Source organism: Schistocerca cancellata, chromosome 9 (assembly GCF_023864275.1).
Source record: "Schistocerca cancellata isolate TAMUIC-IGC-003103 chromosome 9, iqSchCanc2.1, whole genome shotgun sequence".
NCBI classification, from domain to species: Eukaryota; Metazoa; Arthropoda; class Insecta; order Orthoptera; family Acrididae; genus Schistocerca; species Schistocerca cancellata.
In genome coordinates this window covers 213,135,782-213,207,870 of record NC_064634.1, presented here as the reverse complement: position 1 = coordinate 213,207,870, position 72,089 = coordinate 213,135,782, and the positions used below count along the sequence as shown (strand labels likewise).

Genomic DNA, 72,089 nt, shown 5'->3' with positions numbered 1-72,089 from the left:
TTTTTTTTTTGCCGAAAAGATGCAAATCCCATGATGCAAAATCTGGATGTGTCCCAAATCTGCATTACTCATGTCTGTGCGAAACTGATGAAATTTTTGGTAGAGTTTAACAACAGGTGGAGGCGGCACTGCATTTGGTCCACATATCGCCAGAATGTCGCAACCAATCTACGTGCATTTTAGACTTTTGCCTACAATAAACGTACTGTCCCACGTAATTCACCTTTGGAGTACGTTCCCAGCTGCCCCTCCATTTCAATCCCACACTGCGATGCACCAGTTTTCCGTAGCGCATCAGAACTGGGTCTGCAGAAAACCCGGAACATGTAATCTCTTCTGACAATTCACCGCTCTTGTTGGACGATGGTATCAGCGTGCACATTGTGTAACTTACATTGTGACGTCCCTTCGCAGGTAGAATTTCTCTGAAATGCTAATCGTTAGTATATCCAAACTTGCAGATCTACATCTACATGTCTACATCTACATGGACACTTTGCAAATCACATTTCAGTGGCTGGCAGAGGGTTCATTGAATCACCTTCACAATTATAATAATAATAATTATTATTATTATTATTGTTCAGCTTCCAACATTGTCGGAACTTCACAATTCTCTATTATTCCAATCTCGTATAGCGCGCGGGAAGTACGAACACCTATCTATTTCCGTACGAGCTCTGATTTCCCTTATTTTATCATGGTGATCGTTTCTCCCTGTGTAGGTCGGCATCAACAAAAATTTTCACATTTGGAGGAGAAAGCTGGTGATTGGAATTTCGTGAGCAGATTGCTCCGCAAAAAAAAAAAAAAAAAAAAAAAAAAACATTGTTTGAATGATGTCCATACCAAATCCTGTTTCAGTTCAGTGACACTCTCTCACCTGTTTCGCGATACTACAAATGTTGTTGCCCTTCTTTGAACTTTGTCGATGTACTCCGTCAATCCTATCTGTTAAGAATCCCACACCGCCCAGCAGTAGTCTGAAAGAGGACGGACAAGCGTAGTGTAGACAGTCTCCTTAGTAGATCTGTTACATTTTCTAAATGTCCTACCAACGAAACGCAGTCTTTGGTTAGTCTTCCCCACAACATATTCTATGCGTTTCTTCCAATTTAAGTTGTTCGTAATTGTAATTCCTAGGTACTTAGTTGAATTTACGGCCTTTAGAATTGACTGATTTGTCGTGTAACTGAAGTTTAACGGATTCCTTTTAGCACTCATGTGAATGATCTCACACATTTCGTTATTTAGGGTCAATTGCCAATTTTCGCACCATACAAATATCTTTTCTAAATCGTTTTTCAATTTGTTTTGATCTTGTGATGACTTTAATAGTCGATAAACGACAACGTCATCTACAAACAACCTATCCCCCAAGTCGTTCATATCACGATAAACAGCAAAGGGCCTATAACACTAACTTGGAGAACCCCAGAAATCACTTCTGCCTTACTCGAAGACTGTTAATTACTGTGAACTGTGGCCTCTCTGACAGGAAATTACGAATCCCGTCACATAACTGAGACGATATTCCACAAGCACGCAATTTCATTACAAGCCGCTTGTGTGGTACAGTGTCAAAAGCCTTCCGGAAATCCAGAAATACAGAATCAATTTGAAATCCCTTGTCAACAGCACTCAGCACTTCACGTGAGTAAAGACCTAGTTGTGTTTTACAAGATGTTTTCTAAATCCGTATTGAATGTGTGTCAATACATCGTTTTTTTTTTTCGAGTGAATTCATTACTTTCGAACACAATATAAGTTCCAAAATCCTGCTGCATATCGACGTTAATGATATTTCTTGCATCCCATCTTCATTTTGTTCTGTTTGTAACGTCCAGCAGCGGAGATTACCTGCTGACTAACAAAGGAGCCATCACACCTACTGAACATGGATTTTGATGAGACATATACGAGTTGTAGAGACACCCGTCCTCCGTACCTGGATAGTGGCTTTTCATGCGAAAACCTCTTGTTTACTAAAAAAGTCCGGAGGAGGATATTAGTGTTTAACGTCCCACGACAACGTGGTCACTAGAGACAAAGCACAAGCTCGGGTTAAGGAAGGATGGACAAGGAAAGCGGCCGTTCCATTTCGAAGTAACCGTCCCGAAATTTGCCTTAAGTGATTTACTGAAATCACGGAGAACCTAAATGGCCGGAAGCGGGTTTCAAAGGTCGTCTTCCCGAATGCGAGCTCAGTTTGCTTCACGAAAGCGGAAGCAGTGCTGTAGCTAAAGTTCCCGGCTGTCACGCATGCGGTACAGGTTCAGATCCTGCCTGCGTACTGTTTCTTATTTTCATTCGAATGTTCGAATGTGTCTGAAATCTTACGGGACTTAACTGCTAAGGTCATCAGTCCCTAAGCTTACACCTGCTTAACCTAAATTATCCTAAGGACAAACACACACACCCATACCCGAGGGAGGACTCGAACCTCCGCTATGACAAGCCGCACAGTCCATGACTGCAGCGCCTGAGACCGCTCGGCTAATCCCGCGCGGCCTCATTTTCATTGCACAGAATATTATTAACAAGTACATGGCATGCAAAATTATATAAGGATATTAGTTTTCGCCTCAGTAATTTAATTAATAAATCAATCGTTACAGAAAACTTCCTTCAAATATGTATTCCGTTTGTTGTTCGTAGTTAAAATTTCAAATATTTGAACAACGTTCCTGGATTCGTTGGGAGGACAGAAAGATCAGACACGATACGATCAGGTCTTTTTAGGTAAAAGACAGGAATGCACCTCTCACTCATGTACTCCACGTTGAGTACACTGTAGAATGTTTATCTTTACAGACAGGTGAAAATTGTATAATTATTATCTTATATAATTATATTATAAATGTATGTAATTATTAACCAAGGCGTCATACAAGGATGTAGACTGTCGCCTACCCTTTTTATTGTCTACATTCACTTCATTATTCGCAAATGTGAAGTAATCAAAGGAAGTAAGAAAACGAATGAGGAATACCTGAATGTACTTTTGTTCGCTCATGACATCGTTATTATTCAAAAGAAAGAAGATGACCTCCAAATATCAATATACCAGGAAAACGAAATTTGCAAGAAGTAGAAATTTAAAATTCCTAGTAACAAAACAGAAGTTAGCTTTCTGAGGGAAATATCCAGTCAGATCAAAATATGTTTTGGGTAATTCAGTTTTGGAACAAGTGTCTCAAATCTCTTATTTAAGCTGCGTTACAAGTTTTGACTTGGACCCTGATATTGATAATAAAATACACAAATTCCACGCTGTCTACGGTACTGTTAGCAGATCATTGGTTCATAAAGTACAGAAAGAAACCATCACGAAATTCTTCCAAGCAATGGAGGTTCCGGTGTTATCCTACGAAAGCGGAAGCTGGATTTGAGTTCCAAATCTCACTTGCCACTGTAAGAGCCGTCTAGCGGGAGTTTGAGAACTGGGCGGTTCAAACTGTCTGGTACAATCTGCACCCTTTCGGGAAATATTGTGGCTCTGTGTGCGGAAGTGGGATTCCCAGGTCCTTTGTGCACGCAGGTATGATGGTCGGCTGTTGTAAGCGGCCAGCAGGTAGCCCGGAACAGGCGTCTGCAAGGAACAGACGTCGCATGGGGGCTTAATTAAAAAGAAAAGACTAATATTAATGAATAAATGCAATAATTTTACTAGCTGTGTGACCGGTTACGAAATCTTGTAACCGGTTGGCCCTAACCATTATTAGCATGCAATCTGACTGCTTAAAATAAAAATAAAGAAAGACAAGGAATTTCCATTAACACAAATGATTAATTAAGTCCCCTGCAACTATAAAAGGTACGAAACAACAAAGCCCAAGTGTAACTGTTCTGTGTGTGGTAGTGTGACTCAACGTACATGTATCTGGCTCGGTTCTTTCTCAATACGACAAAACATTTTAAACACCATTTCCAATTAACTAATTGAAAAACCAGAAATACTATAATTGCACATAGAAACCAGAATTACAAGTTTAATAAACGAACATGAACCAGATGCCTTGTTGACTGTACCTATGAGCAAGAGGCATTGTCATTAAAGAAAACTGTAATACCTTTTTACCTCATTATATATTGACTAAAATTTTCCATTACACCAGCATCATAAATCAAAATCCCATCTCCTTTCTCAAATACACTCTGACAATTGCAACTTCTTCCATCTATACATTATGCCAAGCGAACAGCATCTACTCTCTTGCCCAACAGAACAACAAGTGCCCTCGACATCCTCTGAACTACTACTGCACCAGTGGAGGCGGCGGAATAATAAACTTTGGCGCAATCTCTGGCGCTGTGACTCAGTGTAGCCACCTTTAATATGCCCCTCCTCCACGGGCTAGAATTTGGCGGTATTTGTGCCAGCATTGGTGGTGAAAATACCACCAAATTCGTCCAAAACACACTGACAAAAATAAAAGATGATTTTAATAAGTAAATATCACATAACTAAATAAATTTTGCTATTGCACTGACCCTTCAATAACTTAATATATAAAAAATACAGTAAGGAATACAAATGCTTGCATACATGTAATTTTACATAATAGTTTACGTAAGTATCATTTCTCGAGTAGTTAAACAGTTCAATCCATGGCACCAGCAATGACGAATAGGTGCAGGTAAGAGCCTCATAACATTTCATAAACAGTAAATACACAATAAATCAGTTTACACAAATATTCACATAAAATCCTTTCAATAGTTCAATAAACAAGTAGCACTCCTCAGAGTAGTTGACAGTTCCAACAGTGGCACCCAGCAATGGTCAACGGGTGGAAATAGCAGTCCCATAACATTTCATAAACAAAAAGTACACAATAAATCAGTTTACACAAATACTCACATAAAATCTTTTCAGTAGTTCAATAAACAAGTGGCACTCCTCAGAGTAGTTGACAGTTCCAACAGGAGCACCCAGAAATGATCAACAGGTGCAAATTGCTACAAGTGACATAATTTCAGTAGCAGCAGTTCCAACAGTGGCACCCATTAATGGCGAGCAGGTGCAGGCAGGAATGAGTGTCATCACACCAATAGCAGCAGTTCCAACAATGGCACCCAGCAGTGGCGAGCAGGTGCAGACACCAACAAGAGACATCTCATCAGTGGTTGAGCAGTTCCAACAGTGGCACTGGCACCCAGCAAAGGCGAGCAGGTACAGACAGGAATGAGTGACATCACATCAATGGTTGAGCAATTCCAACAGTGGCACCCAGCAATGTTGAACAAATGCAGGTAACAGTCCATAAAATTCACCAGCAATAATTAAAGAGTTCATCAGCAGAAATTAAACATTTCCAAGTGGCACTCATCAATGATAATAGGTGTAAGCACGAACAACAGTTTGAATGCACACACAATTACTTTTACAAAGTTATTATCAATGCTCTGACACTAAACATACAAATTATAATAAACACACAAATACCAGGTAATTGTCATATTAACTATTACTAATACACAAGTGTCAGTAAACCTATAATATTCATGGGTGTCAGTGCAAGCCACAACAAATAAGTAAAATAATATTTAGAAGGTAGGTCGGTACGAATTATTAGGGATTAGGAAAGGAAAACACACAAAACACACTCACTCATCTTTCATCCACATATTAAGTACTATTGTGTAATTGAATAGTGTTAACTGTGTAAATGCAATTCTGTCAAAATTTGATGTTCAACATGTGTATCAAATAGTAGTGGTGGCAGCAGTTTATAATAGTCAATAATACTTAGTCAACATCATAGTCATAATGTCAAGACCAATGTTTGCCAAACCACATCAAAATGTATGGTTGCTGAACAACTGTCAGTTTGCCAAGATACGCAAATACTTTCTCCACTCCCCCAAAAAGTATAAAGTATATACTGCTTATTGATTTAACAATGTGTGTGTGTCGACAATCTTCCTTCCACTGGAGTGTTCTAGTGTGCCATCTTCATCCTTCTTGTTGAATAGAAACCATCAAAAAAAATATGCTCCTCACTTACCTTATCTATTATTCACCAAAACTCCAATAATCATCAGCATCACATAATATCAATACTTCAATAATACCTCTTCAATACATCGATACATATAAACCTTATCACCAATATCATTTCACTTCCATAACAACTCTTCCTCTAGTCAGTCTCCTAGAACAAGTACAGATAAAATCCTAGTGCAAACTTCAATTCATCGTCCCATACAATCCGAAGACACAGTGTCCACACACAACCTCTGTGTAATCCACCTGAACCAAATCTTCTACTCATTATGAATTATAAAATACATTTAGGTTACCTTGTCCATCATAAAATAAAAGAAATGCACAAATGACCTCGAACAGCCTTCAGTTTGAATAACTTTCAGTAAGTAGGTGCGAGTACACAGTATTAATGATCACATAAGATTTTGAATGAATAAATCGTGATATTTCACAGCGTGTACACCACTTCAAGAATCATGGCAAAACAGAAGCAAACATGTGGAGTATTTCTTTGTGTCAAGTGTCACTTGCTATTTCAATTGCTCACGAAGAATGCAGTGTAATAACTGTCAGTGGTCTAAAGCTAGTGTTGGTATTTCATGTCGTCAGCTTCCTTTCTATTATAATGAATTTATACAGCTTCCGTAAAACCTCCAGTTCATGTGACTTCATTGAAGTTTCTTGTACCCATGTAGTTCGTAGAATTATAGCAGTGCATTTTCTTATCTTAAAATGTAAAGCATTGAGCGTAAGCAAAACATGCAATAGCGAGTAAATATACCAGTAGAGGACAGAATGTCAACAAGTGGATGCACCACAATCCCTACAACGAGGCTCTACCAAGTGAACAATCTATAATTAATACCATAGTGTATCCTAAACTCTATGTTCGTACACAGTATATAAGTATTTATCTATACTAAATTAAAGAGTAGTTATGACAACAAAACAGAAATGTGTAAATATGCAATCCGCACGCAAAGCAGCAAGAATATATCTTACATAATAAATAGGTCATTAGCATCATATCAGCATAAGCAAATAAATGTTCATATGTAATCTTAATAAGTAAACATGAAGGCGCAAGCAGATAAATCACGAAGTATAACTTAAATACATAACCATATCAACACAACTAATCAGGTGACAAATGTAATTTAAATAAATAGGCACAGCAGGCACATAATAAAAAATATGACATCAGTGATAAAGCATAGCAGCCAAGCGATGCATAATATACACAAGTGACAACCCTATTCATTAATAAAACATAGTCAAAATCAGCCAATGTACGCAAGCATGTCGGTTCGCAAGTAAATTCATAGAGCATAAAATTTAACACAAAGTATAAATCACGTAATCGCGAGCAGCAAATTACGTATAAAGTACGTACCTAAGTAGAAATATGTTACCTGAAAAATAAACTCAATTAATAGTTACCTTTTTAGTTTATTACTTTCTTCCTCGAAATAACATTCTTCCTGAAATTTTCTCGATAGCAAGCTTTCTTAGTGTCGGACACGCAGAGAATTTACCTTAAGTTCTGAAATATTTTATACAGCTGTATCCTGGAAAAACTGAACGTCAATAATATAAGTTATCGAGTCATTATAGCTTTATACTGAATTTAATCGGAGAAATTCGACTGTGTATTTGTCTACGGCTGTCAGTGCATTCGCACTGAGCGCTCGATTAGCTGTAGGTAAGCGTGACATAGGAAGTAATTGTTTGCGGTCAACGGCTACCTTGTGCGGCGCGCGGACTGACTGTCGCTTTGTGTATGTGCTGCCGCTAGAACACGACGCGGTATCCCTATATTCTCTACGTGTTTACGTGTAACTGTTAATTTCTTAAAAGTATGTCATTCCACAAAAATTTTAACGTTCGATATATGATGTATTCCCTTAAAGCGCCGTGATCTAAGAGTTTCTATTTCAACATTGTTATCATGAATAATTTTGCGAACTCTATATGGACCGTTATAAAGCATAAAAAATTTGCGACACAAGCCTTTTCCTTTGTGAGACAAACGATGAGACTCAATTAACTCCTTTTGACCTATTGACAAAGTTTTTAAACGACCATGACGTTTAGCTGATTTCTCTCCTCTAGCAGCCGCAGATGCAATATTTTGTAGAGCCAGGTTGACAACTTCAAAATGCCGCAGTTTCCGTGTAGGCGGAAAAGGAACGATTTCAGAAATACGATTTGTCGTTGCTCTATTTTTTAATATCAATATAGGCGGTAAAGAAGTTGAATCATTAGGGAGTTCATTCCGAATGTTTTGAAAAATATGAAGATACTGATCCCATGTTCTGTGATTCTGATGACAATAAAGACGACACAATTTATTGATATCCTTCATCCATCTCTCTGACGCGTTAGATTGAGGGTGAAAAAGCGAAATGAAAATTGGTTTAATCTTACGACGCCGTAGAGTACGAAGCCCAATTTTAGAGCGAAACTGTGATCCATTATGTGTTATAACTTTATCAACATGACCCACTTCTTTAAGGAAATGTTTGATGAAAGCATTAGATACTGAACGAGCTGTTGCTTTGCGTAAAGGTGTAAAACAAACATATTTTGATGTCAATTCCACTACTGCCAAAATGTACGCAAAACCATTAGTAGAACAAACCACTGCACCGAACAAATAGACTGCAGCCATCTCCTTTAATCTCGCTGGAATGATAGGAAACAATGGTGCTCTGTGAGAAATAGTTGGCGGCTTAGCCTTTTGACTGAATTTGCATTTCGCAAGAACAAATCGAATAAGTTTTTCCATATTACTGAAGTAGCAATTTTCCCGTAATTTATGAAAGCATTTTCTGGGACCAAACTGTGCGTAACTGAAATGTGTATTCCAAATCAATTTATTAACCCATTCATCAGGAATGCAAACTAACCAAACAGAGTTGTCAACCGATTTTCGTTTAAAAAGAATATCGTTACGAACTAAATAATACTGTCTAATTCCCACGCTTTCCTTTGTCGTAAGGCTGGTATCTACTGTCGTGTCGGTTTCGTCTGTCATTTTCAAAATTACCGCTATAACGTCAGTTCTGATCATTATCCCTTTTCTCTGAAAATCTATTGTGATTACCGTTACCGAAAAAATTACAAGAAATTCCGTCGTCGTTGTCATACTCAAGTTCTTGTAGCAAAGTCTTAAAAGTTTCAATGTCGTCTTTACATCTTCCGGCTAAAGCAATGTGTCTTATCGATTGTGGCAGCTTAGTTAAGCAAATACGAATTAATTCAGTCGGGCTATAAAGGTTGGAAAGGAATTGATTCTTTCGAATCATGTCTTCAAAGTATTCTGCCGGCGTGCGGAACTCAGACTGTTTAAAATTACGCTGTATAATAAGACTATGGTTGACTCTTGTCTTGCGTGTTTTCGGACCAATATGCCGACAGAAATGCATGATAAAAATCCTTTAAATTATTACAATCTCTAATAAGTGCGCGCATGCGAGTCGCCGGTTCGTTTTCTAAATATCCACACATAAATTCCAGTTTGTGACTTAGAGGCCAATTTGGCGGAAGTGTGTACATAAATTGATCTATCCATGAACGTGGATGTATGTCATTATTAGAATTGCGAAAGATCTTAAATTTCCGAACAGTTAAAAAGTGTTTATAGTCAAAGTATTCGCCTCGTGGCGACAAAGACCTATTGCGTCTGTCCCAGTCCGAATGTCGATTATTGTCAAGTTAGCGCGCCTGGCGCTCTCTTGTTGCATCTTGTAAATGAAATAAATTATTTTCTTCAAAACCCCCCGCTATCGGTGATTCTAAATTTCTTCTACTGTCTTTTTCTTCTATTTCGCTTTCAGTTTGTTTAACTTGCTTTCGTAAAGCCTCAAATTCCCTTTCAACGCGTTCATGAAATTTTCCCTGATTATCAACATATATATATATATATATATATATATATATATATATATATACACTCCTGGAAATGGAAAAAAGAACACATTGACACCGGTGTGTCAGACCCACCATACTTGCTCCGGACACTGCGAGAGGGCTGTACAAGCAATGATCACACGCACGGCACAGCGGACACACCAGGAACCGCGGTGTTGGCCGTCGAATGGCGCTAGCTGCGCAGCATTTGTGCACCGCCGCCGTCAGTGTCAGCCAGTTTGCCGTGGCATACGGAGCTCCATCGCAGTCTTTAACACTGGTAGCATGCCGCGACAGCGTGGACGTGAACCGTATGTGCAGTTGACGGACTTTGAGCGAGGGCGTATAGTGGGCACGTGGGAGGCCGGGTGGACGTACCGCCGAATTGCTCAACACGTGGGGCGTGAGGTCTCCACAGTACATCGATGTTGTCGCCAGTGGTCGGCGGAAGGTGCTCGTGCCCGTCGCCCTGGGACCGGACCGCAGCGACGCACGGATGCACGCCAAGACCGTAGGATCCTACGCAGTGCCGTAGGGGACCGCACCGCCACTTCCCAGCAAATTAGGGACACTGTTGCTCCTGGGGTATCGGCGAGGACCATTCGCAACCGTCTCCATGAAGCTGGGCTACGGTCCCGCACACCGTTAGGCCGTCTTCCGCTCACGCCCCAACATCGTGCAGCCCGCCTCCAGTGGTGTCGCGACAGGCGTGAATGGAGGGACGAATGGAGACGTGTCGTCTTCAGCGATGAGAGTCGCTTCTGCCTTGGTGCCAATGATGGTCGTATGCGTGTTTGGCGCCGTGCAGGTGAGCGCCACAATCAGGACTGCATACGACCGAGGCACACAGGGCCAACACCCGGCATCATGGTGTGGGGAGCGATCTCCTACACTGGCCGTACACCACTGGTGATCGTCGAGGGGACACTGAATAGTGCACGGTACATCCAAACCGTCATCGAACCCATCGTTCTACCATTCCTAGACCGGCAAGGGAACTTGCTGTTCCAACAGGACAATGCACGTCCGCATGTATCCCGTGCCACCCAACGTGCTCTAGAAGGTGTAAGTCAACTACCCTGGCCAGCAAGATCTCCGGATCTGTCCCCCATTGAGCATGTTTGTGACTGGATGAAGCGTCGTCTCACGCGGTCTGCACGTCCAGCACGAACGCTGGTCCAACTGAGGCGCCAGGTGGAAATGGCATGGCAAGCCGTTCCACAGGACTACATCCAGCATCTCTACGATCGTCTCCATGGGAGAATAGCAGCCTGCATTGCTGCGAAAGGTGGATATACACTGTACTAGTGCCGACATTGTGCATGCTCTGTTGCCTGTGTCTATGTGCCTGTGGTTCTGTCAGTGTGATCATGTGATGTATCTGACCCCAGGAATGTGTCAATAAAGTTTCCCCTTCCTGGGACAATGAATTCACGGTGTTCTTATTTCAATTTCCAGGAGTGTATATATATATTCTGGTACTCTTCTATTTCTGCGAATGGCAATGGAGCTGTATCATCTGAATCTCTGTCCCAATTTAAACTAAGACTTGTGATTTTATCTGAAATCTCCTCAACTCTTTCCGAGAAGTCACCTATTTGTTCTTTCTGTTTATTTACACCTTCCGCAAGTGATGCGACTCGGGTTTCAGTATTGACACATTTAGTAGTTAACTGTTCATATTGTTGTTTTAGGTTATTTATTCTGTCATTTGGTACGGATTCCTCGATTCTTTCAAATATTTCTTCCTTATGGTGTGCACATTGTAAATTTAACTCTGAAAATTTTTGTACTATCGTGCGATCTCTTTCTTCCTGTTCTCTATCCTGTTCCTTTTGTCTAATTTCTATTGAAATTACTCTAATACTGTGAGCATACAAAATCTGTTGTACTTCTTCTCTAATTTCTTTCTTTAATTCATCTTTCATGTTTTCAAAATATGTTCCTATTCGTGAGTCTAACCGCGTTGCCATTGTTCCCATCTCTGTTTTTAATTCAGACCCTAACTGTGTTTCCTTTGTTCCCATATCGGTTTTATTTAATCCCATTTGTGATCCCAAATTTAATATTGCACTCGTCAACTGCTCCATATTAACCGGCTCGAAATTCTTTTCGCCCCTAACATTTCCCGTAAAACTAACTTCCTTCGTCATAGCCGTAGAGCTATCTGTGTTCGATACTGTTCCAGAATCTTCTATCGTTAACCTCGTATTCTGAAAATTTTCTGATTGTAAAAAATTTGAAGTGGTTCCGGACTATTTTCCCGGCTTATTGAATTGTTTTCTACTCCATTATTCACCACACTGTTCTCCTGTGTTGGCGAGTTCACCATGTTAACAATTTCGTTATTCTGACTATCCGTCATTCTTGCCTTCTTCATCGATCGCGTAATCATTTACAAAACATGCAAAACTCGTCACTATACGAAAATTACACACAATATAACACTTTATCACCCACTATACCATTCACACGAAATGCTGCCAGACAAACACGATTAATGAACAATTAAAACCCTCACAATTGTACAAACTTGTCAAACCCGTGTACGACACATAAAAATTAAATTCTGCAAAAATACCATTAGAAGAATGACAAGACAACTACAAATGTTCAGTTTACAAAATTTACACATGCAATATAGACTACAATTACTAAACTACAAATTACTACAACAATACTACTGTCTACTATTTTTAGTATCAAAAGAATTCCAAGGGACGATCCTGACAGGGCCCCCACGTGCATGGGGGCTTAATTAAGCAGAAAATGGACTAATATTAATGAATAAATGCATTGATTCTACTGGCTGTGTGACCGGTTACGAAGTCTCGTAACCGGTTGGCCCTGACTATTATTAGCACGTAATATGACCGGACAAAATAAAAATAAAGAATGACAAGGAATTTCCATTAACAAAATTGATTAATTAAGTCTCCTGCAACTATAGAAGGTACGAAACAACAAAGCACAAGTGTAACTGTTCTGTGTGTGGTAGTATGACTCAATGTACATGTATCTGGCTCGGTCCTTTCTCAATGTAACAAAATATTTTAAACGTCATTTGCAATGAACTAATTCAAAACCAGAAATACTATAATTGCACATAGAAACCATAATTACAAGTCTCACAAATGAACACGAGCCAGATGCCTTGTGACTGTACCTGTGAGCCAGAGGCATTGTCATCAAAGAAAACTGTAATACCTTTTTACCTCATTATATAGTGACTAAAATTTTCCATTACCCAGCATCATAAATCAAAAGCCCATCTCTTTTCTCAGATACACTCTGACAATTGCAACTTCTTCCATCTATACATACCACCAACCGAACAGGATCTACTCTCTCGCCCAACAGAACAACAAGTGCCGTCGACATCCTCTGAACTACTACTGCACCAGTGGAGGAGGCGGAATAATAAACTTTGGCGCAATCTCTGGCGCTGTGACTCAGTGTAGCCACCTTTCAACGTACACTATGTAATCAAAAGTATCCGGACAGCCCACCTCCCCAAAAAAAGTACGTTTTTCATACTTGGTGCACTGCGCTGCCACCTAATGCCTGGTACTCCATATCACCGACCTCAGTAATCATTAGACATCTTGAGAGAGCAGAATGGGGTCGCATGATTAGGTGTTACTTGTGTCATACGTCTGTAGGCGACATTTCCTCACACCTAAACATCCCTAGGTCCACTGTTTCCGATATGATACTGAAGTGGAAACGTGGAGGGACACTTACAACACAAAAGCGTACCGGTCGACCTCATCTGTTGACTGACAAAGACCGGCGACAGTTGAAGAGGCTCAAATGGTTCAAATTGCTCTGAGCGCTATGGGACTTAACATCTCAGGTCATCAGTCCCCTAGAACTTAGAACTACTTAAACGTAACTAACCTAAGGACGTCACACACATCCATGCCCGAGGCAGGATTCGAACCTGCGACGGTAGCGGTCGCGCGGTTCCAGACTGAAGCGCCTAGAACCGCTCGGCCATCTCGGCCGGCAGTTGAATGGAGTCGAAACGTATAATAGGCAGAGAAATAACGAGACCATCGCACTGGAATTCCAAACAGCATCAGGATCCACTGCAAGTACTATGACAGTTAGACGGGAGGTGAGAAAACTTGGATTTCATGGTCGAGCGACTGCTCATAAGCCATACATCACGCCGGTAAATGCCAAATGATACCTCGCTTGGTGTAAGGAGCGTAAACTTTGGACGACTGAACAGTGGAAAAACGTGTGGGGTGACGAATCAAGGTATGCAATGTGGCGATCCGATGGCGGGGTGTGGGTATGGCGAATGCCCGGTGAACGTCATCTGCCAGCGTGAGTAGTGCCAACAGTAAAATTCCGATGTGGTGGTGTTAAGGTATGGTCGTTTTTCTCATGGAGGGGGCCTGCACCCCTTATTGTTTCGTGTGGCACTGTGACAGCACACGCCTGCATTGATGTTTTAAGCAACTTCTTGTTTCCCACTGCTGAAGAGCAATTCGGGGATGGCAATCGCATCTTTCAATACGATCGAGCACCTGTCAATTATGCACGGCATGTGCCGGAGTGGTTACACTACAGCAACATCCCTGTAATGGATTGACCTGCACAGAGTCCTGACCTGAATCCTACACAACACCTTTGCCATGTTTCGAAACGCCAACTTCGTGCCAGGCCTCACCGACCGACTTCGACACCTCTCCTCAGTGCAGCACTCCGTGTAGAATGGGCTGCCATTCCCCAAGAAACATTCCAGCACCTGATTGAACGTATGCCTGCGAGAGCAGAAGCTGTCATAAAGACTATGGGTAGGCCAACACCATATTGATTTCCATCATTATCCATGGAGGGCACCACGAACTTCTAAGTCATTTTAAGCCAGGTGAACGGATACTTCTGATCACATAGCGTATGTCTCGTCCAGCCAAGGCCCACATCTCGCGGGCACCTTGTCCACTTGTTAGATATTGCTGAACAGCATCTGTAAAGTAATACACAATAAAGTGTTTATGTATCTAACAGGTTGTCTCCCGTCTATTAGGAGTGGAAACAAGGGGAGAATAGTGAGTCCTCTTACACTACACGCTCGAAACTTAAATGTACTAATGCAGGACCAGAGGCCTGTTAAGTTAACTCAGTACACTGGTTTACCAGAGGAATATAAAATTCAAACACAGAGATGAGGTTTCTAGGATAGATGAAGGGCTGCAAAAGAAGAGATATGATTAGAAACGAAGATATTAGAAAACAAAGAAATATTTTGAACATGAATGAAAAAATCAAAAATATCATGAAGATTGGCAACAACATTTCGTGGGAATGCCAGGTCAGAGAATTCCTCTGAAGATCCTGAACTACAAGCTGAATGGCAAAAGAGATATTGGAAGGCCTAGGAAATGTTGGGAATGATTTTCTTTGTGAGTTTGCAAGAGGCAACAGCCTAATCCTTGAAAGGAATGTAATGGTGATGATGATTGATAAAATTTTCACGAAAAAGTTCGAAATACTTCTGATCTGCTAATAGGCTAAGAAATAAATAGTTCCTAGTGAATATTCCATAAAAATGCATTCCTTAATTCTGCCTCAGTTTAGAGCACCTGCGGCAATCGTTCGTTTCGAAAGTGAAAGAATCAAAAACAATGATTTTTTTACTTAAACAAACTGAGTTTCCATACTGCTTCTCAAAAATTCTTCTGTCTGCAAGTTAGCAACTTTCATTAAATGTCCGTGGTGCTATGCGAATTTGTGTTTCGGCTACTTCAATGGCAAATACGGTCCGGAATTCTTTTCTAGCACAGAAAGCAATTGCAAGTGATAGCGAGAAAGACGATACTCTAATATATTCTGAAACAAAGGAAATATATTGAAGAACGAGGATGAAAACGACTTTTTCAATATTTTTACATAACGCATACTACTTAATAATTGTACGATTTCATCATCATTGACACACAAGTCACCGAAGTGGCGTCAACCAAAAAGACTTTCAATACGGCGGCCGAACCACAAAGAGGATATCCCGGCCAATAAATGTCGTACGATCATTTCATTTCGTTTTACAATGAAACTGAAAAAATAGTACAAGGGCGTGACTTGAACCTGTACCGCCAACGTGACAGTCAGGAACATCCGCCACTGCGCTACTTTTGTGTTGTTGATACATGACTAACGTAAAAGGTAAAGAAGGTACGCATAGAACTTCATCGACTTCTCGGAAACTAGGGGCAATTGCATAGAAAGCTTCTAGCCAGGTATTGAGGACAGGTCCTTCCACATACAACGAAGGAATACGCAAGTCTACTTCCAATAATCTCACAAGGGATATCTTCATTGTGACATTGTCACATCTGCACAGAAGACAAAATGGTAAGTCGTGTTTACAGTGTTCTACCTTAAAGGAAACTTGAAACTCTTACGAGAAGCCTGTAGTAACGTTGCCGGAGGCACCTGCGAGGAGTGTGGCCTCCGGAGAGAAGAAGCTCTCGTCTTAGGCGGGGACCGTTACGTAAGCCGTCAAGGCCCCTGGCTGTCCACTCCCACCTCTCCTTGTACGGCCGCCTCCGGACTTTTTGAACGCCGAGAGTACTGCATATTCGCGAGGACGCATCACCGCGCTCTTTCGCAAGAGAGCCGGTACGCGCTGGACACTCCGAAGTCAAAGTGTACTCTGAAGGACTACAACTGAATTAAATACCGCGGCGGAGGGGACATTTAATTTACTCCACTTTTGGACAACGACTAATAACAATACTGTAAAAAAACTGAAAATCTGAAAATAGTTTATTGTGTTTACCGTGGACCCTCTCGCGTATGCAAATGTCGCATACATTGAACACACACATATACACTGAAGCGACAAAGAAACTGGTACAGGCACGCGCATTCAAATACAGATGTACACTACTGGCCATTAAAATTGCTACGCCACGAAGATGACGTGCTACAGACGTGAAATTTAACCGACAGGAAGAAGATGCTGTGATACGCAGATGATTAGCTTTTCAGAGCAGTCACACAAGGTTGGCGTCGGTGGTGACACCTACAACGTGTTGACATGAGGATAGTTTCCAACCGATTTGCAGTTGATCGGCTTTGCCTGGTGAAACGCTGTTGTGATGCCTCGTGTAAGGGGAGATATGCGTACCATCACGTTTCCGACTTTGAGAAAGGTCGGATTGTAGCCTGTCGCGATTGCGGTTTATCGTGTCGCGACATTCCTGCTCGCGTTGGTCGAGATCCAATGACTGTTAGCAAAATGTGGAATCGGTGGGTTCAGGAGAGTAATACGGAACGCCGTGCCGGATCCCAACGGCCGCGTATCACTAGCAGTCGAGATGACAGGCATCTTATCCGCATGGCTGTAGCGGATCGTGCAGCCACGTCTCGATCCCTGAGTCAACATATGGCGACGTTTGCAAGACAACAACCATCTGCACGAACAGTTCGACGATATTTGCAGCAGCATGGACTATCAGCTCGGAGACGATGGCTGCGGTTACCCTTGACGCTGCGTCACAGACAGGAGCCCCTGCGATGGTGCACTTAACGACGAACCTGGGAGCACGAATGGCAAAACGTCATTTTTTCGGATGAATCCCGGTTCTCTTTACAGCATCATGATGATCGCATCCGTGTTTGGCGACATCGTCACAACACGCCAGTCACTACTCTTGATGAACTGTGCTATCGTGTTGAATCTGCATGGGCAGGTGTACCGGTACACGCCATTCGAGCTCTGTTTGACTCAATGCCCAGGCGTATCAAGGCCGTTATTACGGCCAGAGGTGGTTGTTGTGGGTACTGATTTTTCAGGATCTATGCACCCAAATTGCGTGAAAATGTAATCGCATGTCAGTCTTAGTATATTTGTCCAATGAATACCCGTTTATCATCTGCATTTCTTCTTGCTGTAGCCATTTTAATAGCCAGTAGTGTATGTAAATAGGCATAATAGGATTATATAAAAAAACAAGCGTCTGGCGCAGTTGTTTTATCGGTTACTACTGCTACAATGGCTGGTTATCAAGGTTAAAGTGAATTTAATCGTAGAGTTTGAGGGAAGCAGTATTTTGTGGATGTTGTGTCTGAACCTAATAGAAATGTTACTGCAGTGTAGATACTGACTATCGTATTCTAGTCATTCAAGGACCATTGACATAGTGATCTCGAACAAAATGAAACCACCAGGATGTTGTAGACAACGTAGAAACTGATCTGAATTGTATAATAATCTGTTGGGTGGGGGGAGGGGGCTGCTTCATGATGGTGGCTGTTTGGGATAGATCTTATATGATGCACTACGGCAAAACTTGGCTGTGACTGGCGAACTGTTAAAATTTTTCCGGAATACATCAGTTCCTATTGCGTAGTTTATTTACATAATTTGGCTGACAGTCAAAGTTCCTGGTAGTGTAACACACAGATTTCGAGTTGTAACTAGCCACGAGGTGCTAAGTGACGAATTATCTAGCAACGTGTGATTTTCGCATCTTTTTATGTTTAATTTCTAACCATGAATGTTTACAGCTGTGTAAGTTTACATGCAGGCTTTGGTCGAGACAACCAGAAAGGTCAAAAGAGGTGTCCGTGACTAGGTGAAGCTCTCAGGCGATCCGTGGAAGATGCGGGATGGCCTAACTGACAGCACACTTCCCGTGAAATGGAGGAATTCTAATACTGACCCGACACACAGTTTTAATCTGTCACATACGGTAGTTAAAAATGTGACTAAATCGTCCTACCTCGAATATTTCTTTCTGTAATCTAACAAATTGCTTCCTTCGATATGTAGAGTTACACAGTGCGATTGGGTTTAATGTAAGGAGTCTACAGGTCCAGCAAAAGGAATCCTGGGTAATATCCCATTAATGCGATTTATGAACAGTGTGGAAACAGTACTTGTTCAGTGTGATGCCTTATTTGGAAGATGAGACGAAGAAACTTGCATAATCTACTCTTCACTCAGGACACAAAGAAAGTAACCTAACCTAACCTAGCCTAGCCTAGCCTAACCCATCCTAACCTAAATACCCATGTCCACTGTATGGATAACCATCAACAGTGTTACATGTACTCACTAATCACTCTTTAAGATGTTCTCATCGTCTGGTTATTTGGCTGGCGCAATCACCTTCCATCTACAAAGCAGTTACCAGCTGCGAACGTAGCTTACCTCCAGATCACAAACATTACAAGGCACGTAACCCATTGATGGAAGTAGCCAACAGGTACTTCACGCCATCTCTCAGCCCCTTACTGACCAAACATTGACTACGAAAATTTCTTCCTCCATCACGAATCAAACTCATTGCTCCCGGACGGTACTTACTGAACCACCCACAGTGTTCAGTGTCGACATCTAGCGCTGTCAACAGCGCTCTGTATCTACTTTCTCGTTCCTTCATGAGGATGTCTGAGATTCGACCTAGAACATTTGAGAAGAATCCAGTGATGACTACCGGCATGGTGCTGTCCTTGCACAGGCACGTAATTACGTTTCTCATTAGTCGTCCAAAAAAACGGATGCATGTCGGTAGCATAAATCTTGCTCACTCGTGACCAAGGTCTGGTGACTTTCTGCAGGAGAAATTTTCGGTAACTATTTATGAAGACTTCTAAGCGAACAGTATCTCTAAACTTTTCTTTAGTAAGTCCACTGTGCGTGTGACATATTCATATACAAGGACACACTGTAGTAGTAGTTGTTGTTTAATTTATTCCATCAACGACGTCAACTAACTCAGATAATTTATTTCGATGTTAAATTCATGTAAAATCGATTTTAAAACTATCTAGTCGCATTACAAGGTACTACTCGTGTCTAAAACATCGATTGCTATACCTAATGCGAGCGTTCGTCCAGAACGGGAGTTCACCACAAGGAAATCAGCCAAAGTAACGAATTCAGAGTGTTGAACGTTCCAAAACACCAAGGAGACAAATTCTGGATGACCGCCATTGTACTTACAGAACACAATTTTTGAGAAAGTTTGGCATTTGATGATAAAATTAGATTGGCTTAGATCAACTTTACACCACTTTAACATCATAACAAACTGTGTTACGGAGACGTATGGGGAAATTACAGTATTAATGGGATAAAATGTCTCAAGTAGGTAAGAGTTTGCACACAACAGCAATTTAACTGGAAACTTCCTTTGTTTTTTCTACAAATAGACACAAGCAAAATTACGGAGTGACAACCTTTTTTTACAATACAGATTTTTCAGTAATACTTCATCTCTTCTTTCCTGATTAATAATTTCTGGTTAACTTTATTTTTATTTGGGCAATGGCCTTGCCGCAGTGGAAACACTGGTTCTCGTCAGATCACCGAAGTTAAGCGCCTTCGGGCGTGGCCGGCACTTGGATGGGTGACCGCTGTTGCCATTTTTCGAGGTGCACTCACCCTCGTGATGCGAACTGAGGAGCTAATGGACCGAATAGTAGCGGCTCCGGTCAAATAAAACCATCAGAAGACCGGGAGAGTGGTGTGCTGACCGCACTCTCCTTCTAATTGTATCCTCAGCTGAGGATGACACGGCGGTCGGATGGGCCACTTATGGCCTGAAGACAGAGTGCTTTATTTTTATATATGTATTTATAATCATCATTTTATGTATGAACGTATGTTTCTACCTTCACCATCTCCTCCTAAACTACTAGATCAACTTCAACCACAGTTGATACACATATCGCTCAATATCTCGAAAGAACTGTTGTGACTCTAGGAACCACCTACTCCCATTCGAGTGCAGTATGGGACGAAAAGAGGCGCATAAATCAGAAGCGTCTGGGGCAAACTAGATTTTGTATGTGCCTGGAGCAGTTTCTGCCAAACTTGGCCCATGTATCACTTCCTATTTTTAAAAATTAGCTGTAACAATAATATGGCCCCAGCACCCCTATCAATGCAGATGTGGGTGGAGAGGAGTAACTTATAACTCTGGGATGCTCAGAGTAATTTAAACGAATTTCGGTTTACACATCACCCATTACGTGTAAAAAACTACTCCAGAAATGAGACACAATTACTACTCCTAAGAGTGGGGGTTAGGGGGAGATGATTACGAGTAACATGTAAAACGTTGAAAACAATCTGCTGGTATTTTATTCCTTTATTAAACTGAATTGCAAGAGATTAAAACTATGAAATTCAGTGTTTTTTCTTTGTCAAATGAAATATGGTTCGTTGTAGTCTGTATATTAATGTTCTTTATTTAATTAAGGCGATTAGCTAATTTCGACTTTGGACTATCGTAACAGTTGTTTGTAGCTGTCAGGCTGCATATTCGTAATAACAGTTACTAATGTGTGACATATTATGATGTAGTATTATGATCTTTATTCTGTACACACACATTTGTTAATTATGCTGTGTGACTATACACGATTAAGACGAATTCGGTGCATACGTAACGAAAAACGTGATGAACATAAGCTGATACCACATATTTGCTTGAAAATGACGCAAAGTCGAAATTAGCAGATCGCACAAATTAAATAAAGAACTCTTACATGCGGCCTACAACGCACCATGTTCTCATTCGTAAAATAATTAAAGGCGTGGGTCAACACAGAAACAAAATCTTAATTTCTTATTTGTGTTTTTCAGTGTGACCACCAGGTTGCGCTAAAGTGTACTACAGTGCCCATAAGTTTGTGAGCACGTTTCGTGGCCAATGATGAAATCATAGAGACGAATACTACACGAACATTTAAGGTTTTCCGTGGACTAGAGCGGAAAAAAAACAGATGAACGTCAGCCAAAGATTAAAAATGTGTGAAACATGTTACATTCGTGTGAACTATACGCTGAAGAGCCAAAGAAGCTGGCACACCTGCCTAATATCGTGTAGGGCGCCCGCGAGCACGCCGATGTGCCGCAGCACGACGCGGCATGGACTCGATTAATGTCTGAAGTAGTGCTGGGGGGAACTGACGCCTTGAATCCTGCAGTACTGTCCAGAAATCCGTAAGACTAAGAGCGGGTGGAGATCTCTTCTGAGCATCACGTTCTAAGGCATCCCATATATGCTCAATAATGTTCATGTCTGAGGAGTTTGATGGCCAGCGGAAGTCTTTAAACTGAGAAGAGCCACTCTACAGCATTTCTGGACGTTTGGGGTGTCGCATTGCTCTGCTGGAATTGCCGAAGTCTGTCGGAATGCACAATGGACATGAATGGATGCAGGTGATCTGGCAGAATGCTTACGTACGTGTCACCTGTAAAACTCATATCACTGCATCTGCACAAACCCCACACCATTACAGAATCTCCACCAGCTTGGACAGTCCCCTGCGGACATGAAGGGTCCATGGATTCATGAGGTTGTTTCCAGAGTTGTACACGTCCGTCCTCTCGATTCAATTTGAAACGAGACTCGTCCAGCCCAGCAACATGTTTCCAGTCATCGACAGTCCAATGTCAGTGTTTATGGGTCCAGGCGAGGTGTAAATCTTTGTGTCATGTAATCATTCGAATGACCATATCGATCATATTGCGTTGAATGGTTCGCACGCTATCACTTGTTGTTGGCCCAGCACTAAAATCTGCAGCAAGTTGCAGAAGCGTTGCACTTCCGTCGCGTTGAACGGTTCCCTTCCGTCGTTGTTGGTCCCGTTCTTTCAGAATCTTTTTCCGGCCGCAGCGATAACGAAGATTTGATGTTTTCCCGCGTTATGATATTGACGGTACACCAGTGAAATAGTTGTACGAAAAAACTCCACTTCATCGATACCTCGAGGAAGCTGTGTCCCATCGCTCGTGGCATGAGTATAACTCAGACGTTTTAACAGTTCGCCAGTCACAGCCAAGTTTTGTCGTAGTGCATCATATAAGATCTATCCCAAACAACTACCACCATGAAGCTGCCCCCCCCCCCCCCCCCCAAAGATTATTATACAATTCAGATCAGCTTCTACGTTGTCTACAACATCCTGGTGGTTTCTTTTTGTTCGAGATCACTATGTCAATGGTCCTTGAATGACTAGAATACGATAGTCAGTATCTACACTGCAGTACCATTTCTACTAGGTTCAGACACAACATCCACAAAATACTGCTTCCCTCAAACTAAGAATAACGGAAATTTCATTGTACACACATCAATAAAAGTTTAGTATCACTCCGACATGTCGTCCATGTCTGGTGCTATTGCGACTGTTCCTGAGCCAATTGGAAAGTTACCCCACACGTCGCCCGTTAACATACACGCAGTTATTACGAATGCTCCCTACGAGTAGAATGCTGTACTCGAACAGATTGCAGCATTTCAAATGAAAGTAAAGTACCGGCAGGGACGCAGTAGTGACGTCTTTGCAAAAGCAGAGTTTGTACCCATCGTGCCCCGCAGGACGATCGCGACAGTTGATGAGTTGCGCATTCTCGCGTTACGCGCAGAAGTATTGTCAACAAAAGAAGTTGCTCGATGTAAGCGTGAGAGACAAGCAAATGTATAGCGCGGACACGGAATCGGTTTCAAATGACAGGTGGTGTTGAAGTAATACTCACCACAAGCCATCCGCATTCGATAGGTGCACAGGATGATTGATATCTACGATTTTGAGTGAAAAATTACTGGTCTGAGTTGTTAGAATTGAATTCGGCTTTCGAAGAGACTGCAAGACGTCTTCTATAGCGTTAAACTGTTACAAGGCGAATGCATGACGCGCAACTCCATTCAAAACGATCTTGGCAAGCCCCATGTCGTGTACTATAACACCAAGGACTCCGTTACAGACGGGCAACAAAACAGGCGGAATGGACTTCCCAGGATTGGCATCTGGTGTTGCTTACGGACGAAAATGTTCAAATGTGTGTGAATTTCTAAGGGACCAAACTGCTGAGGTCATCCGCCCCTGGACTTACATACTACTTAAACTAACTTAACGCTAATGACAACATTCAAACCCATGACCGAGGGAGGACTCGAACCTTCGGCGGGAGGGGCCGCACGATTAGTTAGGTTAGGTAGGTTTGACATGACGCCTCTAACCGCGCGGCCACTCCGCGCGGCTTGCTTACGGACGAAATTCCGGTCTGCTTACGCTCTGATAATCGTGACAGCGTGTTTGGCGGCAAACCGGTGATGTCGAACGTCTGGAGCACTGTATCCCACACGTGAAAAATTGTGCTGGCGGAGTGATGTTACCAGGTGGCACTACATGAGGCCACCGTAAACCTCTCATAATTGTTGAGGGTAATATTTCTTTTTCCAGAATGTGATTTTCACTCTGCAGCGGAGTGTACGCCGATATGGCAGATTAAAACTGTGTGCCAGACCTACACTCGAAATCGCGACCTTTGCATTTCGCGGGCAAGTGCTCTACCGTCTGAGCTACCCAAGCACGACTCACGTCCCGTCTTCACAGCTTTACTTCGGTCAGTATCTCGTCTCCTATCTTCCAAACTTCACAGAAGCTCTTCTGCGAACCTAGCGGAATTAGCACCCCTGGAAGAAAGGATATTGCGGTGACATGGCTTAGCCACACCCTGCGGGATGTTTCCAGAATGAGATTTTAACTCTGCAGCAGAGTGTGCGGTGATATGAAACTTCCTGGCAGATTTAAACTGTGCCCCGGACCGAGACTTGAATTCGGGATCTTTAATATTTCAGTTCCACGACACATGGACGATATTCTGCAACCAGTAGTTAGACACTGTTGTCACCATTTTAGTGACAATTTCATATTCATGGATGCTATTTCGGGTGCTCGACGTGTTGTCTTCACGAACATTTGATGATGTTAGCCATTTTATACCATGACAGGTTGAGGCATGCGTGCGAGCAAGGTGACGTTCCACCGTATATTATCAAAAACTCTACATTAGAAATAGACGATTTTGTCATTAAATAAATGTTTGTATTTTTGATTTGGTGATCTGGTCACGTTACGAATAAACAGGCTACATACGCGTTCCTGAGAGCAAATTTTTTTTGGTGTGCCATGAATTTCGAATGAAAGACTAGATGCAAACTTTTGTTGATGTGTATGGATGCGTTCATGCATAAGGTAATGCAGCTCGTAGAAAATCACGATTAAATGGTGAGCAACCAGGTGAAACACCCAAAAAACAATTTTCACCTTTTCCATAAACTCTTCAACTAAAATGTAAGTTCTTTCAAACATGTCATCATTGATTCCTAGTAAATTCGACTGCCAGCATTCACAAAAGTCAAACAGTAAGAGAACGGCAACAAAGGAGTTATGTAGTCGTTAGATCACTGCGGTAGTGGAAAATCAAATCCATTTATTAACAACTTGCTAGTAAGCCTTCTAAGCAACAATTCTATAGATGACAAGACCCATTTACAGTATGGAAAGTTTCTCCTGCCTCTTTTACCATGGGTCGAGCAGTAAACTAAGTGCAAACACATTAAATAGTCCAGGCTCATACAGCTGTTGTCGGCATCTGTCTAATTCGCTACTATGTAAAATACTTCATTCTCTTCGCAAAACCAATGCTACATTAGCTGGAATGACTTGCTATACAATTGATTGGGTCGTTAACAAAAAGGAGAGTGAAATTTCTTCGTTTCAGAAATTTCATCAAATTTAGCTATGCATTCAAGAATGATCACCCATGAATTGCAGCCGTCTTTGAAAACTGCTAAAGTCATGGTTTGTATATTAGGATATTTACCGTAACGTGTTAAGATGGTCTTTTAGGCGTATTTTTGCTTAACGTAAACCGTCTTTACGAGTAACCAATCGTCTTCAGATGTTTACCCGTTTTACAGCAGTTATTTGTTGTAAATAACCAACAACAAAAGCAAATGAGACTGATTACGGTGTTTAGAGTAATAACTACAATCTGTGTTCCACGGTACCGGTAATGAATCGTAACTTAAAACGTAACATTCCTGGTAGTTGTGTTTCCCACTTGAAGTCAGTAGTTCACGCTCTAGATGTAAAAGTTTCGGGCAACATTTATATAGCATTCATTCGAAGGATGTAGCACAGATCATCCTAAATTAGGTAAACCTCTCTTGAGGGTAATTGTTCGTCAGTAATGATATGAGACAAATTAATTCCTTTTTTCACATTTATTTATGTGACCAAACGTACAACAGTTTACAGTAGAATATTACAGAACTTAAAAGGCAGTGCGTAACTGTTAGTCTAGTTATCTTTTACAACTGTATTTAATACACTGTATACTCAGGGAACAAAAGGATACCTATGTTCTTCGTTAAGTAAGAGTATTATGGATGAAGGCATCTGAAAATTATATCCCTCATTTTTATTATATTTAGAGTGCCTTTACCAGTCTTTCAAGCAATGGCTTCTACACTATGTTATTGTTCATTAATTAACATTTCGTGGCTATGAACGATTTTTTTTTCAAGTTTTCTCTGCGTTTGTGCTTCGGCATGGTGCATAGAGCTGATAGGGAATTTATATAAATGCTGACAGTGAAGAAAAAAGCAGGCTTCTGCCCTGCGGAGGCTGTTATGCGAACTGAAACGCACTTCTAACAACGCTGGTAATCACCGTGAGCGAGATACTGTGTGTGTGTGTGTGTGTGTGTGTGTGAGAGAGAGAGAGAGAGAGAGAGAGAGCGAGAGAGAGTGAGGGTGGGACAGGGGGGGTGGGGGAAGAGAGAGAACCTACGTGTGACGCTTCAGGTAGTTCAACACCCCGCCACTAGATGTCACTACCTGTACCGTTCGGCCAGTGCCGTACGCTGAACACAGAATGACAATTTACAGTCTATCAGCATCAAAATTTAATTTCCAGCACAGTGGTAAACAAAGAAATTAATCTCGAAGATTTGTACAACAGCATTTCATGACCGTTATTGCGTGTGCTTTGAAGCGTTTGGCTGTAACCTTAAAGATGAAGTAGGTTACTGGGGATTACCTAACAGCGATAACTTAATAACGAAGAAAGTAGATGGATTTGCTTCTGGGTAGGTTATAAACATTTGTTTTTATAGACCAACTACAGGCTACAGAATGAAGTAAGCTCTCATTATGAGAGATATAACGACGAAGTGAGTAATGTGAAAAGTTTTTATTAGCATTTACAATATCATCGCAAGCAACTGGCAGCAGACATGATTCTCCTTGTTCTGTGTTGAGCGTGTCCGTCGTCGGTTGTGTCGGCCGATAAATGGAGTCGCTGCCGTACCGGCGAGCGGCGTCGTCGGCGCAGTAGGGCTCTGCCTTACCGGCGCCTCCTGCCCGGGCGGGGTTCGGGCGTCGACGGCAGCGTCGCCAGGTAGTCGAGGGCGCGCTGGATCGCTGGGGGGATGGGAGGGGGCGTGGGGAAGTGGGCGCCCTGGGGCACGAAGCCGTTCTCGTCGTCGGCCTGGTACTGAACAGAGTACGCCGTCCCGTCGGGCCCCGTGTACGAGAACGAGCCCTGGGCGACGATGAAGTCACCCTCGTCCGGCTTGGACCCCTTCTTCAGTGTGCCTGTCTCGTCAGCTTTGATGCCATTGCCGGTCTCGTAACTGGAAAGCAAAAACAGTGAAAATACAATTATCTCATAAGCTGTGGTATGTATTGTACACTTCGCTTTAGAAATCCCCATGTGAAGTTAAGTGCTACTTTTAGTACAAAGAAGGTAACAAATAAATAGCACGCAAATTGGCATGAAAGAAGTAAACGAGAAATGTGGGTTGAAATGGCTCTGAGCACTATGGGACTTAACATCTGAGGTCATCAGTCCCCTAGACTCTGAATTATTTCAACCTAACTAACCTAAGGATATCACACACATCCATGCCCTGGACAGGATTCGAACCTGCGACCGTAGCAGCAGCCCGGTTCTGGACTGAAGCGCCTAGAACCTCTCGGCCACAATGGCCGGCTGCGAAATGTGGGAAGGAAGGTTTTTAGCGTTCCACAGTGACAGAACGATAGCGAGAACTGTTATAGTATTGCGCAGCAAATCTGTCATCCAGCCGAGACCAGTTTGCAGGAAACACCTAAGCACTTCTGAAGCTATTTACTAAAACATAAATGGTTTTGGGTGGATGAAAATTTAGCCCTGCTCCTCCGAGTATGATCTTAATTGTCAACCTGTGTACGAACTCGCCCGGAACGAAGATCGAGGTGGCACCCGCACAAGAAAGACACGGGTGTGCAAACATCATAATTCAGGGACATTAATATCGCTAACTAGAAGGTAACTCGAGATGTACTTTTCTGTGCCACTGACTGGTTCAATAATGGACCGTCGTTGTATATATTGGTATCGTGCTAAACTAGCACGACTGAGAGCAGATGAATGTTCTCAGTTTACAAATCAGTACGCCGAACTGATCGTTGACCTGTAGCTACAGACAATGATTTTGGAATTCTGGGTTGGCAGATTTGTGACTATAAGGAAACTTGAATACTAAGATGGAGAAATATTTGGAAGTCTCTGTATAGAATTGGAACCGAAAGTCGTTAAAATATAGGGGATTTGTTTAGGTGTAAATTGAATAACGAACTTATGCTGAAAAAGTTCTTGGAAGTTAGGATCAGCTGGTCAACTGTGAAATAGTGTGCGATGTAGTTAAATACGTAGGGATGATCGGTAGAATAATTTGTGGAGGCAGATTGTGACTGTAATACCCATCAAGGATACTTTTTCTTAATATTCATGAGTGACGGAAGGAAAGTCATAAAATGAGTCGAAGTACTTATGATGATTGAAAAATAGCTGGAAAAGTAAGAAACGGAAAATGATAAGATGTTTCAGTGCTTTAATCATTAGTGCAAGGGTTATTGGTGAAAAGCTTTCGATTCAGAGACATAGCTCAACGTTTGTATTACTGTAGACCACGAACGACATTAAGGGATTAAAGGATAAACTTTTTTTTTATAACATCAAATCCTGTAGTGGACGGGGAGTTCAGAGGTTAAATTCTTCTTACCTATCTGCGCTACTGTAATGAACGGCATCTTGTTCCTTCTTAATATTACCGTGTTCCATGCACCATTTTCCTCATTAAATATAAGACTCTTTCCCACTTATATTTTTTTTTTTCTTTCGTGAAATTTCTACATCGCACCAAGTGGCTTACGGGAAGATTCTATAAATTGATCTCATGTATTTCTTTGTTCTTCCCTTCTTCAAACGACTTAACGCTATCCTTCCGACGCTTTCAGACTCTGCAGATTACAATTACAAACTTTCTAATCCGGTTCTCTATTCTTTTATCTACAGGCTATACGTTTCCCTCCTGATATCAATCACCTATGAAGCATAATTAGGATTTTCCTGCTGTTCTAATTTTACCCTTGCTTCTAAGTCTGCATTTATACCCCGCAAGGTAGTAAACAGTATTTTTCAGTTATTTTAAGGAGTTTGTATCCTACTCCACTTGCATTCTGTGCGAGGAAGAAAGGACTGCCTGTTTGCCTGTGTATACGTCATAATCTCTCTTAGCTTGCCCTCACGATCCCTAAGCGACACATATGATGTGGGCGGCAAATACCCCATAGCCGCTCTACGCCTATTCTGTTAGACAACTAATCGATTAAATACTGTAGATGTACTGAATCAGAATGGAGAGAAAGGGCCTTGATGGTACAGTTTAACCAAAAATGGAATGGACTGATAGGACACATGCTGTAGTGTCAAGGTATACTTAACATTTCCATAGCTGATGGGCCGTTTATGTCCTACCAAAGTAATATGTAGTTTTGAGTATTGGGACAACTATATCTGTGGTGTCACTGCCAGACACCACACTTGCTAGGTGGTAACCTTTAAATCGGCCGCGGTCCGCTAGTATACGTCGGACCCGCGTGTCGCCACTGTCAGTGATTGCAGACCGAGCGCCGCCACACGGCAGGTCTAGAGAGACGTCCTAGCACTCGCCCAGTTGTACAGCCGACTTAGCGAGCAATGGTTCACTGGCAAATTACGCTCTCATTTTCCGAGACGATAGTTAACATAGCCTTCAGCTACGTCTTTTGCTACGACCTAGCAAGGCGCCATTTATCCTTTGCTATGTATCTTGTGAAGCATGTACCATCAGACCGATGTACACCAATTATGGATTAAAGTTAAGTATTCCAGAAGCTATGTACTATTTTTGGCTACTATAATTCCTTGTCATTTTCCAGATCTCACGCCAGCCTGCGTGAGCTTAAACGCGTGCATTTCGGCTTCCTCCAAACTGCGTGAATTGGCTCCTGCCAATTCACAACAATATCAGATATCTGTAGAGTGCTAACGTCTAGCGAGTGCCTTTCGGAATTCGGAGTAAAATTCTACGTACCGTTGGCTGGATATACAGATGATTTCGGAAAATTACTGCAACTAGTGGCTTTTTGTGATTCTTCAGTTTTTATTTACCACGACCGAGTCTGAAGGTACAGTCAGTGTACTTACTTCCACTGGTAACTGCCGTCAGGGTTGCGGACCTCGTTCTGACTGATGATGGGGATCACTTTGTCCGGAGGCGCCTGCGCCACAACGGCTGTCACCAGCGCACACAACCACAGGATACACTGGAAAAGAAGGAGAAGTGAGACACATTAACAATAAATCTTAATCACATGCCTAAGTAACTTCCTATGGTTTACTGTGAAAGGTATGCCTCCGTCCATCCCCGCTCCCTCAAGACACATCACCGTCAAACTGCATTGCATTATTTGAAAAAAAAAAAAAAAAAAAAAGGTGAAGTTGCAATTTATCGGACCACACTGAACCTCTACATCAGTAATGGTCCATTTTCTTTTTTCTTTTGTCCGTGAGAGATGAGGAGCTTTGTGTGTAGCTGTAAGCAATGGCCTTTTGTGAGGTCCCCGACTTCAAATGGCCAGTGCATGCCGGTCCTTTCGCAAAGTTCGCTCGTTATTTGTTTGAGATGGACTTCACTATCAGTAGCAATTTCTGTCGGTTTTGAAACCAACTATCACGACCAAAGCGGGCACATCCGTCTCAGATCCAGTCCGCAGCTCGTGGTCTAGTGACTGCCTCTGAATCACGGGGTCCCGGGTTCGATTCCCAGGTACTTGGGTATTTCCCACGCCCGGGCACTGAGTGTTCGTGGTGTCCTCATCATTTAATCATCATTCATAAAAGTGGCTAGATTGGACTGTGTAAAGATTGGGACTTTGTAAGGGCGCTGACGATCGTGCAATTGAGCGCCCCACAAACCAAACATCATTGTCTCAGATCCCTCTCGGCTAGGGTATTTTGACGACCAGTATTCCATGTTACATGGTCCAAGTTAAGTGACTGCGAGTATTATACTGTTCCTTAAAGGCACATTGGACTGTCTGCGCTGATAAACCACAAATCTAGCACATCATACATGGAATGGGCATGGGTTCGTCCACATACGATTGCTCCCCTCTGCCAGTCTCTGACGTTTACACGTCGCCCGATTTTATAGCGCTGATACATGGCAGATACAAGCAATTCGTTCGATGACGTATGTCAGCGGTGAAGGGTCATATCACTACCGGATGGCAGGTCTGCAGCATCAACATCGCTACAAAGCGACCTTTGTGTTCTTTTAAGGGGGTGATCGTTAATTATTCTTGCCACAGAAAGCCAATATTCACCAGGAAATGTGATGTTCCTTAAGAGAGGTTAGCAATACGTGTTTGGATATAACGTTTTGTTGTATCAACCAAACGAAACACCATTTAACCGTATTTCACAAATTTTATAGTTACTGTACGACCTAGGTTTCGGGTTATAAGACTATTTTCTAGTACATAACTGATCTCAAAGATGAGAACCAAAAAACTTTTTAAATCTAAAGATTCTTAAATTTCACTGAAAATGTTTCCTGTGTCGACAGTTTTCACAAATTACAGATGGATTTACAGAATCATCTACCAAGAGTACCGCCGTTGACATGTTGATGCAATTGGGAGGTCAATATGCACTGGGCTCAGAGAGTATCATAGAACTTGGAGATTAAAGAATCCAGATTCAGCTTTTGCCGAACATTTCATAAATAAAAACCACAAATACGAAACAGATGTAGAAGTCCTGCACATAGAACGAAAGGGTGTAAAGCTCACTCACAAATTTTAGAAATTAAGTAACAGATGTGCGTATCCCCATATTTATTAGAGAATAAACAAACTCAATTCAGTTATTCACCCTCTCTCTGCAATCCGTTATTGGATTATCTTGGATCACTTCTTAGAGTAAATCGAATATATTAATAGAGAACACCAGCTTCATTAGTTTTAATAAAGGCAACCACTTTCGTCAGATTCATTGTATTACAGAGAAATGTCTAGCAGCCAAAGTCCACTAATTTAGATGGCTAGTTTAACAAGAGTGCACTGTGCGGATGCCAATGACTCCCCGCAAAGTCTCGAACTGTTGAAAGTGTTACTCTAGATGTGGCAAGAATGTAATCTCAAATCAACGTCAGCGAAACCTATTCTGTGAGATTCTTTTTACCAAATTCTTGTGACCAGTGATTTAAATGTTACATTATTTCTTATATGATCAATTTTTGGAAGCAGACGAGGAAATAATACAAAATTTTGAGCAGTACAGGTATTTAGAAAGACCAGTAACTACTTATGTGTGTCATTGATTATGAAGCTATCAGGATAACACAACTAGACAGAATTTGTTTAATAGCTTGCTAAACACGTTTCGTTGTAAGATCATATTGACTGTTGGACTTTAAATACAGCACCTTGTATAACATGTTTATCACTTAAAGCAAACATGTAAGGTATCTATTTACTTTTTATTTTGAAATTATTCCAAACAGCTTTATTTGAAGATCATTAATTACGATTTGTTATTGTTTGCAAGCGGGAAGTGAAGCGTGAACTAAAAGTGTGCTCGGGGTGGACTAAAAATGTACCACAGCAGAAAGGCGACCATACAGGGACAAAGCGTTGTTCAAACGTAGACGTCGAAGAAAGGGATGATAGTGAAATTTGCGTGGCGATCTTACAGAAAGTTACAAAATGGTTAAAATGGCTCTGAGCACTATGGGACTTAACTTCTGAGGTCATCAGTCCCCTAGAACTTAGAACTACTTAAACCTAACTAACCTAAGAACATCACACACATCCATGCCCGAGGCAGGATTCGAACCTGCGACCGCAGCGGTCGCGCGGTTCCAGACTGTAGCGCCTAGAGCCGCTCGGCCACCCTGGCCGGCACAGAAATTCACATTATAGCTTACAAGAAAACGATACGTTCAAGCTTAAGAGAGACGCGATGGTGTTTGTTCCAGTACGGCCAAGTTGTTGCGCCAGTGAGGAGTCGTATGATGGGTAGTAAAAGGAAGAAAGGTGTGAGAACTGAAGTTCTCGCATTCGGGAGGACGACTGTTCAATCCCGCCTCCGGCCATCCTGATTTAGGTTTTCCGTGATTTCACTAAATCGCTCCAGGCAAATGCAGGGATGGTTCTTTTCAAAGGGCACGGCCGACTTCCTTCCCCGTCCTTCCCTAATCCGATGAGACCGATGACCTCGCTGTCTGGTCTCCTTCCCCAAAAGAACTCAACCCAACTGAAGTTCGAAAGTATTCACCGTAGGTTATTGTGGATACTGTGAGATGGAGGGCTAAAAAGATTGGCACAGAAGACAAGTAACTAGTGAAAGGCTTCAAACAAGTCGAACGATTAACGAGTGACAAATGGTGTAAACATAATTATGGAAGAAACGAAAGAAAATTACCGAGGCTGAAAAGACAAGAGCACCAGTTGAAGCTTAAATGATATAGTAACACAGTTAGCTCTCCAGTGAGGGCTGGCTAAAAAGGGAAATGAAAGCGTAGAAAAAAAATTTTGAGAAAATTTATCGAGGATTCTGTGGACTGCCATTTGCTGAGGATACTGTGGACGAATGCAGAGCCACAGACAGTAACGGCGAACCGTGTGAAACAAGTCGAAAGACTAGCGAGTCAAAAATGATAAAAAATCGAAGTTACAAAAGACGCAGAGGGAAATTTTCCGCTAATAATCTCCGCTGATGGGAAGTGGTGTTACGTGGTCGGCTCGGCAGGGGAAGCACGTGCGTCCTTGAGCCGACGGCTGGTGTCAAGGCCTGCGTCCTTTTCTTCGCATCCCGCGCGGCCTGCTGCGTCTGTTTTGCAAGCCAGCACCAGCTCCGGTCGCTGGGTGCACCGGCGCCGCGGCGGCCGTCTGACGTGACTTGACGTGACGCGACGCGAGGCGAAGCGAGCTGCACCGGACTGACCTTGGCGGCCCCACTGCGTCGTCCAGAATGGCAAACACCGCGGAGGGCGACGTGTGACAACAAAGATGTGCACAGATTAGCGTCTAGCGCTGACCGCGTCGCCTGTGAAATCTTCCACGAAGCTAGTAGCGTGTCTCTGACAGAAAACCGATCTGTGACACATCGTTGTCCTCTGACGAGAACGGCATCACTGAACAATCAAAAGCTCTCATGTACATTTATTCGCAGATGACTGGTTTCTCGCTGAATAACACAGGGGAGGTTCCGTAATGTAAAATACGCTATCTGAGAAGTGCGTTAACCCTCTTCCTTTATGACGGATTGGGCAATGGTGACGCCACTTTCAAAGAGGTGCCTGATCGTCAGCGGAGGAATGGCAGCTATACATCCTCAAGACCCAAAACCAGACAAAGTAGGGATACTGAACGCTGGCGTCTAGACCGAAGTAGAACTATCCCAAGGGTATTCATTAGGTCCAGGTCGGGACTCTGCAAAGGCCAGTCCATTTTAGGAATATTTTTGTGGACGAACCATTGCCCCACAGCTGATGAAACAGCTGTTCCTCCACTGTACTCAGTAGACAAGGCTGTAAAGAGTTTTCATAGCTTTCTGAGTTTATTGTTTTCTTAAGCGCAATGTGGGGACTATACCATAACGCCACCTGCTCCGTACTTTGTTGTTGCCACTACGCAATATGTCAGGTAATGTTCTCTAGGCATTCACTACACCCGAGCCGCGCGGGATTAGCCGAGCGGTCTGGGCGCTGCAGTCATAGACTGTCCGACTGGTCCCGGCGGAGGTTGGAATCCTCCCCCGGGCATGGGTGTGTGTGTGTTTGTCCTTAGGATAATTTAGGTTAAGTAGTGTGTAAGCTTAGGGACTGATGACCTTAGCAGGTAAGTCCCTTAAGATTTCACACACATTTCAACATTTTTGAACACTACACCCGAACCGGTCCATCCCATTGCCACTCCATATCACTCGTTTACAGTCAGTCAGTATCCAGCGGCGTTCATGGGGCGTAACCTCAAGTGTCGCTTGTTGTCTACAGAATTGTATGGGCTATGAGGACCTAATAGACCGTTGTGCCCTTTCTTTGTAACTGAAACCGCACCATCCTTGGGCTAGCAGGACTGGTGGTAGCAATCTTTGACTCACGAGTGATTCCTCTCGCTGGTTTCGTACGGTTTTTTACAGACAACCTCCCCACTGCTGGACGGTCCCTGTCCATCAATAGATAATGTCCTCCTGTCCTCCCTTACAGGCCATGAAGGCCTAACGGCACCGACCGGCCGCCGTGTCACCCTCAGCCCATAGGTGGCAGTTGATACGGATATGGAGGGTCATGTGGTCAGCACACCGCTCTCCTGGCTGTATGCCGCTACTTCTCAATCAAGCGGCTCTTCAGCTGGCCTCACAAGGGCTGAGTGCAAAAATGGTTCAAATGGCTTTGATCACTATGCGACTTAACTTCTGAGGTCATCAGTCGCCTAGAACTTAGAAGTAGTTAAACTTAACTAACTAAGGACATCACAAACATCCATGCCCGAGGCAGGATTCGAACCTGCGACCGTAGCGGTCGCTCGGTTCCAGACTGTAGCGCCTAGAACCGCACGACCACTCCGGCCGGTGGCTGAGTGCTCCCTGCTTGCTTGACAACAGCGCTCGGCAGACAGGGTGGTCACCCATCCAAGTGCAAGCCCAACCCGACAGCTCTTAACTGCGGTGATCTGACGGGAACTGGCAAGGCCGTTGGCCCCGGCCGGTCTTGGCTTGTCTGTATTTGTTCTTTCACGTTTCCACACCTCAAACAGTCGAGTTATTAGTTTCGGATAGCTATTAAATATTATTTACATCTATATAGAAGCTCCGCAAGCCACCGTACTGTGCATGACAGAGGGTACCTTGTACCACAACTAGTCTTTCCCTTTCTTGTTCCACTAGCAAATAGAGCGAGGGAAAAACGACTATCTATATGCCGCCGTAAGAGTCCTAATCTCTCGTATCTTAACTTTGTGGTCCTTATGCGCATATGCGATGGCGGCAGCGGAATCATTCGGAATTCAGCTGCAAATGCTGTTTCTCTAAATTTTCTCAATACTGTTCTTCGAAGAGATCGTGGCCTCCCTTGCAAGGATTCCCATTTGAGTTTCCGAAGAGGCTCTGTAACACCAGTTATTCGAACTTGCCTAGCAGCCTGCCTCTGAACTGCTTTGATGTCTTCCTTCAATTCGACCTGTTACGGATCCCAAACACTCGAGCAGTATTCAAGAATAGGTCGCACAAGTGCCCTATAAGGGGTCTTCTTTACAGATGAACCACACTGCGCTCTTCCTATCGGAGTCCTTACATGCTCGTTCCATCTCATATCGCCTTGCAACTCTAAGCGCAGATATTTAAACAACGTTGCTGTACGAAGCACTAAAGTACTAACAGTGTATCCAAACACTACAGGTTTGTTTTTCCTACTTATCCTCGTTTGACTTACATTTTCCCACATTTTGGGTTAGCTGTTATTCGTCACACCGACTAGAAATTTTGTCTAAGTCATCTTCTATCTGCCTACAGTCACTACAATTCGACACCTTGCGGTAGACCATAGCATCATCAGCAAACAAACGCAGATTGCTGCCCACCCCATCTGCCAAATCATTTATTATATAGAAAACAGCAACGGTCCTACCACACTTGCCTGGAGCACTCCCGACGATACCCTTGTCTCTGATAAACACTCGCCGTCGAGGACAACACACTGGGATCTATTACTTAAGAAGTCTTCGAACCACTCGCATATCTGTGAAACTATTCCGTATGCTCGTACCTTCGTTAACATACTGCAATGGGGCACCATGACAAAGGCCTTCCGGGTACAGGTGTGATGCTTTCTACAACCATGCTCATTCGTGGACATAAGCTTCTCAGTCTCAAGGAAGTTTCTTATATTCGAACTGATTCCGCTGCAACAGTAGTTAGGAACACTGGTCTGTATACGTTATTAGTGCCAACTTAAATTTCATTACATACCATAGTTTACTGTCGGAATAGAATGAGAAACTTCAGTTTCAAGAATTTAACTCTCTAAAAACCCTCCCTTAACACTCAATGTTCCTTCTGTGTTGCCTTAACCAGACATATGTATAATTATAGCAATTAAAATACACTACCCGAGACAGGCGATGCAGTGGTGTTGCCCAGACTATCAGAAGGTACGTAAGCACACTAAACTTACTTCCTTGTTTTCTAACACACTACAGCGGATAATGCTGTGAGTGATTGCCAGATTCGAGTATGCTATCGAACTTCCTTGAATTTCATTCTTTGCATACACGCAGCAGTTGATCTCTGCGTTATCCCTCTGTAATGTAGAGAAAAGAGAGGAGAGATGAAAGAAAACAGATAGATCGCGAACTTTTTCAACACCTTCGGAATACGCCAGTAGCACGAGACAACTCTCATATTTCGTTAGTATTATCTGAATCTTAGGTAAGTTCCAAAAATTTAAGCAAGAAATGCAAGACGTAGAAAACTGTGCGAGTCAAGTGTTCATAAGATTAAGTTAAAGAAAAATTTAGATGATTATCAACAGACACAGTTGTTATTAGAAAAACATAAATACGTTAAGTCGTAACCATTCCGGTGAAGATTTAAATTGTCACTATTGTCTCTCAACACACATGTGTTAAAACTGTTTCCTAGCGTTCGAAAATATGCTGAAAACAGAGCCAAAAGTAGACGTGTGTATGGGTGGAGTGCCCATCGAAAGATGCTATTCTAATTCTTCATTAGCTTTCTTAAATCATTAACAGCTCGGATAAATAATGCAACGTTCAATTTGATTCACCATTCTCTTATGGGTAAGTTATTTCCCCGTCTACAGGTCCGAAAAATTATTACTCCGCTTGCTGCAATACGCTTTACACTAATTGAAACTTGACCAACTGCTCCCGGAATGAACACATCACAGTATGCTTTCAAATTCGGACTACTGTTTGTGATCTTCTTTTTATCTCAATCAGATATTTCAAATATAGTTTATTTCAGGTTATTCCACAGTAAACGTGTATTACCACAACCAGCTTGATCCTTTTATAGGTGGTTTTTCGATAGCTTCACCCTCATCTCTGCTTGCGCAGCTGCGGCTGTTGTTGTAGCAGACTTAATTAATCAACTGATGGCAATTTTTTTTTAAAATTGTTAAGCCGTGTCATATTCCTCTTCAGACCTCTTCAGTACTCAACATTTGGGTCTGGCTCTGAGCACTATGGCTCTGAGCACTATGGGACTTAACATCTATGGTCATCAGTCCCCTAGAACTTAGAACTACTTAAACCTAACTAACCTAAGGACAGCACACAACACCCAGTCATCACGAGGCAGAGAAAATCCCTGACCCCGCCGGAAATCGAACCCGGGAACCCGGGCGTGGGAAGCGAGAACGCTACCGCACGACCACGAGCTGCGGACAACATCTGGGTCTCATCAAAAGCACATAGCGTAACGACTTATAAAATTTTACCATCTACGATAACGGCAGGCTTATACAGTGTGTTTCAAATTTCTTGCATTAAACTTCTAGGGGGTGATAAATCACATGCCGTGGAACAAATTTTGTTGGAGACGAAATGTTGGCTGATACATCCCGGTGATACAGGGGTACTACTGTATTGGTTATGCTTCTGAGAGCCGGGAGGTCACAGGCATTCGGCAGCGTGCGAATATAATGTGTGTTGCCTGTAACCCAGTCACGTGGGCGGTGTGAAAGGGGCAGGCCGGGTTCCTGATTATCTTCCAAAATTTATTTCTCCGCTTGGAAACTCATTGTTAAGGTTTTCGTGCAGGAAATAATTTTCCAATTTTCTTTACTTGGATAGTTAGTACGCAGAAGTAACACCCATAGTTAGTAGACTCTGCTATTACGGTGAAATCTCGTTGTCCCAGGGCCAGCGAATTTAATAAAAAAAAATGCCTAGCGTTCCTGGGAAGCGTCACCGATCATATTGCTTCTTAGGAAAGTCGTTTCCCATGACGTTGTCTATCACACCCAAAATTTTGATGCAATGACTTTGTAACTATATGTGTATTCATGAGGCAAGTGGGGCTTAAACTCAGCTGAGCCAGCGAGCGAGGTCGTGCTGTGGGGATTCTCCATTCATAATCACAAGGGTAGTCATGTAAAATAACTTAAAAAACTCTTCTATTTACAAATATAGTTCTGACACAGGTGTGTAGGACGTGACGTGTAAGGTTCATTATTTCGGATAGCATCTGAGGTGTTTTTGATCGAATCATGGAAAATACTGATGTGCTGATCTCACCTGACGAGTTACCACATGGACTGAGTGGAGGTGAGGTGAAGTGAGGATCAGATTTAGGTACAGAACAGCAAAAGTGATGTATCAAATCTACAGCGGTTCTTCACAAAGCGCCTCGAGAATCTCATGGGCTTACTCTCTCCTTGTATGAAGTTTTCATCTGTTGGTGCTACGCAGGTCACTTATTACAGAGATTTGTAAAAGTGTGACTACGCAGATTCGATTCGATAGGGGAAGCCAGCATATAGTCTGTCGAACAATTTCAAGTAACGACAGTATCCGTTGAATATTGTGGAGGAACGCGTTTTGCCCAAAGTACATCAACGGCCGAATGGAGAACAACTCAGAAATTTATTATTTCTCCAGGGAATGCTGCTGCTCTACGAGAGGACGTCGCGTAGGCTTATCGGTCAGTATGTCGATACAGTACTTATCATTAAGGCTTGGAGGCAACACGAGATTCTAACAATGGTTCTTCTGTCAGTACAATTGATCATTTCCAGCCATTTACGAAGTGCCCTGTGCCTAATATTGTGGTCTTGGGAACTGTGAAGCCTGTGCGCACTATATACAGTAGCTTTTTGCGTTACACTGCTCGTCATTCAAACTACAGTACCATGAGGGGAACATCCGACAAACGTCAGATGAAGTGCACTACATGCTTAGCTTAGCAAATGATTATCCTTTGCCGGCCGCTGTGGCCGAGCGGTTCTAGGCGCTTCAGTCTACGGTCGCAGGTTTGAATCCTGCCTCGGGAATGGATGTGTGAGATGTCCTTAGGTTAGTTAGGTTTAAGTAGTTCTAAGTTCTAGGGAACTGATGACCTCAGATCTTGAGTCCCATAGTGCTCAGACCCATTTGAACCATTTTTGAGGACCAGATGGCCACACGCGAGTAGCGTCCGATAGGTCATGCCGAATCCTATCGCAAGGTGACGTACCTGGTGTCAGGAAATTGGTGTTAGTTTGAAATTTGTATCCACGTGAATCGTATAGCAGCTAATTTGGACAGCAGTTGCTACATTTCTGACAAGACCAGTGACTGTGCCTTATCACTGGGGTTTCCGTGACGACATCTTTCAATAAGTTAACGGCAGACCGCGTACTGCCCGTGCTGCCCTGTCTTACCTCGACAAATAGGCTGTTTGTCTACCTAGGTAGTACGTTCTGCAAGTCTCTGAGATTGAAAATATCTTGTCATAGGTTGTTGGCTCACTGGCACGCCACAGTTTACCAGCCATCGTTACTGATGAATTCTGCGGAAAGATGAAGCTTCATCGAATGACGTAACCGCATCTAACATCCAAACTAAATTCGACTAGATACCCAGCGAGATTAGGGCCATTGGTACTCCCAGAGGTGGCGGCTCTGGGTATTAAATTTTTCACTCGCACACCCAAACCTCACAAATTTAACCAAACTTTCTTCCTTCTGTGGTGTATATTTATTGTAAGTAATACATTGCTAAACGACAGTTCCATTTTCCACCTTAACCCCATTATGGCCCAGTCTCTCATACGCTTGAGGACGTTAAACGCCACAAGTGTATAATTCCATTTTCATTGCATTACGACCGGTTTCGTTCATAGGACACCTTCAGGTTACTGAGCTGTGAAAATGTAATGATATTTGTATCATGACATTAGCACATCTCGGCAACATGAAGATGTTCTACGAACGAAATTGTTAGTAACACAATTACTGTGAAATAATACAGGTGAGGTGAATTTCATTAATCATTACAATTAATTCATACTATAAGCTGGTTTCGGCGGTGTGAAATTTTCGAATACTTGGTCTTAGCCTTTTAATTAGAGAATGCAGAACCACAGCTGTTACCGGAAAATTAGGATATGAGTAAGCACTTGAAAACTGCGCGTCGACGAAATCAGCCGGTCGTGAGAAATAAGTGAATGGATCGTAATGCAGCTAAGCTGGGATTTTCTTTTAATAAATCTGTGGCTGTGATAGTTGGTATTAAATAGCTTAATAATGCTACGTTATTTGCTATGTTTCTAGGTACTTTAATGACCAACATTGCATTACGGAAGTGCATAGAATGAAAGCAAATTACTCATTACTGTACTCTCCTCAATATACTTTGCAGGAACACAGCGTTGTCTTCACTTTACTTCCAATTACCACCCTATCTGCTTCCTGTACAACAGCGGTGAAGCCAGCACCGGCCGTTTCGACAGTAATATGGTAACTAGATCACTTTATAATAGACTGAGTTCGCATAGATTCGCTTAAGGCAGGGATCTAGGTACAGCAACAAAGCCACCGCCTCCAACTTGTAGCGCAGCTGTGGTAACCCTTAAAAGGACCGACACCGCAGGGGAGGTAGTGACACACACGTGAGGTCGACTGAAGTGACCTCACATTTGTCACTGGCTGGTGGAGAGAGGGTACACCTGCGGACGGCAGAGAAAGTGCGAGACTTAACTCGTGCGAAGGCATCAACAGTTAACGGCGGTGCTGTCCGTGTAATTGTGACATTGCGCTTCATAGCATCCGCTGTTTTCTTTTCTACGCGTTTCGCCACCGTTGACAAAAAGGTTCGAAAGGTTTGTAGACACGCTTGTACGGCGCACAGCAAAGTTCCGACCGGTTTCTTTTTAGCAGTGAAGAGTCCTGTGTTGCCCTATGCCTACTCAAAATGGCCTAAAGTATGGAAGACTTCAGATTTATGATAAAGTGGTTGGTATCTTTTAGCTTTAATCTCTTTTCCTTTTTGACCAACCTGCCGGTTCCAATGGTCGCTCGGCGTGATTGGTAGAGTATCCAGCCGTGCTAACTTGCAGCAGCGATATATGTGCCGCTGTTGTAAGACATTGGACATCCGAGAGGACAGGGATCAAATGTGTATTCGGCCACCCACTTTTTGGTTTACCATGGTTTTCGTAGTGCTTAATTCAAATGATGTGATGGGTTTATTGAAAATGACACTGTCAGTTTCCTTCCCAATCTTTCCCCAATCCAAGTCCGTCTCTCCAGAGAACATCGGCAACAGGATATAATGATACTTTTCCCTCGTTTTTAACTTCCAGCATCTGACGAAAATGACAAGGTCAGACTTCTAAATGCTGTGCATTATCAGTCCGATTGACTCCACGCAGGAAAACTAATCTATTCCTCGAATGGTTCAATGACTTCTCGCAAGCTCATCAATGTATCTACTACACACGAGTGTGCCAAATACTGGTTTCATTTTAAGTATGTGTGTCATGACCATCGCAGAGCTTGTAACTTTCCTCGATTATTCGTTCATAAATGTGTTTCTTTCCAGTGCTTTCTCCCCATAGGAAATGCTGAGGTACCCAATCGACGCTTATTGACTAATGTATACTCGTATGGAGTGTTATTGTGGTGGTCTTTAAGCCGAAGACTTGTTTTGATGCAAGCCTCATCATCTTCGAATAACTACTGCATCCTACATTCCTATGAGCCTGCTTGGTGCTTGTATCTCTTGGGCTCCCTCTACAATTTTATCCCCTCCCGACCACAGTTCCTTTCAGTACTAAGTAGGTGATCCCTGATGTCTCAGAATGTGTCCTATCAACGAACCAATCTTTTAGTCAAGATATGCCAAAAATTTCTATTCTCACAAATTCTAATCAGCACCTCCACATTGGTTACGCGATCTTCCACCTCTTCAGAAACCACATGTGTGCCTGGCCTCTCAACCATATGTGGCATCAAATGAAAATTGAAACTGGAATTATTGTCTCTTGATAGGGAGGACGCGGAATGTTGTCTTAGATACAGAGTTATCGGCAGACGTAGAAGCAATTTTCAACTGTCTCGAGGTAAGTATGGAGCGTCCTTCCTGTTCATGCGGCACATTGATGAGCAGACATTCAATATTGATAGTAACCTCAGACTCTCTACAAGTGATTCAATTATCTTTAATCAAGTTCTGCGTGAAAAGGGCTACAAAACTACTGTCATACCTTCATAAGATTTCAATGTAGCGGAAAGGCTGGCAGATTGCTTTAAATGTTTAGAAACGTAAAACTGTGCACTTTTCAAAACGAAAATAGTATTCTGAGCCTGAAATGTCAAAGGGTCACGAATGGATTAAACATATACAAATACTTTGGAGTAAATGTTTGCGGAAACATGGAACTGTATGATGACAGAGGCTCCGTCATACGAAAAACAGGCGGCAGACGTCGGTTCATTGGTATGGCATTGGAACAATACATTGACTTAACAGCGAAGAATCGCGCGGAGTGAACGCACGGTTATAGGAGCCATGCCACGAATCACGCGGCTGCTCCCGCCGGAGGTTCGAGTCCTCCTTCGGGCTAGGGTATGTGTGGCGACTTTAGCGTAAGTTGGCTTAAGTAGCGTGTAAGTCTAGCGAGCGATGTCCTCAGCAGTTTGGTCCGTTAGCAATTCACACACATAACAGGAGAGAATGTTTATAAACAACGCGAACGACTCATCCTAGATTATTTTTCAGATGTTGAATGTAACAGAAAAGGGACAGGACGAATGGCGAAAGGTTTATTTCCCCTTCGTCCCGCGGAGAGCAACAGCAAAGCATAAAATTCGCAGATGCTTCGAGACATACGAAAACAACCCCGCGAAAACCTTCTTGTAAAGCTTTGAGAACCAGTATTTAGTGACAAATAGGTAAAGTGGCAAACCATCCTACCATCCTACGTTCGCTCCAGTAGGACCACGAAGGCAAGATTAAGTTAATTACCACAAACGAAAGGCCTCTGAAGTAGTCATTTTTCTTGCGATCCGCACGTGAATGGGAGCGGAAATAACTGTAATACTTAGTTCAATGTGAAGAGCCCTATGCTGTGCACCTCCTAGTGGTGTCCAGGGTATGGATGTACAAGAAGTGTTATTCCTCAGTTTACATCGACCTTATTAGGCTCGAGAAAGAGAATCACTGTTCGTCTTATCCAACACACCACCTTAAAGCAATTTAAAAATAGCGGGAAAGCTGTGTGATTTGAAACTCCCGACTGCCGATTTTGCATCGGCATCAATGAACTGAGCAATACCAAAAAACGCCTTTCATCAGTTTAACGTAGATCTCTCCTGATAGCTTCTGACGCACACTTCCGAGATGCTGTAATTGGCAGAGAAAGCTCCGAGTGACTCATACGTGATCGCCTCCGCGGCGAGTAGTCGTCCACTTGTTAAGAGCTATAAGCCTCTCTTAACTATGTGACGAAGAAAAGTGAAGATACAAACGTGAAGTCAGGGGCAAAAGCGTCGCTGTAGGTAGAGTATGGCCCTTCCATTTGCCGCGGTACTAGAACCCGACTGAAAGCGGCTTCCTCGTCCAGGCTGGTTCCTAGCGCCATTCTGACAGCGTGTTGAGTGGACGAGTTAGGGACAAGGAGGAATCTCCGCCCCCCACCGGGGATTGGACCCGGGTCCTCCTTGGTCAGAGTCTCTACTCGCTTGGTCTCCACGGTCAGTAGCAAAAAGCAACTTATAAACCAAAAATAAATAGAAGCAATTGTGGACTACAGCATATGCAGAATATTGATTAGCGATTAACACACATTTTCTCTTCGAGTGCTACTAGTACTATTAGTAAGTCAGAAATTCTTCTAAAATGTTTTTAATAGTCTATAGAATGTCATCTTTAAGTAAACCAATCTTCTAATGAAGAGAGTGAGTATCCACAATGCCTTCAAGACATTGTCACTTTCTACTTAATAACTACTTGTCTCCCATCTATCAGGGCAATGTGTCCCTGCATTCCCGTTCTATGTCTGCAGGATTCTCTTATACCGAGACATATAATGTAATGTTGAATTACAACAACGCTGTAAGCTCGAACTTTTAATATGTATGAGGCAGACATATCAATCTAAGCAAAAAGAAGTACACTAGTATCAAAAATAGGCCTTGAGAAATAAATTTCGGAGAATGAATCTCTCGATCACAGCACTGAACGGAAATGAATGACGAACTGTGTAGAAAAACGAAAAATTAATGTATTAAGTTAAGAAATGTGGAGATTCTCCAAAGAATCTGAATGGAATATGTGGAAATCAGTGATGGAAAAAAGGGGCATGTGTTATGATATTGGAGAATAATTTTCATGGTACTGAAAGGAGAAGCAGACAGACAAAACTGTGGGGGAACAGAGAGATTGGAGTACATCCAACATATCGTCAAGTACTTTGGGTGCAAACGCCATACTGTGACGAAGTGGTTGGCACAGGACAGAAAATCGTGCGAGGCGGATCAAGTCAGCCAAAAGACTCACGAAAAGAAAGCATTGCTGCAAAGATATTGGGAGCAGTCGCGATAGAAATCTCGGTTTTCGGAGTTTACTCTGACGCATAGCTCGCGGAGTTACCGGCAAAGAATAGCTGTTAATTGGACATAAAAGTCGTTTGAGGTAGGTAAAGAGAAGGTACCGGACGATCAGTGAAACATGTTTTGTTCGCAGTGCTCTTTCAACTCAGGTATCCAAGCACACCTGTGTATTGCCTCTGCCTCCTCGCAAGCAGAAATTCCTCGTATAGGGCCTTCCTAATTCCATGACTCCTGGCACTGTAGTCGCCGCAGGTCCTATGTTTCAGTGCTACAAATAGTATAACTGTGTATGTAGAACCAAGAATGCTCATAGAGGGGCGATGCTTAAATTACGACGACTGAAGTTTACTGTAACATTCCGCTGCCTTGGAAATCTAACAATAGTCCTGGATAGTAATACTGAGGGAAAGTACCAAAATCAAAAACATAAAACTTAGTACATGAGAAAAACCAGTAGCGCCAGTACATGAGAAATACCATTAGCGCCAGACAGAAAGCGCTCGGCGGACTTACCGACTTCATGGCACCCGTAATCCTACACTTGTGCTCAGCGGGGAGGAACTGGGGGAGTGCATGCAGTGTCGGCGCACTGTGGCCACTATATATACGGAACCACGCACCAGGGACCGCGGACGGTGCGAGAGGGGGCTGCAGAGGGGTCGTGGTTGCGTCACTGTGATGGCCCCGATCCACCGGCCGACAAAAGAGAGACGCCGCTACCGGGCACTTAGCGGGAGGGACGCACGCAGGGAAACGCGTCGCCCAGGCGACGACGCCACCCCCACTCGCCGTGCCGGCTCCCTACCACCGGCTGTCCCGCGGCGCCTAGGAGCGCGGTCGCACACATCAGTCCTAGGCAACAAGTAGTAAATCTGTTTTCGCTAGCAAGAAGGCGACAACACCGGAGGGGAATAGAAAAAAGCCGCTGACGGACAAGAGTAAACAGACGCAAAAGTGGGCAGTCGTAAGCTTCTCGTGGGGACGGTAGAAGGATAGGACATAGTGCAGTATCATTGCCGAGGATGAGTAGTGGTAGAGCTGCACAAATAGACGTCACAGATATGTAGGAGAGAGAATAGCGCAGCGAAGGCGACGGTTTCATAGGTAATCGAGGATGCATGATAATGAGTTAGTGTGTGCTGTACTGTTGTGAGAGGCAGCGCTAGAGGCTAGAGGCTAGCTGAGGGGCCCTTGCCTAGCCTCGGGTCGGCAATTACTACGTGCCTCTCGGGGCACGAGCTCTGTTGCAGTCGCAGGCGGCGCTCGGAAGACGCAGTCAGCGCTTCCAGAGACTCCGTGGGCGACGGGCGACGAGTCGTGACTCGGATACCAGATCGCAAAGCTTTTGGCACCGGTGTTTTGCCGTCGAGACCCGCAGCTTCTTGCCGTTGTAAAAATCGTCCGACTACGCCACACGCATCGCACTTTGTCGGATATGACGGCTTTTCCATAACTGTTTTGCGGTGGTAGTCGTTTGTGGTAAAATCTTTGGTGGTCACCGAAGTATCAGATGACATATGCGGGTAACAGTGTATTGAAGCAGACGTCAGTAGTGGAGCGTCGTTTGTCTCACAACTTGGCTGAAGCAGTTAATATTGACATACTTTTTAGAACTTGCGTGTCAGATTCGATAGTCATTTCTCCTCACGCTGCAAGATTGGACGTCATCTTGGTACGTTACACCTGAGGGACGAAAACGGTCTGCGAAATCAGTTATGCGTTGTTCATGAAAGTATCAGCTAATTTCTGTCCTTGCACTTCAGCAGATTAGATTCAGTGTAATTACTGATCCTGTGTGAAAGACTCATGGCATAAAATATCCCTGTTGGGAGCGAGCATCATCAGTATGACGACGGTCTCAGATATCTATTGTAATCTATCCGGCTAAACCGATGAAGCCCACCGTGATTAGTTCTCGAAGGGTGAGAAACTTTATGCTAACATACACACAGCCATCCAGAAGAGACTCGTTGAAAAAACATCTGCATGTACAGTATTCGTTTTTCCACGGTTTTTCAGAACTCTGCTACAAATACTGTTATAACTGTCATGTAATGTTACTGACGTATTAGGTCTGGTTCCACCTTTTGGGCACTCGAAAGATCCATGCATCGTGTAGGCTCTTTTAAAACTAACTTTTTTGTAGAATTCAATTCTTTTCAGTCTGATTCATACAGTCTGGAAATGAGGACAGTATTTTTCAATTGGAAGCAACTTTTAGTAAAGATGTAGCTTTCGACGAACAACGAAGCGCAAAGGCCATGAAGTTGTGGTGTAGTGCAGTGACTGCTTCGGAAGATAATACTGTTCCATCCAAAAATATGTGGTCATTGTGTGTATACGTGCACTGTTTTGTGAGTTATTGTGTGTGCTACTTTGGTGCCTGCATATGTGTTTGTGTACGTCGATCACTTTTGTGAAGTCTGCTGGAGTGAACCAAGGGTGTTTCTTTTCAGCCTGTCAGTTGTGATAATAGCAGCGATTTCTTCGCTGGTGCAGTGCGACGAAAAAAATAATCGTAATCAGCTGAAGTGCTCGTCATTCAAATATCGCTCTTCGATTTATAAAAGAGCCTCATTTGGATTCAGTCTCAAGCATGCTATAATTCTGTGGTTCATGCCGTCAATATGGGAATTGTTCCATTCTGGCACAATGAGAGAATGATGGGCGTTTATCTCAAGATATCGCCGTGAGATTAAGTATATCCTATTCCTCTCTTCAGTTTTTATACATTTTCAGTTTGAATGAAATTTGGGCTTTGACTACGTAATTTCATCACCATTATGCTTTATTTAAGACCTGCTACTAAAGATATCGTAACCATCCCTGTAAGGCATTGGTCGACGTCGACTACATTAAGGGTTCCGCTGTTGCGGAAATAAGGGGAATAATTTTGAGCTTTACTGTGTTAGGAAATTAGTTTCTACATCGTTTCTACATCAAAACGGTTACCGTGAGATTGATCAATGGAACACGTAACTCACTAACCAACTACGGATCATCTGTTTCTTTTTGAGTGCTGATTACCATTTTTAAATTCTCAAGATTGTGGCCATAACAGTGAGTTAGGCTACTTCGAAACCAAGCAACATTCAAGCAAGAAGCATTCTTCGCAGAGTCTAATATCTTTTACAATTTTGAGACAAATATTTCGACTGGTTATGTAGTTGTCTTCGCGCAATGGATGACGTTAGATGCGCTCGAGTTGGCACAGTTAATAGACAATAGTCTCATATTCGTAAAACTGATGATTGAAGTCCCCGTTCAGCCATCAAGAATTAGATTTCGTGTGATTTTTGTGAATGGCATAAGGTGAAAGCCGGGATGATTCCGTTGAAAATGGACAGCCGACGTCCTTGTTTACCCTTCACCAAGCTGAACCTGTGATTACCCTCAATGACCAAGGCGTTGATGAGAAGCTTAAACGATAATCTTCGTTTCTCCTGTGAGAACGGTACTCTACTTCGACGAAAATTGGAGGCACGTTTATGATCAACGCTTACAGCATCTAATGAAGGTAATGTCAATTTTGGTATTACAGTTACGAAGAATGCAATTGTCAAGTTCGGTGGATGCCAGGAAATACATTTTCTGTCAATTACATCGAAAACCATATGAACACAATATTTATTAGACATTTGGATCAAAAGACAGACTTCGTTTTGGCGATAACTAGTTTCAGTTTATTTGGTAATCGGATTTTAAATCTTCCACTACAACCGAAATATATCCTGACATTTAGAATATCATTCAGTATAATGTTTCCTATTTATTTCCAATAGTTTCCTCTATGGTCATAACTCATATACAGCATTGTGGTCTCCTCGAGAAGCGTCTATTGTCGCTCACTGTGTCATATCGTGACAGAGCTCTTCAACGAGGGTAAGACGATAGTTTGAAACGACTCAAACAGTCCACTTAAGAATGTACTTTCAATTGTGCCAGGAAAGGAGAGAAACTGAAATCTTATGCTGTGCAAAAAAAGTTTTGTTTACTCTGCTATCTGAGATACGATCCTTTTTACGGACACGTGTTGAATCTCGAAAGTCCAAACTCCTGTGGCCACCACGATTGTTGAAATGATATTGACAGAAAAATTCCCTCTTCCCTCTTTAAAATGAGATCTCGATTAAGATAGTACCAGGGTTAGTGAAATTTGAAATTAAGCAGTAACTGTAGCTCATATGTGTACGTCTGACATCGATCACTGCCTTCGTAATTTATCCGGTGTAACTTCAAGCTAAAAGTGTAATTATAGTATTCCCGAGTTTGGATTTTCCCTTGTGAAAAACTTTTTTGCAGTTTCATTCATTAGCCAGCCATGTAATTAAAAACTGAGTGAAATGAAAAAAAAAAGAAAACACATTGTGGTGATAAAATACGTAAACCTAAGTTTTACTTATGTTGCTAAACACAAAATGTAGAAAGACTACGCTCAACAACCGATCTCCATCATAGTGCAGGTCTACGGCTGCACGGTTCAGAAGTGTAAGTTATCGTTATGAATAAGTTCAGCCCAAATGTCATGGGTACACATACAGAAAATAGACTGTTTTAGGGTGGCTTCAGAATTTTTCTAAGCATTATCGGTGTGTGGGATGTGAGTATTTTGTTGTAACAAAAAAAAATGCTATGTTCCGTATGTTTCACGTCTTCTCATTTTTCCCGATACAGGTTTTGCGTCGCCATTCTGTTTTATGGAATCACTGTATAAAAGATGTTCACGTCGTCTTGTGTACTGTGCAACAAACAATGTACAACCACCAAATATTTGAAGTGTAATTGAAATGAACAAGATCTTGGAATATATTATAAAGAAATTAAAGCCAAATTCAGGAAAAATGGTGGTGTAATATACAGAGTTTCTCTCAGATGTACTTAACAGACTGCAATCTGCTTCGCTATTACGTCCGATGTTTCTTTCTATAACGATTCACTGTTTAAGGATGAAGATTTTGATACAAAATGCTCACTGAATGTTGGAGTGGGTATTGGCGGAGACACACTTTACACAGGTTGAGCCACTCAGACAGTACCAAGAGGTAACGCTTGGTCAATCTGTAGCATTTCTGGGAGGCTCCATTGATGACATTTCATTTCTAAACCCTGAGAATATCCTGTCTTCTCTGTCCTGAGAGCTATATCTCAGCATCTATGGAATAATCGTGGTTGGTCTCCGAACAAAGTTGTGTAAAGCCCGGTCGAACAGACGGAGTAGCCACGCGGTCAAGGGCGCCTTGCCACGGTTCGCGTGGTTGCCCCGTCGGAGGTTCGAGTCCTCGCTCGGGCGTGGGAGTGTGTGTTTTATCCTTAGCCTAAGTCAGTTTAAGTTAGATTAAGTAGTGTGTAAGCCTAGGGACCGATGACCTCAGCAGTTTGGTCCCATAGGAACTTACCACAAATTTCCCAATTTTTCCTTTCATAACGTATAGAAATCCGTTACGCTCTAAAACTTCATCACCTCACGACTGCAACTATCATCATTTTTTTATTTAATAAGCAGCCCTGCAGTTCTTGTAACCGCATGTGGGATAAAATTGTCAACCACTAACTTCAATGTATACCATGATGAAACTTCCCGACATTCTGGTTAAGCTTTATGTGGAAAAATGTGCAAAAAACAGTCGCATCGTGTTGTTGAAACAACTGCTACACATGAAACACAACAACTTTTCTCTTCTTCGAAGCAACTCACTGTGGGTATTTTATACTGGATTACCGTTCCAAAATGCAAACCAGGACACTTTTGAGAGCGCTGAAGGATAGCAACGACTATCAGATGAGGAGTTTAGATACTACTCGGCATTCAAAAGGCAACAATTATACCAGGTTTTATTTACAGTGCCACATGAATAACAGGGTTCTTAACAGTTGCATGCATCACTTTGTATAAAGGCAGCTTCAGGGGTAAAAACGGATATATCAAGAGAAGGCAGAGTACCAGTTCAATTGCATTAGGGTGGGGAAATAGCTTATACACTTTTCACGTCCACAATTTCGAGATAATGATTTATTAATCAGCTTGTAATCAGAACAATGAAGTAATATTACTTTAACAGATCATTTGCAAGAAAACTAAGACAGTTCTTAAAAATGGTATCGTGATTACATGAAAATTGTTTCTCTTTGCGATGTTGTGTCCACAAGAAGTCCTTAGTCCATCTGCAGCTATCTTACAGCTCACAGGTACGGTTAAAGAACGACTGCAGATAAAGGGTGCAAACAAGCCTGGTCATTCTTGCTTTATTATTAAGGAAATAATGTAGGCATAAGACCTACTAACAATTAAAATCAGTAGGGACTGAACACAGGGGTTGTATTTTTTAACATTAGTTTTAAAGGTAAACTGAAAGAAGAATAAAGCAAGTATACACCTCTGAATTTACTTGTATCTACTATGTTATAATTCCTGTCAATTTCAGATAACTGTCCTTCGAGAGCAATATGTTGAAATAATTTCTTGTTACTGTTATGGCTCAGGGCATTAAGGAAGCCTGTCTAAGTCACGCTACTGGGATGGCATGCATATCTGGCGTTTTAGCTGAGTGGTGTATATGACTGTGACGGTTGCATGTATGGTATAGTCTCATGATTTCTTACTGTTGTTGAGCATGGTAATATTACCAATAGAAATGATGGCTGGCTGAAGGAAGAAATTGAACTGGGCGTTAAAAAAATTCAAAACCCCTCTCGAATAGCATAACGACTACAGCCTAGCCACGGATGACATATTGTTTCTCAATTTGCTTCCTATTTTTGGCTCTTTCCTTTTATTATCACGTAGTTTAAATTTTTCAAGGTCTTTAATATTTTACATCGGTCTCTGAGCCATTAACTTTGGAAACTTCTATGTATTTCGAGTTTACTACTTTCGTATTGGTTTTTAATCAATGCATGTAATGCGAAGGGTGAAATAATATTGCACTAACAGATTTATGAACAATTCGAATGTACTTTCAACACGGTGTAGCTCGTGCCTATGGTATAGTACTTCGGCGGTAATAGTCTGACATTCCGAGATTGTGGCGTGTCCACAACAAGCCCTTCGACCAGCTTTCCTTAGCCACTGCGTCGGAATGGTTTTCTTTGGTGAGCCATTAGCCATCCGCACACATGCCTTGGCTGTAGAGAGTGTCACGTGCTTAACGTTCGAAAGAAAGTCGGTCACCATTCTTTCTCGTACCTGTTCTTGCAAGCGTAAGAGCGTCGTTGTTCAGTGTAAAGTGCGTCTGGTTCTGGGGCCATAGTTGAAAGAACAGACTGTTCTGATGAAAGTACTTTGATTGTCGGAGAATCAAGATTTTGAATAGTTTGTACAATGTACGTTACCGATAAAATCCATCCAATTCATTTACTTGGCTGAATTCTGTGTTACCGTCAGTCGTCTTTCGTATCATTCCACGTGCTGTTATATTCCTGCACAATCGCATGCAGTGGTATAGGTTACTAATTGTTGCTAAGTATCAATAATTTAGCGGCTTATCACTGAGTCACTGCTAAGCTCATTTAATTCTGTTTTGTATTAAATTCTTCCATTTTAAATTTCACAAGAGGTATACGATCAATTTGGTCCATGGTACCAGATTATATTTCAGACGGAGTAATCTTGTTTTATAAGGCTGAATGACAAACCTGTAATTGGTTTCTACAGTTTGAGCAATAATATATTCATTTGTAACAACATATGTTGCACACTCATTTCTAGACAAATTATTTCCTTTATTCTTGTTTTGATTGACTGTACCGCAAAAAGGATGCTTATTTCTTGTTGACCCGAGGTTGCCAGAACATTGGCAGAAGTGAAATTATTCTGCTGATCAAATTACGTCACATGAAACGAGAGTGGATACAGGTGTTACAATTTAGCACAATCTCTTTGCATTGTAGTTAGGTTTTTACAGGCAATGAACAAGTTAAGATGACCTGGGTTGCTGCTCATCAAGCTGTTTCGTGTGGTAATGAATCATATTTATTTTTGGTGTAAGAAATTTAGGAGTTCTGTTGAATGATGATCATTCAGTGTGAACAGACGAATACATACTAGGGAAACAGCCCCACTACAATGCGGATTATTACAAGTGAAAAGCTAGCTCAAATTAGTATCAACCATTCCTTCAAATATGCGCTGACTGTGAGGTATGCTGGCCATTTTCATCAGCTGCATTAGTTGTACGAAACTATCTTCTGTGCGGCTACCTTGGAGGTATTATTATGAATCACATTAGCGCCAAAAGTATTTTCATGACCACTACATACTCCATTTGCTTATCGCCACTTTTGATAATCGTTTGTGTTCTTCACTAAACACATTCACCTTACACTGTGAACTCTGAAAGGTTACGTAGGAGCCGAAGGAGATAGGTAGGCAGGGAGAATAGCGAATAGTCAAATAAATCTTCTGCTCACAAGTAACTACATGTTGCTATCTGTTTTTTTTTTTTTGTTTGACTGGAAAATGGAAATACGGATGTTCCTTCTTCAGTGGCTCCGGAACATGAAATGAACGAAACCCTGGACCAAATAATTCATTAGGTATTACGTGGAATACGAGCAATTCTGTTAACATCTCTTTCATTGAAGTAGCCGTCTAGGACTGGCAACACTTTCTTCTTTTAATCCTTTGCGAGCTCCGGACAGGAAGATGGCCCTGAAAAAAGAATTGGAAACTGGAAGACTGGCAGTCCCAGTTGTCGTCTTCACACATATGCGCTTTCTTCAGAAATTACGAGTTTGTACTGGACCCTGTTTTCCTCGTTTCCGGCAATCGAATTTCGAAGCAAAACCTTAGTAGAAGAGTGTTGTTTGTTTGTCAGCTATCAAATTGTGCTCCCATAGTTGCTGCCATACTTCTTCCAATGAATGCACACATTAATGATGATATTATCCACAAAACAAATTGATTTACGTTAAGAATTGCACCGTGTAATACACAGAAATAATTTGCTATTTCTTTAATATGGTAGATTTCCGTTACGAATCTAACCATGCCTGCTCACAGAGAAGTATTTAATTAGGCACTGCACAATTGGAATACCCACTGAAATTCTTAAAATGTTCTATTCTCCATATGTAAGAGTCGTCTCATGTAGAAGGTAAACACTCCCGTGCCAGTCCGATTGGATCATACTGAACTTTGATAGCACAAGAAGAAATGACAGCGAGGTTACATATAAGCTACGGATCATAGATAATATAAATTCAGTGGAAGAATGAGCCACATGTGAAGGCTGACAAAAGAAATTTAAAATAAGACTGCTGATGCATTTGATGCTATTTTCGGTAGAGATCTAACATTTTCTGAATAATGCAGTACATTCGAACTTCAGAGACTAACATTTGTATGAACTCGAGAAGTTAGCTGATGAAGAATATTGGTAAGAAGGCAACAGAAGTTCTTAGCCAACTGGTCTAGAAGTCTTTATAAGTTTCACTTCCTTCTTTTTTTAAAAAAAAAATAGAATATTGTTGGGATTCGAGTAAATATATTTTTAGCTCTGGCAGTAAAACAAGGTCCTTGAATTTTGCTGTGGTGTGCGTTATGTTAAATAATTTATTTATTTCTAGCATATGGTGGTTTCGGTCAGACGTGGTCACGATTCATCAATTTCTCAGTTTAATCGCACCAGTTCTTTTAGCTCTCTGGATTAATGCTTTAACCTTTCATCTAATAATGTGTATACGACACGTAGAAGATACTACACTAAACTTTGTAGATAGCTCTCCTATAATTTTAGGTCCTATAGTCCTTATTTTATGTGCTAATAGGTGTCCAAATGTGTAGTTGGCACCGTATGCTATAGTAACATAATTCTTCTTGAAAACGATGTATACGTTCCATTAGATGTGTCTTCTAAACAAACCATGATCTCACTCCATAAATTGCTTTCTTTCTTATTGAATTATATCCAGTGTTCTTTAAGAATTTTATGGACTGGCATTTTCATTACATATTCGTTGTTGTGTTGTATAAGTCTGTGCAAACTACTTCAGAATAGAGCATTATGTTGTAGTTAATTATAATGCAGTCCCTATACGTTGCTTTGTTAAATATTTTAAACTATCTGAGGGAATTTTAATGTGTATTGTGCTTCTTCACTTGCTGCTGAAGATATCACACAGTTGTTTCAAATTTACAGCTATTACATGTCCTTAGTTCTAGATCAATGAAGTGATACTCTTAGTTTTTGTACCAAGAAATCATGTGATCATGTTTCTCTTCCCTATGAATAATTATCAATTACATTCATTACTGGTTGTGTTTAGAAGACTGATACGCTAAGCTAAATGAGGAAAATTGCTGTTCTACTTCAGTCGCCAAGTTTTTGTTGCATCTAATGCCTTTACGGTACTGGTACTTAAACCATAAACGTGAGGTTAAAGCGACGTCTTACATAACCGTACGCACTATTTCAGAGGAAAGAAATGACTGTTTATATCAGTAGGTCGAGGTAGCTATGACCTCGTGATGCATCTTACCGGTAAGAATTAAGGAATTAGCCCCAGTATATAGGGATGTCACATAGCAATTAGTTTGCAGACATAGGATGTTCTTACATTCAGTTCTTATAGCACTGTATGTATTTTTTATAACTGTAAACTAACTGCTATGTCACATTCATAAATGTTGCGGCTAATTAAGTACATTGTTACCAGCAAGTTGCAACGTAGCGTCATATCTACCTCGCGTCCTTCTACATGAAACTGACAATCTTTTTATCTAAATGCAGTTAGGAAAGGAACCCCTTACAACTTATGATAATCGTTTAACAAACGGAAAGAGTATTGGATGAAACAGAGGCTTTACCCAATGAAAAGAGTATTTGGTAAAACAAGAGACATGCGGCTGTTGCAGAATTGTATGTCATTTATTTCATGTTACTAAAAATTATTGGTTATTAAAGAAGCAGCATCAGCAACGTAGCTATGTATATTTCTGTCGATTTTTATGGCCACCTAACGCTAAAAACTCGTTTTCGGCAGCTTAAACTTACTGTCGATCGGCATACAGTCGAATGGTTCAGAGACTCCTACCCTGATTCAGTTCCGGCTTGACACAGATTTCGTTTTCGTTCGCTGTTTTTAGCCGTTCCATTACACCTTACACTAGACCTAGTATGCCAATTAATTCATATCCCACAGCGGTCATATGCTGAAATATTGACATTAGCAGATGCAATAGGCATGGGCTTCATATACTGGCGGTTTCGTTTTGTTACTTAATTTCCAAGCTCCACGTTCGACAACTGACACGAAAGCGCACATAGTCACAATCAATATATCAATGTGAAACTTCGCCTTTGTATGTAAAGAATGTCTGAGCTGGTAAAACTCTTATGTTATTTGATTTTCAAACAGCTGAGTAAACTCAACGTACTCAGACAGTTTTTTCTTTACTTATTCTGATCATCACAAAAGTGACACACAGTATTTTAGCGCAACACAATCTGACTTTCAATAATCCCTACAAAAGACTTGCCCCGACTAACAGTAACGTATACTTTGATGAATCACTTACCTCACAAAAATCTTCGTTACTCGAACTACTGCAATACAGCGAGCGCCAACACCGCCAGCTAAATAAAAGATTGTAACTACTGAAGGCACTAACTACTGATAGGCATAGTTAGCAAATGAAAGATTTTGATAGATAACAAACAATGTATTTACCTTAATAGTGTTCACAAGTCATTATATGTTCATGATATCCAGTCTTACAGATTTCCTTTTTCTGACGGACACACGTCCAGATCGTCCGTATATAGTAACCTCTCAAAACTCTGGCATCTCTCTCCCCACATCCACCACTGCTGGCGGCTCACCTCCAAGAGCCCAACGCTACACGCTGTTCACATCCAACAGCCCAACACTACAATAGCAAATTCCAGCAATGAGTCCGACCAGCCACAGACTGCACACAGCGCACTCAGCGATTTTCTTACAGAGCGCTACGTGGCGTTACCAACATAAAAACCTAAACAGCCTACTCACAAATGGATCGAGGTATAATTTGCTGCTCAATGTTCAGTCAGTAGTTTGGTGCCATCGAATATGCGGTGCTTTCAATAAGAAATGCAACACTTTTCTTCTGAAAGCAGGTTTGTTTTATTTATGATTCCATTGCACCGTATTATCGCCATTCCCCAAACTTTTGGCTAAGAAATCCTATTTTTTATCTCCGTCCAATGCGACGGCCTTATGGTATCTCATTGGGATGGCCCGTGTGCCAGCATTGTACTGTCTAGTCGATGTTGGAGCCAGAATCATTCTGCATAAATAATCTCCTGCATCAATAGCTTCCCCCCCCCCCCCCCCCCCATGAACCATGGACCTTGCCGTTGGTGGGGAGGCTTGCGTGCCTCAGCGATACAGATAGCCATACCGTAGGTACAACCACAACGGAGGGGTATCTGTTGAGAGGCCAGACAAACGTGTGGTTCCTGAAGAGGGGCAGCAGCCTTTTCAGTAGTTGCAAGGGCAACAGTCTGGATGATTGACTGATCTGGCCTTGTAACAATAACCAAAACGGCCTTGCTGTGCTCGTACTGCGAACGGCTGAAAGCAAGGGGAAACTACGGCCGTAATTTTTCCCGAGGGCATGCAGCTTTACTGTATGATTAAATGATGATGGCGTCCTCTTGGGTAAAATATTCCGGAGGTAAAATAGTCCCCCATTCGGATCTCCGGGCGGGGACTACTCAAGAGGATGTCGTTATCAGCAGAAAGAAAACTGGCGTTCTACGGATCGGAGCGTGGAATGTCAGATCCCTTAATCGGGCAGGTAGGTTAGAAAATTTAAAAAGGGAAATGGATTGGTTAAAGTTAGATATAGTGGGAATTAGTGAAGTTCGGTGGCAGGAGGAAGAAGACTTCTGGTCAGGTGACTACAGGGTTATAAACACAAAGTCAAATAGGGGTAATGCAGGAGTAGGTTTAATAATGAATAGGAAAATAGGAATGCGGGTAAGCTACTACAAACAGCATAGTGAACGCATTATTGTGGCCAAGATAGATACGAAGCCCACACCTACTACAGTAGTACAAGTTTATATGCCAACTAGCTCTGCAGATGACGAAGAAATTGAAGAAATGTATGATGAAATAAAAGAAATTATTCAGACAGTGAAGGGAGACGAAAATTTAATAGTCATTGGTGACTGGAATTCGAGTGTAGGAAAAGGGAGAGAAGGAAACGTAGTAGGTGAATATGGATTGGGGCTAAGAAATGAAAGAGGAAGCCGCCTGGTAGAATAGCTAACAATTGGTTTAAGAATCATGATAGAAGGTTGTATACATGGAACAACCCTGGAGACACTAAAAGGTATCTGATAGATTATATAATGGTAAGACAGAGATTTAGGAACCAGGTTTTAAATTGTAAGACATTTCCAGGGGCAGATGCGGACTCTGACCACAATCTATTGGTTATGACCGGTAGATTAAAACTGAAGAAACTGCAAAAAGGTGGGAACTTAAGGCGATGGGACCTGGATAAACTGAAAGAACCAGAGGTTGTACAGAGTTTCAGGGAGAGCATAAGGGAAAAATTGACAGGAATGAGGAAAGAAATACAGTAGAAGAAGAATGGTTAACTTTGAGGGAGGAAGTAGTGAAGGCAGCAGAAGATCAAGTAGGTAAAAAGACGAGGGCTAGTAGAAATCCTTGGGTAACAGAAGAAATATTGAATTTAATTGATGAAAGGAGAAAATATAAAAATGCAGTTAATGAAGCAGGCAAAAAGGAATACAAACGTCTCAAAAATGAGATTGACTGGAAGTGCAAAATGGCTAAGCAGGGATGGCTAGAGGACAAATGTAAGGATGTAGAGGCGTATCTCACTAAGGGGTAAGATAGATACTGCCTACAGGAAAATTAAAGAGACTTTTGGAGATAAGAGAACCACTTGTATGAACATCAAGAGCTCAGATGGAAACCCAGTTCTAAGCAAAGAAGGGAAAGCAGAAAGGTGGAAGGAGTATATAGAAGGTCTATACAAGGGCGATGCACTTGAGGACAATATTACGGAAATGAAAGAGGATATAGATGAAGATGAAATGGGAGATACGATACTGCGTGAAGAGTTGGACAGAGCACTGAAAGACCTGAGTCGAAACAAGGCCCCCGGAGTAGACAACATTCCATTGGAACTACTGACGGCCTTGGGAGAACCAGTCCTGAAAAACTCTACCATCTGGTAAGCAAGATGTATGAAACAGGCGAAATACCCTCAGACTTCAAGAAAAATATAATAATTCCAATACCAAAGAAAGCAGGTGTTGACAGATGTGAAAATTACCGAACAATCAGTTTAATAAGCCACAGCTGCAAAATACTAACACGAATTCTTTACAGACGAATGGAAAAACTAGTAGAAGCCGAACTCGGGGTAGATCAGTTTGGATTCCGTAGAAATACTGGAACACGTGAGGCAATACTGACCTTACGACTTATCTTAGAAGAAAGATTAAGGAAAGGCAAACCTACGTTTCTAGCATTTGTAGACTTAGAGAAAGCTTTTGACAATGTTGACTGGAATACTCTCTTTCAAATTCTAAAGGTGGCAGGGGTAAAATACAGGGAGCGAAAGGCTATTTACAATTTGTACAGAAACCAGATGGCAGTTATAAGAGTCGAGGGACATGAAAGGGAAGCAGTGGTTGGGAAGGGAGTAAGACAGGGTTGTAGCCTCTCCCCGATGTTATTCAATCTGTATATTGAGCAAGCAGTAAAGGAAAGAAAAGAAAAATTCGGGGTAGGTATTAAAATCCATGGAGAAAAAATAAAAACTTTGAGGTTCGCCGGTGACATTGTAATTCTGTCAGAGACAGCAATGGACTTGGAAGAGCAGTTGAACGGAATGGATGGTGTCTTGAAGGGAGGATATAAGATGAACATCAACAAAAACAAAACGAGAATAATGGAATGTAGCCGAATTAAGTCGGGTGATATTGAGGGTATTAGATTAGGAAATGAGACACTTAAAGTAGTAAAGGAGTTTTGCTATTTGGGGAGCAAAATAACTGATGATGGTCGAAGTAGAGAGTATATAAAATGTAGACTGCAATGGCAAGGAAAGCGTTTCTGAAGAAGAGAAATTTGTTAACATCGAGTATAGATTTAAGTGTCAGGAAGTCATTTCTGAAAGTATTTGTATGGAGTGTAGCCATGTATGGAAGTGAAACATGGACGGTAAATAGTTTGGACAAGAAGAGAATAGAAGCTTTCGAAATGTGGTGCTACAGAAGAATGCTGAAGATTAGATGGGTAGATCACATAACTAATGAGGAAGTATTGAATAGGATTGGGGAGAAGAGAAGTTTGTGGCACAACTTGACCAGAAGAAGGAATCGGTTGGTAGGACATGTTCTGAGGCATCAAGGGATCACCAATTTAGTATTGGAGGGCAGCGTGGAGGGTAAAAATCGTAGAGGGAGACCAAGAGATGAATACACTAAGCAGATTCAGAAGGATGTAGGTTGCAGTAGGTACTGGGAGATGAAGAAGCTTGCACAGGATGGAGCAGCATGGAGAGCTGCATCAAACCAGTCTCAGGACTGAAGACCACAACAACAACAACAATTGCTTTCCCGTCATCTGTGTACTGATTCCCTCCGAGTGCATCCTTCATTGGGCCTAACAGATAGAAGTCCTGGTCAGGCTGTAGGATGGATGAAGAAGGTCCAATGAAGTTTTGTGATCTTTCCTCGGATGCGCAGACTTGTGTGGCGCCTTGCGTTGTCAAGGTGAAGTTCGTTTGCATTTTTGTCGCGAAAATACGTTGAAGTCTTTTCTTCGGTTTCCTGAGAGTAACAAAATACATTCCATAGTCGACCGTTGCAACATGAGAGAGGACATCAGACAGAATACTCCTTCAGAGTCTCAGAAGACCATCATCGCCTTAGCTTCACCGGTTGAGGGTGTGTAGGAATGCTGGTGTGGTGCCAGTCCATAGATTGACGTTTTGTTTCCAGTTCGAAATGATGAACCCACATTTCATCGCCTGTGACGATGTCAAACAAAAAATGGTCCCGATGAGTCTCGTAGCGTGCAAGCAATTCCTCACAGATGGCTTCGTTACTCTTGACGGTCTTCTGTTAGGCTGCGAGGAAACTATCAGGCACACACCTTTGAGTATCCCAGCTGGCGGACGAGTGTGTTAACACTACCAACAGTTACAACCAGTTGACCAGCGATATATTTGATTGCGATCCGTCAATCACTTCAAATGAGAGTGTACGCACATCCCAACATTGATGGAGTCACAGCTGTGTACGGCTGTCCGACACGTGAGAAATCGGACGTGTTTGCGTGACCTTATTGCCATGATGACCGAAGCCTCGCTCAATGCCAGATCTCCTTAGACATCTACATCTACGTTTTGACAATAAAGTGCCTGGCAGAGGGTTCAATGAACCACCTTCAAGCTGTCTCCTACCGTTCCACTCTCGAACGGCGTGCGGAAAAAACGAGCACTTAAATTTTTCTGTTCGAGCCCTGATTTATGTTATTTTATCGTGATGATCATTTCTCCCTACGTAGGTTGGTGCCAACAGAAAGTTTTCTCATTCGGAGGAGTAAACTGGTGATTGAAATTTCATGAGAAGATCCCGTCGCAACGTAGAACGCCTTTGTTTTAATGGCTGCCACTCCAGTTCAGGTATCAGGTCTGTGGTACTACATCTCCTATTTCGCGATAGGGCCCTTCTTTGGACTTTTTCGATGTCATTCGTCAGTCCCAACTGACGCGGATCCCACACCGCACAGTAATACTCCAGGATAGGGCGGACAAGCGTGATGTAAGCAGTCTCGTTAGTAGACCTGTGGCACCTTCTAAGTGTTCTGCCAATGAATCAGAGTCTTTGGATTGCTCTATCCATAACATTATCTATGTGATAGTTCCAGTTTAGGTTATTTGTAATTGTAATCCCTAAGTACCTGTATTTAGTTTAATTTACAGCCTTAAAATTTGTGTGACTTACCGCGTATTCGAAATTTAGCTGATTTCATTTAGTACTCATGTGAATAACTTCACACATTTCTTTAGTCAGGGTCAATTGCCACTTTTCACACCATACAGATACCTTATCTATATCATTTAGCATTCGTTTTGGTCATCTGATGAGTTTACTAGACGATAAACGACATCACCTGCAAACAATTTAACAGGACTACTCAACAGAATACCCCTTCAGAGTCTCAGAAGACTATCATGTCTTATGTCTTTAATATCGATCAGGAACAATAGAGGGCCTATAAAACTTCCTTGGGAAACGCCGGATATTATTTCTGTTTTACTCAATGATTTTCTGTCTATTACTGCGAACTGTGACCTTTCTGACAAGAAATCACGAATCCAGTCGCGCAACCGAAGCGATATTCCATAGGCACCCAGTTTGGTTAGAAGGCGCTTGTGAGGAACAGTGTCGAAAGACATTCTGCTAACGCCTATGAATATCTCCGATGCTCTGGTTTTCCACCAAAAGGAACTCAGCGGTAGTTCTCTGCTTTGAAGGCACCTTATGCCATTATGAGGCTTCGTATATCGCCGAAACCAATCAGAACTTCATGAAACTATAGGGGCTGAAGCGAGAGTATTCCGCGACGTATCACAACAAATCCCGCATTTTTTCAACCGAAACAGACGGGGAAAAAGTGGCGTTAGTTATTGACCGCTGCTAGTTTAACTCTGCTATTCTAATGGTTTTACATAACATCAAGCAGCTTTCTGCATTTGTCAGAACTATGTTTCTCACATTACTATTAGTCGCAATGGTATTTTGTATAATTCGTATCATTTATTATTGTTGTTAAACCTGGACAGCACGTATTATCATCCTTAGTTTCAGAGATCAAATGCTATCCCACTGATTTTCTACAGCTAAATCCGTCAACTCATAGTGGAACCTGGCCTTTAATGGTGGAAGAAAGCCAGTGTGCGTTTACAGTTTAGTACCCTCTTACAGGAATGCGCTTTAGAACTTCTCGTGTCCAGCAGAGTTACACTACCGGACGCTGCACATTCGTTCGTCTTGGAGAGAGAAGTAAGTGTACCTTTGTTCGCCGAAACAATGCACGTTGAGATAACAGCTGCGTAGCGCAACCGCTCCGGCTGTTGCGAATATCTCAGGTAAAGAAAACACTGTCTGCAGCTAATGAGCGTCAGCAACGCCTTATTAGCAGCATCCGCTCTAATGGTCTTATTTGACTGCCAAAAACCTCTCGTACAGGTGGAATATCCGTTAAGCAACCAACAGTATGTAGATGTAGGGGTAGATGCAAAACAGTGAACCTAACAACTCTGAGCTACAACGACAGAATACGAAATGTGAAATTTTACATTGTGTTAGACTATGTGCTGGAATAGTAACAAAAACGACGTTCAAAAGTTGTCTCAAGCGTTATCTCTTTTTGTTATCTTTCATTACTCTGTGAAAGTTCTTGTTATCCACATTTTAACGCCATCGCGTTAGATGTGCATTGTTTATGTAGACGTTGTTTCCAGCCGTTTTCACAACATCTAACTCATCAGTCCATAACGTTACAAGACTGGATCAATAAAAAAAATACAGAACCTTTAATATGGTGATTCTAATAATTTAGGTGTTTTACATAGAAGTCCACCTACTCTCTTTCTCTCTCTCTCTCTCTCTCTCTCTCTCTCTATCTATCTATCTCTCACTCTGTCCCCCCCCCCCCACTCCCATTCCTTCACCCCCATCCTCCCAAACACACTTGGGTGCAATGCACCAAACACTCATACAACAACGTGAAACTATCATAAAAGTCTTTCTTTGGCATGTCGTTCAAACAATTTATTGTGTTAGTTTGACTGCGGCCTAAGGCGAAATTTTCTGCTCCCTCTGAGCTTATAAACTGAAGGCTGAACCATTGGAATGCACAGGACAATAGCACGGAGGAGGGGAATCAAGGAACAAGGAGAGTACTGGTTGCAGAGGACCCCACATGTCTCTGTCTTGGCGTACGTGACTTGGAGCGCATAGGTGGAAAGACCATTCCCGCCGAATTCGTGACGAGTGCTTGCATTGGTTATTAGAAGTTCGCAATAGAAGCTTTGAGTTCCTTCTGGAAAATCTGTCAGTTGAAACGGACGAACGAGTGATCCGTAGGGCGCCCTTTTTGACGCGAGTCTGTTGGACCGTTGTGTTGCGCCCGGAAGCTAGGCTCATGATTGGTCCGCATGTGGGCCAAGAAGTACGTCCTCTCTGTGATGCTCCTGAGTGAACAGTAAGCAGTGTAAGACAGGACGAGCTAGTCTGGTGATGTTGGAGATGACGTTGTTCAGTGGGGACCCGTTGTGCAGCTGCACCGCGTGGCAATGGCGATGAGAAGCACTGCAGCTACTTGCTAGCGTAGTGCTAATTAAGTCGCGATCAGAACTTGTTCGTAGTCATAATTCTTTGACTAAATGCTTTCCGAACTGCTGAAATCTTTGTCAAGTGTATTGAATGTAAAATTCTTTACATCGCCTTGCTTTATGTGGACCATATCTACATCTACATCTGGATTTATACTCCGCAAGCCACCCAACGGTGTGTGGCGGAGGGTACTTTACGTGCCACTGTCATTCCTCTTTTTTCTGTTCCAGTCGCGTATGGTTCATGGGAAGAAGGACTGTCTGAAAGCCTCCGTGTGCGCTCGAATCTCTCTAATTTTACATTCGTGATATCCTCGGGAGGTATAAGTAGGGGGAAGCAACATACTCGGTACCTCATCGAGAAACGCACCCTCTCGAAACCCGGCGAGAAAGCTACACCGCGATGCAGAGCGCCTCTCTTGCAGAGTCTGCCACTTGAGTTTGCTAAACATCTCCGTAACGCTATCACGGTTACCAGATAACCATGTGACGAAACGCGCCGCTCGTCTTTGGATCTTCTCTATCTCCTCCGTCAACCCGATCTGGTACGGATCCCACACTGATGAGCAATACTCAAGTATAGGTCGAACGAGTGTTTTGTAAGCCATCTCCTTTGTTGATGGACTACATTTTCTAAGGACTCTCCCAATGAATTTCAACCTGGTACCTGCCTTACCAACAATTAATTTTATATGATCATTCCACTTCAAATCGTTCCGCACGCATACTCCCAGATATTTTACAGAAGTAACTGCTACCAGTGTTTGTTCCTCTATCATGTAATCATACAATAAAGGATCCTTCTTTCTATGTATTCGCAACACATTACATTTGTCTATGTTAAGGGTCAGTTGCCACTCCCTGCACCAAGTGCCAATCCGCTGCAGATGTTCTTGCATTTCGCTACAATTTTCTAATGCTACAGCTTCTCTGTATACTACAGCATCATCCACGAAAAGCCGCATGGAACTTCCGACACTATCTACAAAGTCATATATATATATATATATTGTACATGTTTGTACTCTTGATTTTATAACTGTAACTCGCATCTAGTTTTCTCTCGCTCTGCTCCTGTTCCGTGTAAATCTGTTAAGGAAACTGTAAGTTTTTCAGACCTGCGAATATCTGTGATACGGTAAAAGCAACTTTCTCTCTTGTTCTTTGCCATCAGCAACGCTCACCTCTGTTGCAGCATGGTGGATCACGCACAATCTTGTAAAATCCTTTTCCGTGTTCATATAGACAGAGGCACACGCCATGCTCATAATTTTGTGTGCTAAGATATTGTCAAGTCTTCATGTCATAAGGGACAGTAGCCTTTAAGAACACTGGTTGTTAAACGATCCTCAGTACCTTCATGTAAAAGTAATTTAATGAATCCGAAGGTTTGAATTCATTCTTTTACTTCGAGCCTTCCAGGTCACATTCAGATGCATCAGACAATGGAGTTAGGAATATATGAGGTACGGCATAACATTGTTTTTCTCTCCAAGAGGCCATACTGTGCTGCTTGTTTCCGTTGCGTTAGGTTAGAAAAAATGTTTTATGTGTGTACGTGACTAGCCTTTACTTGTGTGTGTATTATCATAGTTACAAATCTAGGAATGTGAACTGACAACCTAAATCTCCTACTGATTTCAGCCACTTACATGAAATTGAAAACAGCCCTATGTGAGTGTGAAAACCGATCTCATTCACAAGCAAATTAATCAGGAAACCAACAATTTCACGCTCAGTTGACTTAGTCAGTGCGAACTGGTTCGAAAAAAACGTAACTATAGTGTCACTTGTATAAGAATGTAACCTGGAACATACCCAAATTTCTGCAGTGACATATGGCCCTGGTAAAAAAAGAAACGGGCAGAATCCACATCGCGCAAAGGAGACGAAAGAATCAAGTATTATAAATCTCACCTGCAAATTGAAGTACTGGCAGAAACAGCAACACAACAAGACTCTGCAACAGCTCAAAATATACTGTTAAAAATCTAACTACGTTTGGTCCAGGGATACTGGGTTCGTCATCTTGACACTGAAAGCCAATGATTCAACCTTCAAGTTCAGAAATTTCAGTTTGAAGGAACGTATAAAAAAAACTATAGATTCTTATGCAAAAATTCATTTAATCTAATAACTTCCATGAAACAATAAATTAACTTAGAATGTCAACCAATGGGATAATTATCAAAAACTCGACTGTGTCGGGGGTGGAGTGGACCAACAATACAAGTCTACAAAAATAAAAATAAACTTTTTACCTCATCAAATAATATCTTGTTCTTCATTCCAAAACCTTCGTTATGTCCGTATGCTATCCGACAATTGTTCTGAGTCATTACTCCTCCTAGTAATAACTCTGAAACTCACATAATTCTAAAAGTGTGTCCATTCATTACACTAAACACTTAACCAATCCCCGCCTGCAGCACACCGCAGCGTTCCACTACTGTCTGTCAAAGATTCTACGACTCCACACAGCTGCCACCGCAGGCACAGATAGACCCCACTGTTGCCTGACAACTGTTTCTCTGACCACAACTCTTCACATATATAAAAAAAAATGATTTAAATGGCTCTAAGCACTATGGGACTTAACATGTGAGGTCATCAGTCCCCTAGACTTCGAACTACGTAAACCTAACTAACCTAAGGACACACATCCATGCCCAAGGCAGGATTCGAACCTGCGAGCGTAGCGGGAGCGCGGTTACACACTGAAGGGCCTAGAACCACTCGGCCACAGCGTCCGGCTCAAATATATTATTCTAATTTACAAACAGCAGCATTTCCAACAACATTATCAAAAAATAGCCATCTTATGTATATTTCCAGGGAAAAATTCCTCCTACTTTAATTGACCACAGCGTGGCCATTCCACTTACCGCATACGACAGAATCATCAGTGGACGTCTTGAAAGAACGATGGGCATCAGTAATTGGGCTATTACTGTCACATTTTTGCCTATTTTCAGCCAGAAATACAAATCAAAGTCATTAGTTTACTATCAGACCACTTCATGTTACCAAACCCAACCGGCACCTTATAACATGCAGGATGGTTTTGAAAGATACTGACAGGGATGTGGAGCCATGCCGACTCTAGCATCGTAGTCAGCTGCATACATTTCTGGATTGAGGATCCATGGGGCGAACAGTTCGATAGAGATGGTCCCACATATTCTCGATTGGGTTTTAATCCATGGAGGCTGAGGACCAGGAGCATAAGGTAAACGCATCCTGGTGCTCTTACAACCAAGCACGTACCCTGAAAACTCTATGATGTGTTGCCTTGTCCTGCTGCTAGATACAATCGTGCAAAAGAAAAAAAAACTGCTTATATGGATGGGCAAGATCTACAAGGTTTGATGCATGGTTGTGCCGATCCACTGTACCTTCCAGAGTCACTAAATCACCAGGGAACACCCTCTGGCCTGGATCCTTCCAACGATTGTTTCAGACGTTTCACACTGTACACGACACGGCTATCTGGGCGACGAAGTATGTCACATGATTCATCTGAAGAGGCCACCTGTCGTCACACAGTGCACGTCCAGTTCCGGTATTGGCGTGCAAATTCCAGCTTTCATCGCTGATGAACAGCAGTCAGCATGGCTGCATAAACCAGGCACCTGCTGCGAAAGGCAATACACATCAACGTTCGCTGAATGGTCGTTAAGGAGACACTGTTGGTAGCTCCTCTTGCTGCGAAGGGCCATACGCATCAACGTTCGCTGAACGGTCGTTAAGGAAACACTGTTGGTAGCTCCTGGGAGGTCATTTTCTCAACAGTGCACACCTATTCACCCGTACTACTCTTCGCTGTTATCTTTCACCCTTATGGCGCGTGGTTCACCACATATGTCTTGGCGCCGGTTTTAAGAAATTGCTCTAGTAATTTTGTGGCAGGTATCCCAGCGATTGGTGCGTTAATAGCCAGCCAACTGCTGTGTTGCCCTTGGGTACACGCAGAGCCATAACAAGTGTATCCTCCGGCCATCCTGATTTAGGTTTTCCGTGATTTCCCTAAATCACTCCAGGCAAATGCCGGGATGGTTCCTCTGAAAGGGCACGGGCGACTTCCTTCCAAATCCTTCCCTAATCCGATGAGACCGATGAGCACGCTGTCTGGTCTCCTTCCCCAAACCAACCAACCAACAACAAGTGTATCTGTTTGAGCGCAACATTTACCACGCTCCCCGTGCCCCAAAACCACCGCACCCTGTTGCCTTCACAGTTATTTCAATCGAGCTGTAATAGTGATAATATTTGTGTCATCTGCATTAGAGTCTAATACCTAGAACCCAATTAAAGGCTGAGTGTTACATATTTTTCTATATCTGCAAGATAAAACCATCCACTGAAACAGTAAGACAACTATAATTACTACTTTGACCGCTACGAGTTTTACGGTCACCACATTCTCGCAAATAGGTCAACAAATCCTCGAGTTTAACGAAAAATGTTATATCAAGGGACGCTGCATAGACTTAACGTTGGAGGAAGAACTTGTCCTTATACCACCATTTTTACTCCGGTAACAATTACCGTTAGTCGCCGCCTTAGCTGAAGATATTTCGATAGTCCCTGGTTTCAAACGCAGTGTTCGAGCTGTAGTCAAACAGGAATCTACAGTGTACACATTAGGACAACGCTGCAAGTAGCTACGTCCTCGGAGATTAGAGCCAGGCAACACTCGGCGCAAGGTGGGTGTGGAGTTAAAATGGTCTGATAGCATCAGTTCATGACTAGCGAGTGTGTTCCAATGAAGAAGAAACGGTCAATAGTAGCTCACATGCTGTGACCTGCGATCTTGCGTTTAATGCCAAAAAACGTCCAATTAGAACAACATCTGCCCTGTTCTCACAAATTCCTCTGGGTGCAAATTTTCCGTCAGATTGAAGGCTGCAGTGGTCTCTTACATAATTACACCAGCATGGAACGAGTCATTATTCAGCACGCCTGAGTGACATTTTCGGCTTAGGAAATGTGTTCGATACATTACAAGATATTTGAAATCCTCACAAAAAGTATGTACAAATTACGGGGAAAGCCGTGCAGTATACAATATGTACAAGAATAAAGAATGAAAGAACAACAAAGAGGTTTCCTATGGAAAAGGGAGACAGCTTTTCCTCGTTTTCGGAAGAAATAAAAGAATTAAAACAAAGAACCACTGAGATTAAAATTGAAGCTAAAAGGATTTCAAAGATAAAACTGGCTGGTAGCGTTCAACCATGACTGGAACAGAGGATCAGTTACAGCACCTGTGCAACTAAATGAACAGTCTACTGTGTACAAAAAAAAAAACAACAAAAAATGGCTTTGAGCACTATGGGACTCAACTTCTGAGGTCATTAGTCCCCTAGAACTTAGAACTAGTTAAACCTAACTAACCTAAGGACATCACACACATCCATGCCAAAGGCAGGATTCGAACCTGCGACCGTAGCGGTCTCGCGGTTCCAGACTACAGCGCCTAGAACCGCACGGCCAATTCGGCCGGCTACTGTGTACAGTAATCCGATAGACAGAAAGAAATAAATTATATTGAATTCAGGAATTATATAAGCAATAAGCTTAATATGATATTGGGGGTCCACGTAATAGACGAACTGAAGTAGTTCTGATACGTTGGCATCAAAATAGTGCATGATGGACAATGGAAGGAGGACAGTGAAAGCAGAATATGCAAAGAGGGAATTCCATCCAAAAGAAGTCTACTACTACCAAACCTAGGCCTTAATGTGTGCGTTTGAGGCATAGTATTGTACGGAGGGGGATCATTTACTGTGTTAAAGGCATGTGAGAAGGGAGTCACAGCATTAGAAATGTGACATGGCAGAAGCATGCTAAATATCAAGTGGACGGATAAGGTAATTGTGGATATTTTCTGCAGAATCGGCGTGGAAAAGACTACATGGCGAAAAACATAAAGTAAAAGTGGAGAAGAGCGTTAGGAAACCTATTAAGACTTCAGGAAATACATGACAGATAGCATACTTAACACTGTAACTGAAGGTCTATTGTTGTACTTGGTCAATCGTGGAACATGTATAAGATAGACCCAAGTGTATGTGGCAGAAACAGCAACTAAAATTAATGCACCCTTGACCCATGAATTGCAGATATTCATTCCACTGAAACAGCTTCAAAAATGGCTCTGAGCACTATGGGACTTAACTACTGAGGTCATCAGTCCCCTAGAACTTAGAACTACTTAAACCTAACTAACCTAAGGACACCACACACATCCATGCCCGAGGCAGGATTCGAACCAGCGACCGTAGCGGTCACGCGCATCCAAACTGACGCGCTTAGAACCGCACGGCCACAACGGCCGGCCTGAAACAGCTTCTCTGTTGATAAATATGCATTACCGCTCTCGAAAGAATCCTGATATAATCACAGAATATAGGAGAGAACCATGACGCTTAATTAAATGTTTTTCAGGCTTAATTGGATCCACCAGATATTTACTGCAGAACATTGGCGCTAATGATGATCAAACGCAATTTCCGGGCGATTATCGAAGCCATGGCCTCTAGAGGGATTATTCTTCATTTTTGGGAGCATGAAACACTTATTCCTTACATAAACAGCCCGCATAGAGCAATCAATATGCACTGACAAACATCATAGGATAGTAATGTGCACATACAAAGATGGCAATAGTATCGCGAACACAAGGTATAAAAGTGCAGTGCACTGGAGGAGCTATTATTTGTAATCAAGACATTCGTGTGAAAATGTTTCTGACGTGTTTATGGCCGCACGACAGGAATTAAGAGACTGAAGGTGGGGTGGTAGTTGGAACTAGACTCATGGGGCATTCCATTTCGGAAATTGTTAGGGAACTCAATATTCCGAGATCCACAGTGTCAATATTGTGCCGAGAATACCAAATTGAGGCATTAATTCTCACGACGGGCTACCCAGTGGCCGAAGGCTTTCATTTAAAGACCGAGAGCAGCGATAATCGCATAGAGTTGTCAGTGCTAACTGATAAACTAGATTTCGTTGAATAATCGCAGAAATCAATGTGGGACGTACGACGA

At 42.3% G+C, this 72,089-nt stretch overlaps 1 protein-coding gene across 1 annotated transcript; it reads right to left on the bottom strand.

Moving 5' to 3' along the window:
* Window positions 1-26,908: 26,908 nt before the first annotated feature.
* Window positions 26,909-46,330, bottom strand: LOC126100584 (endocuticle structural glycoprotein SgAbd-4). The gene is made up of 3 exons (XM_049911208.1): window positions 46,173-46,330; window positions 30,245-30,363; window positions 26,909-27,365 (listed from the first exon to the last, which is right to left on the bottom strand). The coding sequence occupies exons 1-3, from the start codon at window positions 46,179-46,181 to the stop codon at window positions 27,077-27,079; spliced, it is 417 nt and encodes a 138-aa protein (XP_049767165.1). The 5' UTR covers window positions 46,182-46,330; the 3' UTR covers window positions 26,909-27,076.
* Window positions 46,331-72,089: the final 25,759 nt, after the last annotated feature.

What these genes read in the sequence shown, in the direction of transcription:
- LOC126100584 (XM_049911208.1), bottom strand. An exon ending in GACGGCAGTTACCAGTGGAA is followed by an intron (nt 27,366 to 30,244) that starts GTAAGTACACTG and finishes TTTGCTTTCCAG; the next exon opens with TTACGAGACCGGCAATGGCA.